Source organism: Triturus cristatus, chromosome 12 (genome assembly GCF_964204655.1).
Source record: "Triturus cristatus chromosome 12, aTriCri1.1, whole genome shotgun sequence".
In the NCBI taxonomy this organism is placed as follows: domain Eukaryota; kingdom Metazoa; phylum Chordata; class Amphibia; order Caudata; family Salamandridae; genus Triturus; species Triturus cristatus.
In genome coordinates, this window is record NC_140595.1 from 822,520,996 (window position 1) to 822,593,084 (window position 72,089).

Below are 72,089 nucleotides of genomic sequence, written 5' to 3' on the forward strand. Positions count from 1 at the left end.
AAATTCATTGTGCTGAGGGTGTCTCCCACCCACATCGGTGAACCTCAACCTCGCCAGAGTCCCACTGCAAGCTTTTAACCCTTTCCACCAAAGCTTTGCTACTAAGTAGTTATTCGGCAGCACGTTACGTCACTCTGTCGTACAATGAGCGCATTTTTCTCAGTTAGGCGCCGTAAAACACCTTCAGGGAAAAGTGATTTCCACAGACTCGCAAACCGGTACTTGAGGTGTCAAGTTAGAAAAAAAAACTACTCAGGCAAAGCAAATGCTTACTTCTCTAATCCCAAGTCAACAACCAAACATCAAGGCTTGCAGCAAGAGGGCGAGCAGGGGCCCCACCGGTCATGTGTGCTTCCAGGGCAGCCTCGAGCGGGTGAATTGCAAGGGACCCGCCCAGTTAACACCTTGGAATTAAGGAACTACCAAAGATGGCTGCCAGAAACCGCGACACGTTCTATGCAGGACTCAAACTAGGTCTGTCCCCAACTATTGGAGAGATTCACAAACCGCATGGCGCAAGTAGAAACCGCGACACATTCTATGCAGGACTCAAGCTAGGTCTGTCCCCGACTATTGGAGAGATTCACAAACCGTATGGCACAAGTAGAAACCGCGACACGTTCTATGCAGGACTCAAGCTAGGTCTGTCCCCGACTATTGGAGAGATTCACAGAACGTACGGCGCAAGTAGAAACCGCGACACACATTCTATGCAGGACTTAAACTAGGTCTGTCCCCGACTATTGGAGAGATTCACAAACCGTATGGCGCAAGTAGAAACCGCGACACGTTCTATGCAGGACTCAAGCTAGGTCTGTCCCCGACTATTGGAGAGATTCACAAACCGTATGGCACAAGTAGAAACCGCGACACATTCTATGCAGGACTCGAGCTAGGTCTGTCCCCGACTATTGGAGAGATTCACAAAACGTATGGCGCAAGTAGAAACCGCGACACATTCTATGCAGGACTCAAACTAGGTCTGTCCCCGACTATTGGAGAGATTCACAAACCGTATGGCGAAAGTGGAAGAGAAGCGAGAAGAAAGTGTACTGCTGGCCTTGCACTTTATTAATGAAATATCCATTTATGCAAATATTGTATTGGTAGCAGCTCCTGCTTTTAACACTTTGGCTGACATTTATAACATTCTCCCCTTCTGCTGAACTCACCCGTCCAGCCCTGCCAGATGTGTTTAGAGCTTGGAAATAAACCTTGCATGTGCCAGCAGGATAGACATCCAATCACCATGACAACATCTCGTTCACGTTTGCACTTTGCTTGATTTGTATTTTGTATAGAAGGTATTGGCCAAATTATAGAGCTAGAGATGAAGTCATTTATTGATATTTAACATTCTTTTCATGAGATGATTTGCAAAATGAGTTAATCATTGTAATTAAGTAATCAATAAAGACTGATTGTTTATTAACGGGTGGAAACTTCGATATTAGGGATGTGCTGAACCTGTTTAATGCTTTTTATCATTAATTTCACCAGCAATGTGAGTTGTCAACTGTATCCGTGCCCCTGAGAGGTGTGTGCCATGCCACAAAGGGCTGTGTAGCTTTCCACAGTGTGCCTGTGGGAATCAGTGCAGGTTGTGGTCACATGTTAGTTTCACGTGCGTAGCAGATCACACCCCTGTGGTGTCGGTGGGTAGTGATAATAACAAGCATTTGCAATGCAATATGTCTGGCATTACTGAAAATGTTAGCTATTGGTGCTGCATTATTATTACCAACGCCAATAGGTCAAACTTTCAGTAATACAAGGCCTATCGCATTGCAAATGCTTGTTTCTCTTGTTTCCTTTTTGTTGTTTTTTGTTTCAGTAAGGGCCAGAAGTATGAAAATGCAATTTTGTATTTCCTAAATAGCAACGCCTTAGAAATGTATGAAATATCCTATTTCCTAATAGCGATTCCTACAAACGATATCCCATGCCACTCGTTCCAATGGGTCAGTCTAGCATTTCCAAAACAGCGATTTCCTGTTAGGAAATCTCTATATTGGAAATGCTAAACCAAGGATGGCTATGGGCATAAGGCCCCCCGTGATGCATCCCAAAATTAGTGGTGCACATGTAGGGCACACATATGTGTTAGGGGCATGTGTGCTTCAAAAAAGCATCTTTGGGTGCTTGTTATAAATTGCACATGGTTACCATCAACTTAGAGTCAATGGTAATTTCATTTCCAAAATGCCCAAATTGCATTTAGGAAATGCTTTGTACGTGTGAATGGGAACCGCAAACAGGTAATTCCTGTTTGCGATTTTCTATTTAAGGGATCGAAAATTGCGATTTCTACTGGGTAGAAATCGCAATTTGCGACTGCTTAAAGGGTTTTTTACATGTGACAAGCCCATTTAGCATTTCTTAACGTCTCGAAATAACAATGCGGTCCATTAGGAAATGCAAAATGGCTTCGTACATCTGTCCCGAGGCATCTTTACTGACTGGAGGGCTGTCTGACAAACACAGTCGTTCATTTTTCCTGTAATTTCACTCCATGCCTTCTCTTCTTATGGAGTGTCCCATACGTGGGAGTAGGAAAGGAGAGGTGGAGTCCCCCTGCCTGTGTATTTATTTGCCCCCTGATTAACAGTCAGCTGAGGCATTTGCCCTTACATCCAAAGAATGTCTACAAAGACATTGACAGGCAGAGAAAAAATGTGTCTACATGGACGCCAGGAGGATGTCCGGAAATGCTTCATGTTGAAGATGAGAGTCTCCGCGTGTCTAGATGATCTGGGAGAAGAGCTCTTTCCACCAAGAGCTCCCTGACCCTCCCTAGAGCAGTGCTTAATTTGTAAAATTTGAAGTGCAGGTGCTAAAACCTTTGTCGGAGGCCACACCTACTTTTTCTTTGGCTCCACCCACTTCCTCCACTGGCTCCACCCACTTCCTCTATTAGCTCCACCCACATCGTCAACTGGCACTGCGAAAAGTCAGATGAATTTCAGCAAGGGCGCCTGCCTTCCTCATAGTACGGTTTAGATAGGAGGTTCCCCTGCCCTGTGAACATTTTCAAAAAGATTAAATCAAAAGTGCATTTAAAGCACAATTTTGAAATAAATTAGATAAAATCACTAATGCATTGAAAAGGGACAATTCCAGTGCTCTATGTGCTAATTTGGGGAAAGGACAATACTGGGGTAGGGTATGCCCTTTTTAATAGGGAAGCAAAGTGAAAGAAAACACGCTAGACGTGTGAAGTGCGATGTCAATTCGTCTAAGTAACATGCACAATTAATATTTATTTGCAGTTTGCACCAAAGACATTTCTGCATCTGCACATATATTACCATCCATGACTGACTACAAGTACAATCCAAATGGATCCTCCTCCTACTTTGCCCACCCAAATTCAGGCCTTTTCCAAATCATACCCCGGCCTGCTTGCCCTGCAGCGCTCACTCGAAAGAGACACAAAGTCTATACAGTTTGCCTCAATTTTAAGCTTTGGCTTCTGGAATAGCAAAAGCAGGGTAAGGTGGCAGTGTGCAGAGTTAGTTACACACTGTGATTCACAAAAATTAATTAATTAATTGACATTCAGGGCCGGACTGGGAACCCAAAGCAGCCCTGGCAAGTTTTGTTACACCAGCCCCCATACGGTGCATAGCACACAAGCACAGCAAGCGTAATGACTGCCACAGGTGTTTGCATGGGGGAATTCTCCCCTCGAAAACATTTTGCAAAAAGAAAAACCAAAATGGTGCACAACACATTTTCCATTACATATTTAGCTGTATCAACTTTCAAAGCATAGTAAATCATAAATGAGGACCTGACATAAGCACCCAGGCCAGAAAGCATGGAAATCTCACACTCATAAGTACTCAGACAAGGAAACATGGAAATGTCACACAAAGGCACCTAGGCCAGAAATCATGGAAATGTCACACAAAGGCACCCAGGCCAGAAAGCATAGAAATGTTACACAAAGGCACCGAGCCAGGACAGAAAGCATGGAACCGTCACACAAAGGCACCCAGGCCAGAAAGCATAGAAACGTCACACAAAGGCACCCAGGCCAGAAACCATAGAAACGTCACACAAAGGCACCCGGGCCAGCCGGCCAGAAAGCATGAAAATGTCAAAGAAAGGTACCCAAGCCAGTGGGGCTGGAACAATTTTCAGAGTGTTGGTGCTGCCCTCAATGTTACATCACTGAATGAAGTCATAAGATTGAGAAAAATGCAAACATCACACACACTAAGGACAAACATAGCAAATGAGCCTTGCCCATTCCGGCGGAGGTGGTGAGAGTGTGGTATGTTGCAGTGGAGCATTTAGAAGCCCACTGCTTGTTGAGTGGTGTTGGTGAACTCAACTGTATGAACCAAATCTTTCCACAATCCTAAACTCACCAACCCCAATTGCCTCAACTTCCTGCTCTATCCAGTGCTGTGGTAGAATACCTGCATATCGGCTGATGCTTTCGACAGTTGAGTAGCTTTGATGGGAAGAGGAGGTTTCTGAGGTGGGAGTATCAGGCAAGTGACACTTCTCGGGCTCCCTCTGTGCGAGCCTTTAGGGAGAATCCCTCTTCATTACTACCTCCGGCTCCACCTGACCCTGGACTCTGCAACCCACTCCCTTACAGGCTTGTTTATCCCAGTAAAAACAATAGTAAAATCACCTTCAAACTTAAAACATTGAATATAGTGGTAAATATAATTAGCACGCACTTCAAGTATGTACCACAGTAGCCCTTATGACCCCGACTGCTAATTAAATAAACAAAATCAGGAAGGCCATGACAGGGCCGGCTTCAGCGCTGATGCGAAAGTCTTTTTTGGCGTCGCACCAATAACCTCTCTCTCCGTAAATAACCTTTACTACCACCTTCCAACAGTGCCCCTCATCCCTCCATGGCCCCCCCTATTGACATCCTCCTCAGATTCCCTCACTGCCACACGCCACAAGTGCCCCTCATCTCCCCATAGCCCCTCCCCCTCATGACTTCCTCCTCGGATTCCCTCACTGCCACCCTCCACCAGTGTCCTTCATCTCTCTGTAGCCCATCCCCCTCATGACCTCCTCCTCGGATTCCCTCACTGCCACCCTCCATCAGTGTCCCTCATCTCTCTGTAGCCCATCCCCCTCATGACCTCCTCCTCAGACTCCCTCACTGCCGCCCTCCAGCAGTGCCCCTCATCGCTCCCTCCTCCACCCCATGACCTCTTCCTCGGATTCCCTCACTGCCACCCTCCACCAGTGTCCCTCATCTCTCTGTAGCCCATCCCCCTCATGACCTCCTCCTCGGATTCCCTCACTGCCACCCTCCATCAGTGTCCCTCATCGCTCCATAGCCCCTCCCCCTATTGACCTCTTCCTCAGATTCCCTCACTGCCACCCTCCAACAGTGCCCCTCATCTTTATGTAGCCCCTCTCTCATATGCATTTCATTTGTTGTATAGCGCTACTCATATCAGTGTCAGTACTTTACACCACTCACACATTATACAGGAGACAATGAATCGTACAAGTATGTAAATCAGTCTACAGGGAATGTCACATAAGCCAATGAGGATTACAAGGTGTATGAATCACGTGTCATCCATACCTGTGGGACGGAAATTTTACGAGGGTTTGGGCTGGTGAAACACAACCTTAGGATTTTTAAAGAGTATTCAATGGGGGTCAGCTTTACTGATAAAAATGTATATCTGCCCAAACATACTCATTTTGAAAACATTAGAATAATGAAAGACTGGGGAAGTTCTAACTATATCACACAAAAAGAAAGCAAAGTTCTAACTATACCATTCATGTTTAAACTTTGTATGTAGGCAGCTCTTTGGTGACAGTTCATTGGTCACTGTCCTATGTTAGGATTGTACCTTCTGAACTGCATGTAACACAAGGATCTCTGTGACAAATGCAGTAACCCACTGAGCTTCCACATAAAATACAGTTTATCTGCATTTAAAAACTACTAACAGACAAATGATTGCTCTCCAGCAGGGTCATTTATCACCAGCGTTATTACACTTGCTCATATGATTGAACACAATTATACCCGTCTGTCCTGTGCCCAATCCGCCGCTTTCTAGAAGAGACGCTACTCGATTGAACACATTTATGTTAGCACATTTCACCCAATGCCATTACGTTCAATCCAATTACAGATGGCCAGGCCAGCCATGGTGCAATCAAATGCAGATGATCCATCCATCGCCACTATCCATGCCACTATCTGACCAAGCACTCACCCTCGGTTTATTCTCACAATCTCACTTAGGTATTTGACCCACCGACCTACCCACAAAAAAGCAGTCTTGATGTCGATGAGTAGTTTGGGTACTAAAAATGGCCGGCGTGGGGGATGGACTGCATTCTGGAAGAGGGGTGGATAGGGTGAGATAAGGCAGCTGCCTAAAGGTGTGTGAAACAAGGGAATGGACATGGCCTGAAACTGAAAGTGGCACACACAACCTAAAGGAGACCTAATACACCGTCTCGTGCTGTACCGACGTGCACGGGCGGCTGTCAGACGTCAATAGACTCCCAGCAGTGGGGTCGGAGCCGGGACGGCAGCAGGCACTGCGGATACATTGGCGTTGACTGCGCAGCTCACTTCCGAAAGCAATTAGAAACCAGGCATTGATTAAGTCGGCATTGAGGGCTTGGCAGGCGACAGAATGATGGCACATAAAGTCACGGGACGGGCGCCAGAAATGCAACTTTTTTGCTGATTGTCAATAATGGAGAACTCCCACCGGGCGTGGGGCGACTCTCGCTTGGACAGCTGGCACATTAGGACGGATGCCAGCCACTAAATGAGTGTTTCGACTCGAGACCGTCAAAGGAAAAGGTCAGGACCTGAGAGGACATCAGGGTTAATTTGTTTCTGTCAGATAATAATAAATGCCATTTTCTGCAGCCAAACCGTTACATATCTTGTAAAGTATCTGTGTTAGCAACATGCATGCGATAGGTTCGATTTGGAGCATGGTATGGATAACACTCTATTTTAATTTTTGGGGAGAATAAACGTAGTACCAGTGAATTAAGTAGGGTAGGGGTAACTTTGTTATTTAATCCTGTGCATCTAACTGTGCATTTTCTCCGTGTGTTCCAAACTTTGAATCTATTGCTCCATTCCACGCAGCACAAGTTTCATCCTGGATGAAGGTGACCTGGCCCCTGTCTCAAAAAGTATGAGGTTTTTTGACAGGCTAGACTGTCTGAAAGAATGGCAGGGATGGGGCAGTGTCAGTTGCCTTTCATTGGCACCTGAAGTACAACTGGCATGGCTGATGGCTCCAACCTCATTGCCTTCCCTGATGCGACTTCCTGCCATAAAATCTCCTAATTTCCCTTTAGATCTGTATTCCTAACTTCTTGAAGTTTTTGGAAGCCCACAATTGTTGTATGCAGCTATGTTATTTGCAAGTTGTCAGAATGTAAGCAAGGGCATAACTTGCATGCTTGCTATCACAACAGGACCCTACCATTTTGGGGTTGAGGAGTGCAGTCCAAATGCTTTGAATTTATATTACGAGGTCAGAGAGTAAGTTCTCAGGGCAGGCTCACTTCCAGAGAACAAATCCCAGACCTCCTCATCGTCCGTCATGACCATAAAATACCTAAATGGCTGAGAGAGAGTGTGGGCATCGCTCACGTTTTGGTGTGATCATCATCATGATGTTGTTATTTCATTGATAGTACTATAGTTCCTACTTCTTATAGAAATGGCGGCAAGTCCGGCAACAACAACACTGTGAAACTCAAACTGACTGATCACATACATTAGGCGGCCGTAGGCGGAGAGGGACAGTAGCAGTAGGAAGGACTTATGCACTCACTGCCGGCTGCTGCCTGCGCAGCTTCATTAACTGTCTCTTTGTCGACTTTCTCCGATTGATTAGGGCTTACTTAGGCCTGCCGCCTGCTAGGAGGCAGGCCCTGTCTCACGCTCACCTGGTGGCACGGTGCAGCAGCTGTTGCAGACCTCAAGGCTCTCACAACGTCGTCCGACCGGCCCGGGTCACTGAGTGTGTCAGTAGTGTGAGCGCTGAGCCGCGGCCCGCGGCTGTTGACCGATTACAAAGAACGGGAACCAACCACGAGACTAGGTGCGGCACTGCGCGGCTATGCTGGGGCGTGGCACTGAATGCGTGGCGTGCGGCGTGCGCAATCAATCCAGAATTTTAACAAATCTGCGCAGTGCGCACGCTGCCGCGTACAGCCCCCGCCCCCAACCCGGCCCCGTCCGAGAAGTGAAACAAAATCGAGCCCTGCCCGCCCGCCCGGCGCCCACTGACAGTGCATCGCCATCATCAACCGCAAAAGAAAACGCGAGCGAGCAAGAATCTGATTGAGAACTTATTAACTCTCAGAAGTAGTGAAGTGAAGAAGGCAAGTAAAAGTCATACAGTCCGCCGGAGTCAGTCAGGAAGTACTGTAACACTTAGTTTTGCCACTGCAAAGTCCCGGCCGTAGCGCTTCGAAGCAAGTCAATCAATTACGTGCACCTGAGTGTGTAGACCCGGCCCTGATAATTAGGTGCCGGTGCTAAGCACCGGCAAGCACCGGCACAAATTAAGCACTGCCCTAGAGGGACCCTTCTGAGGAAGATCCAAAATGAGGCACCTTGAGGCGGAAACGTGACGCTTCTAGTCAACATCGAGGACATTAGTGTTGACGTCGGCCATTTGTACAACATACTTGCTGTTGAGGTCAACAGTGGTGCCAAGAAGACATTCAAAGCCGCAGCCCCTTCAGTGCTGACGATGCATTGAATGTGAAGGCATCTGGCATCTGTCCCCCTCTGACAGTGAAGGCATCTGGCATGTCTCCCCCTCTGACAGTGAAGGCATCTGGCATGTCTCCCCCTCTGACAGTGAAGGCATCTGGCATGTCTCCCCCTCTGACAGTGAAGGCATCTGGCATGTCTCCCCCTCTGACAGTGAAGGCATCTGGCATCTGTCCCCCTCTGACAGTGAAGGCATCTGGCATGTCTCCCCCTCTGACAGTGAAGGCATCTGGCATGTCTCCCCCTCTGACAGTGAAGGCATCTGGCATGTCTCCCCCTCTGACAGTGAAGGCATCTGGCATGTCTCCCCCTCTGACAGTGAAGGCATCTGGCATGTCTCCCCCTCTGACAGTGAAGGCATCTGGCATGTCTCCCCCTCTGACAGTGAAGGCATCTGGCATGTCTCCCCCTCTGACAGTGAAGGCATCTGGCATGTCTCCCCCTCTGACAGTGAAGGCATCTGGCATGTCTCCCCCTCTGACAGTGAAGGCATCTGGCATGTCTCCCCCTCTGACAGTGAAGGCATCTGGCATGTGTCCCCCTCTGACAGTGAAGGCATCTGGCATGTCTCCCCCTCTGACAGTGAAGGCATCTGGCATGTCTCCCCCTCTGACAGTGAAGGCATCTGGCATGTCTCCCCCTCTGACAGTGAAGGCATCTGGCATGTGTCCCCCTCTGACAGTGAAGGCATCTGGCATGTGTCCCCCTCTGACAGTGAAGGCATCTGGCATGTCTCCCCCTCTGACAGTGAAGGCATCTGGCATGTCTCCCCCTCTGACAGTGAAGGCATCTGGCATGTCTCCCCCTCTGACAGTGAAGGCATCTGGCATGTGTCCCCCTCTGACAGTGAAGGCATCTGGCATGTCTCCCCCTCTGACAGTGAAGGCATCTGTAAACATAAACTAAAGTATAGAAACAAACATATGCTGGATGCATTCCGTCAGCTTCTGATTCAGAATGATCACGCGCCTGTTCGCCATCGCATCAGGTGCATGCACAGGTATAGTGATACAACCTCTAGCACCCGCTCTGCAGCAGTCCCAGCCGGCAAACATGATGGTGGCATCTCTGTCTGTCTGTCCTCCAGTGGTCCCTTCTCCTCCAGTGGTTAGTTCACAGTCCATACCACTCTGCCTCCTGGGAAGTTTAGGACTCTGAAAAGGAAACAGACCGGCTTTTGTGCTCCTGGACACATCCCCCTTAGAAGACATTATTCCTGGACACACCCCCCTTAGAAGACATTATTCGTCTCATAGGAAACTTGCTCCAAAGAAAGCTAAAAATCATTGTCATTAACCCAGGAGATCATTCAACTCCTCCCTCTGTCCTCGCAGGAGGCACGCTTGACTGCTTTGCTACTGACCCCCACTCAAGAAGCGGAAAATGGGACCCTGAGTTACTTGCAACAGGGACGCTTGTAAATGTCTTATAAGAAAATAATGCCGTGCAGCCTTCCCCAAAATCTGTTTGAAACTAATGATCCAGCGTCAAATGTCCTACGGGCAGGGTGCAAACCAGGATACTCAAGTTGCAAGCCAAATACTCTGCGTGCTGCTCTTACATTCCGATGCAAGGGGTGTACTAATCAGTTTGCTAACCAAATGTATATTCACAGTAGGTCAAAAAACCCCTGCCACATGAATGCTAACGAGGACAGACCCATTTTGGAACCCCCTGCAAATGCCTGTGATCTCAGGGATTGAGGTAGGCAAGGGACAAAAGACATCCACCCCTTTGTGTCCCTACAAAGAGAACATTTTTGAAGCTGTCCATGTTTTTTAAAAGGCCACAGCTCTTTTCCTGTAATTGAAGATGTGAAAGTGTCTGCACAACCAGGTGACCGCAAGCCTTTCTTTTTCTGACTGGGAATAATTCTTGTCTGTGTCCAAAAGGCTTTTAATGGTGTATGGTGTCATGCCATTGACAACATGCTAAAAATCTGAATCGTGGTTAATTCCGTTCAGTCACAGATTGGCTCTAAATAAAGAAAATAAAGATACCACTGAGCTGCTTTCGGTTAGCTGATGTTCAACATTTGCCCAACTAAAGCTTTCTCTTATACAGACTATTACATAATATGTGTATTTGTAAGGTGCACGTATCACCCAAGGGTCTCAAGGCACTGAATAACAGATGTATATTGTTACCCAACTCAATGGTAGTCATTTGATCAACCTCAGCTGGATGAAAGGTTGCGTGGACCTGCTGGGATTAGAACCTGTGACCATGAGGTCAAACACAGGTTCCTACAGTGGATGCATTAGTCCACTGCACCACCAGACCCAGACGATGATTGACGACGTTGAAGTTGAGAGACCTCAAAAAGCCAAGAATCTAGTTGTCATTTTTGATCCTTTACTGATCAAGTGAAACAAACTAATAAATGAATTAATGCAACTTTTATCTGAGATTTTCTTTCTATGGTGTGAGACTTTTTTCCATGGTGTGGCCTTTTCTGGAGGGAAAATTTAGAGTCACAATGGCTAGAGGCATTGTTGGCTCTTGCCTGGATAAATTATAATTACATTTTTTGTGGGCCCCCGAAAATGTTGTCGCAAGTTTACACAAAATACAGAATAATGTAACTAGAGTAGTTATGGTTGCCCCATATTCTTTACACTTGTGTCCTACTTTGAGAAAAATCCACTCTGATCCTTGTTGCTACGAGAGTTGAATTGAGGCCACCAACGCTGAGATATAGGGATGTTCATCAAGATTCCGCAGATAACCGGAAATCACATTTTTACTGGTATGCACCCGGGAGAGAGTTCAAATGAAAGGAACTCATACTCTTGGGCTTGCCACATTTCAAAAGGAGCACCTCTTATCTCATTCTTCAATCCTGTCTTCAGAAGGAGCATCACTTATCTCATTAATCCTGTCTTCAGAAGAAGCACCTCTTATCTCATTAATCCTGTCTTCAGAAGGAGCACCTCTTATCTCATTATTCAATCCTGTCTTCAGAAGGAGCACCTCTTATCTCATTATTCAATCCTGTCTTCAGAAGGAGCACCACTTATCTCATTAATCCTGTCTTCAGAAGAAGCACCTCTTATCTCATTAATCCTGTCTTCAGAAGAAGCACCTCTTATCTCATTAATCCTGTCTTCAGAAGGAGCACCTCTTATCTCATTAATCCTGTCTTCAGAAGGAGCACCTCTTATCTCATTAATCCTGTCCTCAGAAGGAGCACCTCTTATCTCATTAATCCTGTCTTCAGAAGGAGCCCCACTTATCTCATTAATCCTTTCTTCAGAAGGAGCACCTCTTATCTCATTAATCCTGTCTTCAGAAGAAGCACCTCTTATCTCATTATTCAATCCTGTCTTCAGATGATGACTTCTAATTTTTAATCCACAACTTAATATTAGATTCAGCTTATGCAGCCAATGGGGCTATTGCACCGCCTTCAATAATAAGAAACGCCTGAGATGCTAAAGTGTTTGAGAAGAAGACTTCTGATCACAGCAGATGAGCTGTTTGAAAGTGAGTTCTGATTCCTCGATTTGACATCGACAGCTGGATTTCAATGAATCGTCTGCAAGCATGATTGAATGCACACTATGTGGATAGTACTTCTGTTGTTCCAGATTAGTCATACAAAAGGTTGGGCAATGAATATTGGAAAAAATGTTGTTGACAAGCCTTAATTAAAGCTTGACCTCAGCACAAATGGAAATTGTATACTGGCCAGCTTATTATTTACAAGAAGTTAAAGGATCATAATGGGTATATGGGAAAGCACGCGAGAGTCATCTAAACAGGACATGGTCATGCAAACTGTCTGCAGCTTTCCGGTGAGAGGCTCGAGCAGAATTAATTGGAAGAATCTGTGTCATGCTGGTCTAGGGACTTAGCTTATGTCATCTGGCTGTTCAACTTTATATAAGTTAAAGGGAGCATGTGTTCTTTAATTATGGTTGCAATAAAAGTTTCTAATACTTTAAGATATTAAAAATAAGCCTAGAATTGATGACTGGTTGATAGATCCCAACAGTCTGGTGGGAGTGGAAAGATTCTTACATAAAAGAAGAAACACAACTCACAATTTTGTAAAGCATTTAGAACAATTCATTATGCTTTTCTAGCGTCTTGTTTTTTTATTTACTGCTACCAATCACTTCCTGAAAAATTTTAATGGAGCCCCTTAGGGCTCTACTCACAGATTACAACACCACAACAACATCCAAATTCAATACAAAGCTAGGGGCAGATCTACAAGGAAGTGCCGCAGCGCGGCAACGCAAGCCCTTTGGCTGCGCCACGTTGCGGCACTTCCGAAGCACAGGAATGCAAGATATTTACAATAATATGTCGCATCTCTGTGCTTCCCCCTATGCTAGCACACAAACTGCAGCCATGCGCCGGCGCAGGCACCTGTGCACCATGGTGCAAGGATGCCTGCGTCATGGAGAGATTGTTTTTGTGCAGGAAGGGACACCTTCCTGCACAAAAACTATCACTACAGGCATTTTCCTCTTTCAATGCGTGCTGTAGAATGCAGCATGCTTTGAAAGAGGAAAAAACGAGGAGAAATGAAAACATTTCTCCTCGTTGTGCCTCGCTACGCCTCCCCTGGGGAGAAGTAGCATTGACATGCATTTCCAGATTTACGATTACTCGTAAGTCTGGAAATGTGTCGCGTTCCATGGGTGTTGTGTTGGAACACCCACAGCAACACCCATGGAACGCCCCTTCCATGCAAAATGCTGCGTGTGAAGGGGCCATATTTACAAGGGGAGGAAAAGTCATGCAGCGTGGCTTTTCCTCTCCTTGTAAATATGGAGAAGTGAAATGCGCCTCCAGTACGTCACAAAAAGTGACGTACTGGTGGCGCGGGGGCTGTAAATCTGCCCCCTAGAGCTGAAGGTCTTCTCTACTCGAGACATCCAAAGCCTGAAATACTGCCTGCACTTCAAATAAACCTGGATACCCAGCATCTACCTGAAGCTTAACCCTGCTAAAACAGAATTGTTGCTATGTGCCAAGAACAACAAGCATCATGTAGACCAAACCTGGATTGATTTGAACCCCAAATTTTACTCAATGTTAAGTAATGTTTGACACCAATGTTAAGTCAAGGAACACATTACCAACAAAACCAAAGATGTCCTGATTGCCAGCTTTCTCATCCTCAAGAACGTGAAACCATTCCTCCCAGAAAGTGACTTCAGAACTGCTGTTCATGCCATCATATTCTTGTATCTGGATAGTGCCCGTGCTCTGATCCACGCCTCCCAAACTCCTCACGGGTTCCCCTTAAGGGCATGCTGCATTGTTTCTCATCAAAGGCCTGAAGAAAAATGACCACATCTGCCTGACCATAATGGAACTCCAGTGGTCCCTCTTACCTGCCATCACCATCCTCAAAACCAGCTGCAGCATCTACAAACCCATCACAACTGGTACCTGTTCACCATCCCAGGTGGCTTTCGGCCCCCCTGCAGCCAGTAAACCATCAGGCTGAAGACAAAGAAGTGTATTACAAGGCAACAGGTCTTCTCTAGCTTTTGTCCTAGCCTCTCTGACAATATCTCGGTATCCATGGGACTGCCCCACGACTGCTCCAATTTAGAAATTACCTGAAAACCGACCTTTTTAAATGATGCTATCTTCAAAAACTCTTCAACTTCCAATGCTTTACATAAACTTCATTGGCTTAAGGTTGATAATCGTGTGAAGTTTAAAGCCATGAGTTATATGCACAAAATTAAAATTGGCTCCTCTCCAAAATACTTACAAACTTTGGTTAGCCCCTATCTACCCTCTCGTGTGCTTCGCTCAGCCACCCAAGGTAGATTTATGGTGCCTAGTGTTAAACTTAAAAGAATGGGTGTTCGTTCCTTTGCCTATCTTGGTCCAGTGCTTTGGAATTCTCTCCCCATTGCAATTCGCAATCAAACCTCATTTTCGATTTTTTGTAAAATTTTGAAAACATGGCTATTTAATCAATAATTTTAATTTTTTGTTTCTATCTTATTGCTTTTGGTCCCCTGTCAGGTTTAGCGCTGGGAAACCCTAGTTGGGTAGCTGTGCGCTCTACAAAATTAACCTAACATAACATAACATAACATAACATTGTCTTTTACTTTGATGCTGCACAGCACTCTGGTGTCTATCGGCTAGAGTTGAAGTACCACATACATACATACAAATAGATCCTTTGTGTTGAATCAACATTTTAATAAATCTTTATTTTTAATCGATGCTTTTAATTAAATTGCTCACCAGTAATCAAGGGTTCATTACATCCATTGCATGTACACACTTTATTTTAAATCAACACCAGAATTATTCAGTAACTGTTAGAGCCTGAGTCCAGATGTCAGAAAATGATTGCTCATGTCGAAGCAGCTCTTTCAATTATTGAGTGATTATGAGTATATTCATCGAACTGATTTGACGTTTGACTGCTTGAGTTAAAATGAACAAATGATAGTTTTGCTTGATTTCAGAAGATGAGTTCTGCGTTCTTTATTTCCATCCTCCTCCACCAGTCAAAGATCCATAACACTCATTCTTTGCAAATCATTCATTTGAAATTTAAATCTTGTTTTTAGAAGACGAGTAAACAAGGTTTGTTTTGAAATATGAGGTCTGTGTTCAAATCCACACACTCAGGTGATTTTAAACTTCCTTGCACTAATTCCATCTGAATTTTTTAATTTTGAATCAAAATCGGTTTTTTAATCAAAATGATGGGCCTTATTTCTTTCTTTCAAGGCATCTCTTATATTTATATTTAGCTAAAGTACTGAAGAACGTGTGCAGTGAGTTTATCTAAAACCTTGATTTCAAATTAACCTGTTCATTTTTGGCATTTCCTATAAAATCAAGACTCATTTTCTGAACAGTCCCTCAACAATCAAGCTTCTACCCTTGAGCCAACAACTTGTATATGGTGATTTGAAATCAAATGGTCATGATTTATCTCCTTAAATTAGCCCAATTTTCTTCTTAGTTTCCATTCAAATTTATTTCAGTAACTGCATCCTGATCAGACACAACTTCTGAAAGGTCATGCACCCCATCAACAGCCCACCAACATTGATTGTCAATAGACCTCTAAATCTGAAACTGTGAAGATTAAGCAGTGAGCAGGCAAGCAGTCCAGTCTTCAGTGGATGGGATTAGGCCTACAGCTGGATATGCTGGCTCTGACGATTGTTGACGCTTCGATGCCAAGTGGACACGGTGCGCCACTCCCGGTGGCGGGACATGCTTCTGCCATGCCTAAGCCGTAGCATCTTGCAGGCCGAAGCCCGGTAGCGGGCTGACATGGTGTTGTACAGGACTGGGTTGATGGCTGCGCTGAGGTAGTAGAGCACACAGGAGAGGAGGCTGAAGTACTGGGCCACCACGTACATCTCAGATGTTCCGGAAGATATGGACAAAAGATTTCGTCCCACATGGAAGGGCAGCCAGCATAGAACGAAGGCCAGCACTACGACAGCTGTGAAGACAAAGGGTAGGATACGTTACTGGTCTCTTCAAGCCATAGCTGCTTTTGTATTACACAAGGAAATTACTTGCCACCATGTGCAGATTACATGAGCACAGTTAGACGTGTACTAAAACAGTGATGAGAAGTCATCTGTTGTACCTAATTATTTAAGGCAAATTACATTTGTGTAGCAGGTGGTCAGTATTTACAAATGTACACATTTAAAGGCAGCAAGGTTTGTGCTGAGTACAGACTTTGGCCAGATTTTCTTGAAGCTCAGAAGTGAGGGAGGCATTCTCAGGGAGGACACTTGTAGGGCTGGGATGTGGGTCAGTCTGTCAACATTTGTCTCCTGTTATCGGTTATAAGTGGGTGATGCACACACCTGGGGGCATATTTATAATAACTGGCGCATCCCTGCATATCAGCAGGGATGCGCCAGTTATTGTGCGCCACAGCTCCGCCACCATGGATGCGCCGCATTTACAATGCGGCGCACCATGGGGCAAAAACGGCACAGATGCGTGACGCATCTGTGCCGTAAAAGTGGCGCATTGCTGGAGTTGCGTCGCAAGCGCGACGCATCTCCAGCAATGCTCTGGGGGGCCCTATCTTGTGAATGCTGCGTCAATCCTTACGCCTGCTTCAGGCAGGCGCAGGGTTTTGACGCAGCATGGGCCTAAAATTGACTGAGCGAAATCTTGTAGATTTCACTCAGCCACTTTTAGGAGGCATTCCTGCGATGGAACGCCCCCCTCTGCGCATGAACTCCTACTTCTGGCGCAGGGCTTAACAACGTGACGCATCTTCCAGATGCGTCACGTTGTAAGTACCCCGCACCATGGCGCAGGATTTGCGCCGCCGCTGAGTCACAAAAGTGACGCAACGGCGGCGTAAATGAGGCGCAAGGGGCTTGTAAATCTGCCCCCTGGAGTTTATGCCTGACACGTTTTTCTTTGTTATTTTTGTGTGAGAGTTTATGTTGTACATTAAGGTAAGTAAAAACAATTCTCCACTTGGAAAAACCAATCAAATATACATAATTCTTTCAACCAACAAACCACACTCTTCCCTCACACCTCAGAGAGCTGCAATCATAAGGAGGTACCACATCCACATTGCATTTGCACAGAACTTTTAATTAAATAAGTAGTACAATACAGCACTCTATTCTTTTAGAATGCTGATATCGCATGTTGTAAACTGCTATTTCCACACGTTTTAAAAAAGCAAGCACAATTAAAAAATGGAGGCTTCACAGTTCAAAATGTCAATTATACATGAATCCCCCCCACACCACAATACGGCACAACCATTAATATAATGATAAAAAATTCTTGTACAGAGACACAAATTAATTAACACAGAAAGAAAACTCATGGCAGTGCACATAAGCCTATTGTAATGTTGCTGGCCCGCTATAAGTATAAACAGTAATATGTTGTGTTTCGATAAACGAATCTTCTAACATATTACAATTTCAAGAGAATCTTGCATAAGAAATATACGTTGACATGTTTTGGTAGTTCTTATAATGTATTGCCACCTTCTTCAGGACAAAACAGAATAAACAATCTCCCACAAAAATTGACAGCTAGATGATACAAAAATCTGCATAAAAGAGTAATTACAAGTACTCCACTATACATTCCTAGGTATTCAGGAGTCATAATGCGGACAATATCACAGCAATATTATAATTACAATAGCCCCTCTGTACATTTGACATGGTTCAAAAGTCACAGTGCAAATAATATCTCTGTGGTACCCAAAACACCCTTACAAAACATTGATCATTCATGACTCATTGCCCAGGGTTAACCACCCCACAACCTTCTTTTGTTCATGCAATTATTTCAAGGGCAACATCTAATACCATTCAAACCCAACTGTCCTTCTATGCCTACGGGTAATTAAACCTTTGAGTTGTCCACAAGGGTGTCACGTCCACCATTATGGTTGGACAGTCGCCTGGTCAAAACGGGACCCATGCTATTTCCATCAAAAACATACTACTTTTGTTACCAGGAGTTCCTTTCTTACTTACTGCAAACCCTTTTACACTCAAAAGAATCAGATAAAGGGCTGTTATTTCAGGCCTTTGATATTCGAAATAGGGTGCCCAGAATGGTTCTTCTCTATTTGTTATATAATCTCTTTGAGGGGACAAAAAGGATGGCAGTGTTTTTTGTTTTTTTTTAACCCTCCATTTTTCACCGTTACTTATCCTATGGTTTCTCTCAGTAAAAACCCCGACATGTCGTAATGGGAATTAATCCTCCTCATCTGATGTGTATTTATAAATAATACATTTCCCCCTGCCTGGATATCAAAAGAGGAATATTTGAAAATATATGTAGATTTTATAAAAACACGCAGAATCTAATTATACAGAGAATCTATTACTCAATGTAGATTTGTACCAATGCCTTACCATCAAAGTGATGAGAGTACAAAGAGAAAGCAAAAGGAGAAAAAAAGAACCTCTAGATGTGCCCTTTGCTCACCATAACTGAGCTGAAAGGGTATGAAAGTGAATAACAGCAATACTTACCTTTGAGAGACAGAGATGTGGGATTACCACAGGAAATGTAAAGGGGAAAAAAAGGCAGATTTAAAATGTTTTTTAAATAAACATTGCCATCCTTTTTGTTATAAATACACTGCAAAGAAACTGTAAAATATTGCCAATTTACCTATACATAAAAAGTGACCAATAGACAAAAATATCTTTTAATAAAAATATGTTTAAAATTACATTATAATTAAATACGCAAACACATAATAATGATATATATATTTAAACAACATTAACAAAACTATTAAACTCTTAGAATAATAAATATACTATTCCCAGTCCAACCTACGCAACAGTAGGGAAAGGTGTGGACTCAGAAGGGGTAAAATGTATTATTCCCACTCCAATCTGTGCAACAGTAGAAATAGAGTAGTTCACTTCAAACAAATAACATATTTTAACAACTCTATAAAATAAACAAAAATATAAAATTGTAAATACAAAAATTATATATCTAAACTTTAACACAAAGTTAACAAATGACATAATTATACAATTTGTAATAATTATTATCAATTAAAACAAAAATTATTAATTTAATTGAAATGCCCCACTATGGGCCTGATTAGGATGTCGGGCGGATTACCACATTACAATGCAGGCGGTCGGACCGCAGATGTAGGGGGTAAAGACCGCTGCCTCCGACAGGATCCAAGATCCTGTTGCGGTTGCAGTCGGAATCCTATCCCTTCCATCGAGGCGGTGACACCGTAGGGATTGGGATGTCCCTTTCTGACTGCCTGTTCATGGCGGTCTGACCGCCATGATAAGGCATTTGGAAACAAACTTTGGGGGCCCCAAGCAGGATCCCGTCCCCATGGGCCACTGTTATGTGGCCCTGGGGCGCCCCCTTCCCTCCCCTCTTTCTCTCAACATGGCAGTGGGCCATGCTTTTAACCGTATGTACTGCATGTAGACCCTGATTGCTGAATATCTAATGTGTATTTTTTTGACTCTATGCGTATGCAAGCACTGTGCTGACAGCTGCTCTGTTCATCATTGTTTACTGTAATCTGTGTTGTTAATACAAATAGTTACAAAAAGAGGTGGACCTGGGGGCATAGGTAGTGCCCCCACGCACTTCCATGCTCCTTCCTGCACAAAAACAATCCAGGGAGGCGTTTTCCTCTTTCTCTGTGTGCCGAAAAATGCATCTCACATAGAAAGAGGGCAAAACAAGGAGAAATGGTGATATTTGTCCTTGTTGTGCCTCTCCTGGGGAGGCGTAAGGATTTGGCACATCCCCAGATATACAAGGTCTAGTAAATCTAGGGAAGCGTCAAAGTCTGTGGGTGCTGCGTGGGAACACCCACCGCAAAGCCCATGGTACGCCTCCCTAGCGCACAGTAAGGCAAAGCGATTTGCACTGCCTTGCCTTACTCCATATTTATGAGGCCATTCAAAGCCACGCAGAGTAGCTTTGTGCGGCTTCATAGATATGATATAGTGGTTGGTGCAATATGTGACGCAACCACGTCCGCAAGGGCCATCGTTTTTTTATCCACATAGTTTCAGGTCCTTATCAATGTACCCACTATGTCATTTATGTATGCATTTGTGGGCTGGCATTGCTTTGGTAGCCACAGTACGTCCCAAAGGGACCTGCCTGGTACCACCCCCGTCAACAACACCCATTTCGTATGTGTCTCAAGGGAGATCCAATCTTGGAGGAGTCTAACATGTGCAGCCTGTTAGCACTGCCTCCTTAATGCCCACGTGCCCTTTGAATCTGGGCATCGGCATGAGCTCTCTGGAGCTCCTGGCCCTCTTGCCTCCTCATACAAAGCTGCAGGTTTTCTGTAGAGACTTGGGGCCAGATTTACTAATATTTTGTGCTGTGTTTGCACAAAGTTTTGCTCTGGAAAGTTGCCTAAGAGTGACGCAAGCAGCCTAAGCGCTGCTTTGCATCACTCTGTGTCAAGGAGGCGTTACATGGCTGGCACATGGGTGCTGCTATGTAACCCCTCTTTCTTTTTGACACAAAACCCTATCTTCATAGACAAGGTTTTGCATAAAAAATGAACGCCAATGGAAAGCAGGCATTAAAAGGAGAAATGTTTTCATTTCTCCTTTCTTTTCCATGTTTGCATGTGTGCTGTATAGTACAGAACACATACAAATTAGGAAAAGTTTTAAAAGTTGTCTCGTCATAGTGTGGTCATAGTCAAAATCTATGCTAGACTCATGCAAACACCCTTGCAGTCTGGCGCAAAGGTGTGAGCGTGGGGCTCAGCAGCAAAATTCTGCGCCGGCGCCAGCGAGAGGGGAGAGTGCCATATCTCTGTAGAAATGAAGCTCTTTTCCTCCCTGTCAGCATTTTTGAGTGCTGCTGCGCCGCTTTGGGTGACACTTTCATAAATCTGGCCCATTATGACTTCCCTCGAGATTGTGGCCGGCACTGCCTAGAAGACACGTAAGAGGTATGTTAGAATTCTCCTTTTTTAAAATAAAGAATTGTTATTGTTGTATTAAGTTCATTGACAAACACAAGACCACTGCCCACCGAGTCGTGCCACAGGAAGTCACAAAACATATTTGAAGGTTCAGCATTTCTCGCATCGAGCCCGTGATAGGCCCACCATTTGCCCCATAGCCCCTCGTGCTTCATTTGGTGGCCCCGCGCTGCGTATATGGGCCGCTCCTGCAGAGCACACCAGGCCACCACCCTCCACCAGTCCTAGAATTTTCATTTTTACTGTGGCGTTTTCCTAACTAAGAGAGAGGCAGTGCCATCTCTTGATTCAAATCTGCCAATAGTTCCTTTTTTACAGAAGGTCAGTCCACTTTGACCATTTTCCACATCGTTGAAGTAATTTAACCCAAATAGGGGGTGCGCCTCTCCCCCTATATGAAGGCAAAATCACTTTAACTGTCTAGCTTCCTCAGGGGCAAAGTTTAATATTTCAGATGTGATGGTGTTTATTTTAGATAAAGGGACCTTTCCACAAGCTTCTAGCTGTTTCATAAGTGTCCTTGGTGACCTTTTAGGCTCTGTAAGGGTCAGCAGCTCATAATCAGCAGGTAAGGATATTTGATGCTGCTCAGCCCCAGCTCTTCTGCCTGAGCCCATATCTGAGCCCCCCCAGGTTGTAGTCACTCGGGGGTTGGATGGACCTGGCAGAAAGCAAAAGAGAGAGAGGGCATGCTTGAGGTATTGAAGCAAAATATGGGAAACGCAAATATCGTGGGTCAGACTGTCAGGCAAACATATCCATGGGTGAGTAAAGTTTTACTATATATAACTCCACATATATGTACCTTGAGCATATATATATATATCTTCAAGGTGCGTGGATCTCAAGTTAAGAATAGTAAATTTATACCTACCTATTTCCACGTACATTCTCAATATCATTGTCGCCGATATTACTGGCATGATATTCTGTCCACACGATATTTGTGTTTCTGATATTCTGTCACTGATCCATCCTTGATGGGTCCCTCGCGGCAATCTCCTCGCTTCAATCCAATCCCCCTTTACTAAGATTAGCACTATTGGGTCTTCATAGTGAGCTAACACCGACCTGTAGAATCTACTGCCCCACAGCCCCCTAAGCCCAGTCTCTGCCTGGTCATTTCCAAGCAATGTCACTTGATGCTGTTGGCGTCTTCTCGGCGTCAAGGGTGACTGCGGTCGCTGGTAGATTCTTTCTGGTTGTGTTTTCTATTAGAGAGGTGACTATGAATGTTGTCATCAATCTGTCACCTTCTATAACACCCGCCTGGTTTTAGACGATGAGGCACAGAAGGTAGCGTTTGAGAATATTTGCCAACATTTTTGGAAACATTTTTACTTCCAAATTAAGAAGAACATTCAACCTGCATGATTGGCATTTCGTACAGTCTTTGTCTTACTTCAGTATTAAAGTAAAATGGCCCCTCGCATCTTTGGAGCGTCCCCTGATGCTGCCTCAAACTGCCTCAAACTGGCTGAATAATGCAGCTTGGGGTTTCACTGGGACACCATCCTGCATTTTGGATATAGCAGAGGTTCCCAACCTTTTCTAAGACCCGCACCCCTAGGAAATGTTTGATTATTATTTGCACCCCCTACAAAAGTCTTGCCGGATTCCTCTTATGCGTACAGTACATACTTTCCCTCTATGTCGCACCCCCTGAAATGCCATCTTGCACTCTAGGGGAGTGTGGGAATCCCAGGTAGGGAACCCCTGGGAGAGTGCTTCTGAGAACCCAACCAAGCCTGGGGCTTCCTAATTTTAACAAGTTTATCCATAGCTGACTCCTCATTCTTCAATTGGAGGGTTCCATGTACTTTTTTGTTCCACTGGATATTCCCCAAGTATGTAAATATGCCCTGTCCTCCCTCTCATCTTTGTCCCAGTTGCTGTAGAGTGTGTGAGACAAATGGGTGAAGACTTCCTTTTTCCTCCATCGTCCTTTCCGACATCCCCCCCACTGTTGCAGGTTTCTAAGATTTGTCCCTTATTCTGCCTGGCTTTCAACTCAAGGGCCAGCAGCCTGTCCTTTTTATTTCCTTCAGTGTAATATTTACGCTATAATCCCTTTACATTCTTCTTTATATTCTTCCCGCTCTATTCCTATCCAGAATAATCAGTTGCCCCTTAAAGTTATTTCCACACTTTCCCCACAGTAGTGAGGATTTTGTTGGATCCTTCTCAATCCCTGTGATCCCCTACTTTCTCTTCGTAGTCTAGCCTACGTTCTCTTGTGTTACACACAGACGCGGCTATTAGAACCCCCTTATGTATGCTTTTAGGGCAGTGTTTCCCAAAATGTGGGTCGCGACCCCCTGGTGGGTCATCATTGATTTTTGGTGGGTCGAGAAAATTCAATCAATAAATAAGTAAGTGACAATCTTGCTGGGTACAGGTCTTTGAAAGGAAAGGCTCTAGGGTGTCAGTTTTTTGTAACACACAATAAAACATCACTACCTGCAAATAAACTGTACACATTCAGCAGTTAGGAGAGAAAAAATGAAGCAAATTTAAAAAAAAATAGTTCTGAAGTGTGAAGGAAACAAAGATTTAAAAAGGATGAAAACAAATCAAGACACCTACTTGGTGATGCACAAATTATACATATCCCCAGAAAACCCGACTTCCACACATTATCATTTGTGTGCTGTGTAGTTTTAATAGTAAAACTCTAAGGGGCAGATTTACAAGCCCCTTGCGTGACTTTGCGCTGCAGTTGCGTCACTTTTTGACGCAACAGCGGCGCAAACAATGCGGCCTATTGACAATGTGACGCATCTAGAGAGATGCGTCACGTTGTAAAGCCCTGCGTCACATTATACCTGCGTCAGGTATAATGTATGCAGGGTGGGCGTTCCCACGCAGGAAGGCCTCGTAAAAGTGACTCAGTGAAATCTACAAGATTTCACTGCGCCACTTTTAGGACGCAACTGCGTCAAAACCTTATGCCTGCTTCAAGCAGGCGTAAGTAGTGACGCAGTGTAGTGGGAATAGGCCTCAACACGCATTGCTGGAGTTGCGTCGTGCTTGTGACACGACTCCAGCAAATGCGTGACTTTTCCGCCAACAGATGCGTCAGAATTTCTGACACATCTGTCAATCCTTGCGCCATAGTGCGCCGTATTGTAAATACGGCGCATCTATGGTGGCGCAAGGGTTTCTAAGGGTGGCGCAGGAAAAGTGATGCATCTGTACAGATGCGTCACTTTCTTGTAAATCTTCCCCTAAGTCTGTGCAGATTTAGCGGCCGTTTCAATGGAAAATGTGCTGTCTGTAAATGACAATGCGCTGCGCTACCACATGATGTTTTAGTTACATTAAAAAAAATTGCCCTCCTCTTCAGACCCAGTAGGTGGGTCACGAAAGTTTGTCATTCTAAGAAGTGGGTTGTGGTTCTAAAAAGTTAGGGTACAACTGTTTTAGGGTATTCCACTGTATAAATTATAGAGAGTCATCTCTGAGTGTGTATAGAAATTCCTTTATTTGGTCATGAAATTCAGCAACGTTTACATGATCCCTTAGGAGATAGTCTTTAAGTAACCACCTACCATTCTTCCTACTATGTGTGTCCACCTCCAGTCCGTTACTGCATGCGCATGGTATGACAAGGCAATATCACCCATCTCTGTTCATCTCACCTCCCCAACTTCCTTTTGTCTGTGAATATGTGGTCTCATCTTATGTATATCCTGTGAAAGGCTGAGTAGTAACTATCGTCCCTCTCTGTTTTGTGTATGTGTTTCCAGGTAACCATCATGCCTATTTCGCAGATTGTTCTGTGTTTTCATGGCCCCATTATGCATTATTTAATTTGAAGGTTTTATATAGCGCGACCAAGACCCTTGCGAGTATCAGAGCGCTTTACAGGGTAAATATAGAGGACAAACAGGTTTATAGTAAATAACGTATTGTTCTGTACAATCAAGAGTTGTATAAACATTTATAAACGTAGGTCATGTGAATTTAGCCATGAGGAGCGATTTCACTTCTTTTTTGAAAGATGCCGTAGAGGGATTTAGTCTAGTTTCTGTGGGCAGGTCATTCCAGATTCTGGGTGCCATCCCCGAGAAGGCTTGGTTGTACGTTTTCTTCTTGCTGAATCTTTGTGGTTTCAGTAAGAGGTTACTAGCACTTCTGGAGGCTGTGTTGCCGCATGAAGGCACCAATTTCTGTGCCAGGTAGCTAGGAGTGTTGTGATGTATGGCTTAATGCATCATACATGCAATTTTTAGTTGAATTCTGGCTTCGAAAGGTAGCCAGTTAAAGGATCTGAGGTCTGGGGAGATGTGGGAGTTTCTTTTGGAGCCCGTAATGAGTCTAGCTGCAGCGTTGATCGACGCTCTTAAAGGGGTCGTCGAGGATCTGGGAAGACCGCAAAGCGCGACACTTCCATATTCCACTTTTGGGATGACTAGTGCTTGTACTGCCAGTTTGAAGTCCTTTGCGGGCAGGAAGGGTTTACTTTGTCTCAATGTGTTCATCTAAAAGTTTGCTCCTTTTGTTGCGGCGGTGATGTGTTACTGCATATTTAGATTTCCGTCCAGAGTTATTCCCATCGATTTCGCTGAGTCGATGATCAGAGGTTGGCAGTTGAGTGCCGTTAGATGTTTCAGCCAGTCTTGAATTATGGATACTTGGGAGGGAGGAGAGATTAGGAGGAATTCGGTTTTGAGGGTGTTTAGTTTTAGATGGTTTTCGGCCAGCCAGGTCTGAGTTTTTTCTAGCATTGAGTTGAGCGATTTGATGTCTTCTATTGGGAGAATCTTTAAATATAGTTGTGTATCATCTGCGTACAAATGATACTGTACATTTGAAGAGCTAAGAAATTCGGTGAGTGGTTCCATGAATAAGTTGAAAAGTGTAGGCGAGAAGGATGATCCCTGTGGGACTCCTAAAGTGACTGGGACAGGGCTTGATTGATCTTAAATCATTGCGATCTGTTTTGAAGGAATAAGGTGAACCAATTTAGCACAGATCCAGATAATCCCATTCTGTGCTTCGGTAGGTCTAGCAAGTTGTTGTGTTTGACGGTGTCAAAAGCCGAAGATAGGTCAAGCAAGATTAGCAAACAGGCTTCGTTTTGGTCAAGGATTTGAAGTGCATCATCTATTATGTGGGTCATGGCTGATTCCGTACTGTGCCCTGCCCGGAAGTTGGATTGGAATTTTTTGAGAAGGTTGAACTGGTCTATGTGTTTGCCCAGCTGAATGTGTACACATTTTTCAAGACTTTAGCCAGGGTAGGGATGTTGGATATTGGGTGGTAATAAAGTCCACTGGGTGAGCCGTTGGCTTCTTTAGTATGGGGGATACCTGTCCGGATTTGAGGATTTCAGGGATGCTTCCTTGAAGGAGAGAAGTATTTATAATCGAGGTCCACAGAGGCAGTAGCAGTGGAATGAAGTCTTTAACGCAGTTTGCTGGTAGAGGGTCTGTGAAGTTGTTGGCGGGGTTCAAAGCCATGAGCAGTTTGAGTATAGCTTCTTCACTGTAAGTATGAAGGAGGACCAGGAGGCATTATTTTTTAGGTCAAACTTTGGTGAGCTTCGGGGTGGGACTCCTGTAAGAGATGATGAAGTGTCCATGTGTGTATCAGAATGCGATATTAAATCATTGAGTAGGTCCTTCTTTATGTTTTTGGTTTTCTGAGTGAAGAAGGAGGCAAACGCTTTGCAATTGGGGAGTGAACCTGCATTGGCGTGTGAGGGGTGAGGTGCCACCTTAGATTGTGTTTTGATTAGATCAAATAGTTTTTGGGAACGATTCCTGGCTTGGTCTAATTGATTACTGAAAAAGTCTGCTTTAGATCGTGTGATCTTTCTGTAATAGGCGTTTCTCTTCTCTCAACTTGAGGTGGTTGGCGGATGGTGCGGATCTCCATCTTCGTTCAATTAGTCTAAGGGATTGTCTGTCCCCATTGAGTCTTCCATCGTACCAGGGTTTTGAGTCTTTTATGGAGACTCTCTTCAATTGTAGTGGGGCAACCTTGTCTAATACCATGTTCATTGAGTGGAAGTAGTGGTTGGACAGATCTTGAACATCGGATAGTCCTACTGGGAAAAGAAGGATATTGGCGCTGAAGGTTGTAATTAGGTCCGCATCTATATTTTTCAGATCCCTCTTCTATATTTTAGTCCGCGTGGGTTGAACAGAGTTAAGTTTTACTGTTTTGTTGATGAAGAAGATGATGATGTGATGGTCAGACCAATCACATGGTATGATCGTATCGAGCTGAATGGACTCGGTCTTAGAGATGATTAGGTCAAGGATTGAGCCTTTATCATGTGTGGAGCTGTTACAGATTTGGGTGAGGTCCAGGCCTGAGAGGAAGGTTTTGAGGCTGTTAACCGCTGCGTCATTAGGGTCATTCCAGTGGATATTGAGGTCTCCGAGAAATATTTGGGTGTTTTGATGTCCAGCATTAGTAGAAACAATGTCCATGAAATGTTCTATGAACGTGAGGTTGTCACCAGGTGGGTGATAGAGAGTGTGCAGAGAGCAAACTGGTTTGTTATTACTGGTGATGTCTAAGCATAGGTATTCACAAGAGAGGAATACTGGAGCTTGGGAGCAGTTCACTGAGAGGTTGTTCTGGTGTATGCAGGCAATTATCTTATGATATCTCGAAAACGAGTGGGGGTCCAAGGGATAAAGTTTACAGACTCTAATAGTTGTGAAATCCCCAAATCAACACTATAATATATATAAACAACTATGAGTCTCATACAATTGAAGACCTTGACACAAGAGTAAAGGTGATGCTAAAAGTAGTGGAGCTGCGAATTCATGTATGCATATATGTGTGTATGCATAGGTGTAAAATTCCCATCATCCACCCAAAGTGGTTAGCTTCATCATCTGGGAATCAAGGACTTATTAGAGAACCATCTTCTACTTGGCAATTTGTAGATCTTGGTCTCTTATGTGTCCCAAACCAGTGGCTAGTATAATGTTGTTATTGGATGATGAAAGGGTGTGATGGTTGCAGTGCTCGTGATAAGTGGTAGTGTATAGGTGCTATTTAAAAAATGTCTAACAAGGCACTAAACAAATTTTATTGATCGCTACCTTGTTGACAAAATCTAAAAACAGTGCTATAACAGTTTCAACGATATAATAACTGTGATGGAAAAAAGGGGTCTACATGTTTCTGCTATCGGATGAAATTCATCCAAGCTTTCGTCAGGACCAAATAAGCTACTGCAAAATAAATTGATACTCAAGTGAGCAGTGAAGTGGTGAATACAACCTGGACCCAATTGAAGGGCCAAGAAGCTCCGTGGGAAGTAATTATACTTCACTGACCTGCACAGGTGAGAAAAAGAGAAGAAAGAAAACACAACATAGCAAAAACCCTTAACAAAGTGGTATTTTCAAGGTCAACATTTAGCATCCAGAAAATGTATACAGTATGCAAATACTCATAAGTGTATCAAGACTGTGATAAGTCTATGTAGTTAGGTAAGGTAAATAGAGTTCATAGCACTTACCCAATTTGTGATGGGTGTGCACCTCACCTCACCTGGCCACTGCTCAGGTTTAGGGAGGCCCCGCTCTGTAAAACAATCAGAGGGTACAGGAGTGTTACTACCCAGATTTTGGGCAATTAGCCCACTCCGCGATGTGCCAGAAAAACGCCTAAACCCACAGAATGTCATTCGAATGCTGCGTAATAAATGAAATCATTAGGCATTGTTGGCTCAAAATGAGCTGTGTAACCGCCGTTGTATCGACTAAAAGGAACCCGACTTGCGAGAGCAATCGGGTCTGTTAAAATAAAGCCGTGCCTCTGTCAGAATGCCCAGAGAGCACGAACGATAGGAAAAATACGCTTGCTTACTGACATTGGACAGGGTGAGGAATTCCTACTCACCTATCCGTCGGTACCTCAGGTCAGAGCTGAGCTCGTAGGGGAGGCAACCTGCGGAGTGTGAGCACTCGATTGAAGTAAAGAATGCCGGTATCGGTTGTCAAGGCAACCAAGTGCAAGGCCGTCATTGGGACGCTGTTCAATACGTCATCCCGTCACGTTTAGTAAACCTGGGAATTGTAGTATTTGACGGCCGCCTACATAGAAAGACGGGTTGGTGGCCAAGAATACATTCATAACTAGTTTTGTCTGACAAATAAGAATGACGATGAAAAAACCATGCGATTGCTATCGCACTACAGTGTAACAGCATCAAAAACATATCGTGCAGATAGAGGTCGGTTTGGCCGCAAGTGTTAGTGTAATCACGGATGAAAACACAGGCGACTTTGTTAATGTGAAAGCACGTGATGTTAGAATCATGCCGAACCTGAGTCACATTGCATGTACGATACCAATATATGTCTATTCTTAGAGTGAGGACCATGGAATATCGTCATTGAGCCCATTCCGATCACTATGGAGTCTAAACACCCATTTCTGTTCTTTGTGAAAAAGGTAGTTGGTAACATAAATAAATGGTTGTTCCAGGACGAGCCATTTCATATCTTCTGGTTTATGGTTCAATGTCAGGAAATGGTTGGTCATTCTAGTCGCTTGTTTTTTACGCCTGATTGTGCTCTTATGTTCACTAATTCTCACTTTAATTTTACGGGTGGTCATCCCTACATATTTAAGTAAGCAAGGGCAAGTAATCAGGTAGATAACTTTCTCTGAGTTACAGTTGGTGTGTTTGTGAAGAACCCATGGTTTAGAGGTGCCAATATCTACTGATTTGGTAGGTTCTGTCTGTGGGCACACTGAACAGGAGCCACAAGGATAATGGCCCTGCACAGGTGGCAAGTCCCAGAGTGTTGATGTAGGAGGATTCCTCTTGGTTTTAGGTCGTGTATGTACAAGACTATCCTTGAGACTCGTCCCTCTCTTGAATGAGAAGAGTGGAGGAGGAATTTTTTCGTTGTTCAGATTCAGGATGCGCCAATGTTTACGTACCACTTTTTGCACGTCGTTAGATAATGTGCTGAAAGTATTGACAAAAGTCAGTCTCGTAAGTGGTGGTTTTGGTGTTGAAGGCGCAATGAGAGCGTCTCTGTTATTGTTCGCCGCTCTTTTCTTAGCTTGTCTTATCAGGGACGTAGGATATTTCTTTGCTTTCAGTTGTTGAGACAGGTCAGCAGCGTGTTTGTCAAAAGTCTCTTTAGTGGAACAGTTTCTGCGTATCCGCAGAAATTGTCCGACAGGTAAGTTTTGTCTTAAAGACTTAGGATGGTGACTCTGGAAGTTCAAAAGAGAGTTCTTTACTTGGGGTTTTCTGTACAATTCACTCCCAAGGGTCCCTTGTGTAGGGTAGATGACAATGTCTAAGAAAGGCAGTCTGGCCTTATCGTGTGTCACTGTAAATCTCAGAAAGTTATTTTGGGCATTTAGCCATGCATGGAAGTCAAGCAGGGTGGTGACATTGCCACGCCATATTACCAAAATGTCATCAATATATCTTTTCCAGACGACAATCCTGTCGCGGAAAGGATTGGTGTTATTCAGCACATTGTCCTGTTCAAAAAGATGAACATAGAGATTCGCCAGGCTGGGCGCAAAAATACTGCCCATCGATGTTCCTGAGGTTTGGAGGTAGATGGTTTCCTCAAACTTGAAGAAATTTTCTTTCATTGCTAGCCTGGCGCACTCCATGATGAAGTTAATCGGGGTGATCGTGATAAGATCTTTTGTATCAAGTAGACCCCTAATAGCTTCTAATGTTTCGTCTTGGGGAATACAAGTGTAGAGTGATTCGACATCGAAACTAACCAAAAGGTCTGTTTCGATGTCGAATGTAGTCTCAGGCAACAGTCTTAGGACGTCTTTGGTGTCCTGTAAAAATGTTGGCATCTCTTTAACCAGTGGTCGTAGAAAAAGTCCACAAAAGTGGACAAGGGTTCTAAGAGTGACCCTATCCCAGATATAATAGGGCGTCCTGGTGGTGGTCTAGTGGCTTTATGTATTTTGGGGAGGACGTAGAAGTAGGGCATGACCGGATACTTCGTGATCAGGAAATCAGACTCTTGCGGTGTAATCCAGCCAGATTCTTTAGCTTCATAGACCAGGTCGTGTATCTCTTTAGACAGTCTTACTGTTGGGTCTTCGGACAGAACCCGGTAAGATTTACCGTCATTCAGTTGTCTTAAATATTCGTTCCGATAGGCTGTGGAATCCATAATGACAATGTGACTCAGGTTCGGCATGATTCTAACATCACGTGCTTTCACATTAACAAAGTCGCCTGTGTTTTCATCCGTGATTACACTAACACTTGCGGCCAAACCGACCTCTATCTGCACGATATGTTTTTGATGCTGTTACACTGTAGTGCGATAGCAATCGCATGGTTTTTTCATCGTCATTCTTATTTGTCAGACAAAACTAGTTATGAATGTATTCTTGGCCACCAACCCGTCTTTCTATGTAGGCGGCCGTCAAATACTACAATTCCCAGGTTTACTAAATGTGACGGGATGACGTATTGAACAGCGTCCCAATGACGGCCTTGCACTTGGTTGCCTTGACAACCGATACCGGCATTCTTTACTTCAATCGAGTGCTCACACTCCGCAGGTTGCCTCCCCTACGAGCTCAGCTCCGACCTGAGGTACCGACGGATAGGTGAGTAGGAATTCCTCACCCTGTCCAATGTCAGTAAGCAAGCGTATTTTTCCTATCGTTCGTGCTCTCTGGGCATTCTGACAGAGGCACGGCTTTATTTTAACAGACCCGATTGCTCTCGCAAGTCGGGTTCCTTTTAGTCGATACAACGGCGGTTACACAGCTCATTTTGAGCCAACAATGCCTAATGATTTCATTTATTACGCAGCATTCGAATGACATTCTGTGGGTTTAGGCGTTTTTCTGGCACATCGCGGAGTGGGCTTTAGCGGTTCAAATTGCCCAAAATCTGGGTAGTAACACTCCTGTACCCTCTGATTGTTTTACAGAGCGGGGCCTCCCTATACCTGAGCAGTGGCCAGGTGAGGTGAGGTGCACACCCATCACAAATTGGGTAAGTGCTATGAACTCTATTTACCTTACCTAACTACATAGACTTATCACAGTCTTGATACACTTATGAGTATTTGCATACTGTATACATTTTCTGGATGCTAAATGTTGACCTTGAAAATACCACTTTGTTAAGGGTTTTTGCTATGTTGTGTTTTCTTTCTTCTCTTTTTCTCACCTGTGCAGGTCAGTGAAGTATAATTACTTCCCACGGAGCTTCTTGGCCCTTCAATTGGGTCCAGGTTGTATTCACCACTTCACTGCTCACTTGAGTATCAATTTATTTTGCAGTAGCTTATTTGGTCCTGACGAAAGCTTGGATGAATTTCATCCGATAGCAGAAACATGTAGACCCCTTTTTTCCATCACAGTTATTATATCGTTGAAACTGTTATAGCACTGTTTTTAGATTTTGTCAACAAGGTAGCGATCAATAAAATGTGTTTAGTGCCTTGTTAGACATTTTTTAAATAGCACCTATACACTACCACTTATCACGAGCACTGCAACCATCACACCCTTTCATCATCCAATAACAACATTATACTAGCCACTGGTTTGGGACACATAAGAGACCAAGATCTACAAATTGCCAAGTAGAAGATGGTTCTCTAATAAGTCCTTGATTCCCAGATGATGAAGCTAACCACTTTGGGTGGATGATGGGAATTTTACACCTATGCATACACACATATATGCATACATGAATTCGCAGCTCCACTACTTTTAGCATCACCTTTACTCTTGTGTCAAGGTCTTCAATTGTATGAGACTCATAGTTGTTTATATATATTATAGTATGCAGGCAATGCCACCTCCTGGCTTGTCAATTCTGTCGAGTCCGATGATGTCATGGTTTGGGGGTACCAGTATGTCGAGTGTGGGCGTAGAAGACTAATTTAACCAGGTTTTGGTCAGAATTAGTAGGTCAGGTTCCTGTGTAAGTATGAGGTCAGCTAGATCACCTGCATGTTTTGATGCAGATGTACAGTTTAGGAGTTAAGCATTGGTTATTAGAGGAACCTAGACTACTGTCCCATATCAGATCAAAGTAACCTTCCACCAATTTGTGTCAGTTATAATATTCCCCTTATAATCAAGTTGCATAAGAATATATTTTCCTGGTTTTTTTTTCTTCATGAGAGTGACCTGCACCTGTGTATTTCATCTCGTTTGAATGACAATTGCTGCTGTTTTATTAGGTGCAGATGAGTGGACTTGAGTTGGATACTCCCTATTGGAAAATCTTTCACACTAAGTGGATTTCCCGCAGTAAGAAGACATCTGCCACCTGTAGATTCAAGTGTTGCCTTAATTGTTGGTGAGTATAGACCCTTCACATTCATTGTCAATATTTTAAGAATTAGTCAAAATCTGTGTTATGTCACTGGAAGGTCTAGCCTTGATACTGTCATGTGTGCTAAGCATTTGCGGGTGGTAGGTATCCCTTCCTTCTCCTTTCGCTTGCCCTCTAATTGTAAAAAGTAACATGCAAACCAGTAATAACCAATATGTAAACCATAGGATTGGGTCCCACTCATCTCCATGACCTTCCAGGGCAAAACCCAGGCCTTGTCGATCTCATCGTCCAACCATGCTTTAGCTGTAAGACCCCGGATCTCCATAGGCAGGATGATTAGTCCTCATCATCCTGTCTAATTCCCATGTGGGGCTACCAAAGAGTAAATGCAACAATGATGAAGAGGGCTGTTTAGTAGTGCATCACAATATTATTCTTTTTCCCAATATAAGTCTGTATTGTTTGACTATATGCTCTTCCATCTTTGAACGGTGAAGTACTCCTCAATGCTAATAAATGTCATCGCTTTTTGTTCTTCCCTCCTCAGCATCATTGTATTCATGGCAGCAACGCCTAAATAACAAGACTATTCGGAGGCCACTACTCTCAGATTCATATTTGCTTAGGTTGGAAGGTCGTTTCACTCCTATGTTCTCTCAGTTGTTTCCTATATTCAGGTTCTGGAAATGCATTGTCCTATTCCTGGAAGTCCAAGAAATGATTTTGACCATTATTTATTTGCCTTTCCACTTAAATGTAATTTCTTCTGGAAGTATATACTGTAGCATATTTGTTTATTCTTCAAAAGTTCTGTTGCTGGGCGATATAATCTCCGTTTAGCCATTGTGTTCTCGGCTAGATCTGAGAAGAGTCTGATCTTACTTTCTCAATAGGATATTAATTTTCGAGACCTCACCATTCTTGAAAGTAGGTCTTGCAGGGAATATGATTATTTGGTAGTGAAGTCTCTGGGTCTCGTTTTTGGATCTTCAGACTTTTTTCACTCTATCATATCTTCCTTTTTGCCTTCCAGTAAACTGTGAATCTGTATATTGTCTCTCCTGGATCTATTTTACAAATGCTCACATTTCTCTGACAACTATTTGACTTGAGGTTCTAGGGTGACAATGGAGGATGTGGCTTCTTTGCCAGTGTCCGAAAGCAATTTTAACGCTTGCACCGCTGCTTCGGTACTATGGCCCAGGCTTTCCATATCTTTTTTAATCTATGAAAATGTCTGCTTCTTTTGCTGTGCCAAGTTTGGCTATATTGTCTGATTGAGATCAGCTACAGCCTTTCCTAAGGTCCATAAGTCATGCCTGTAAACTTTTTTTGATAGTGGTGGAGCAGTTTTTTGCTGGCATTATAGTGTAGCTTTAGTTATGTTTGTCTCTTCCCATCAGGCTAGAAGAACTAAAAAAGGCAGAGATTTTGCTTTGCTTCATTGTACAGCCAGTGTGCGGCATAAATACTTCACAAGTGAAAAGCCATCATGGGGCATTAAGTGTCTTGTAAATAGGGGCACACAATGACCAGTTTGCTCTTTTTGGGATGGAGAGTGGCCAGTGCCAGAGTACAACACCTGCACCACTTTATTTGCCCCAATGCAAAATCACTGTGTCAGGTGGACTTTCTATCCCACCCCCTTGTGGGAGAGATTTGGAGCAACCTCCCCAACTGGGACAAACCTATCAGCCCGCATGGGGGGCAGAAATAGACTATTGCCCCTTCTAGAGTGCGGGTATGGCTTGATGCCAGGGTTCGTCGCTCCCTGCTTTTATTTGGTTTGGCTCTGTGAAATCCCTGGTGTTCCGTGGGCTTTCTGCCCCCCCCAGAGGGTCCATTGGAGGTTAATGGCCCTATCGCCACCCAGGAGGGGCAGAAATTCTGTAGGGCTGTGGGGTGGGGGAGAGCACGGACCCATGTGCAGGGGGGCAGAAAGACTGTCTACATATTTTTTGGGGGATGGGGGCATGGCCAGGCCCAAGGAGGGCAGCCCCCTCTGCTATATTTTTACAAAAATGTCCTTGGTATCTAGTGAGCATTCTGCCCCCCCAGTGGGAGCAGATTAGGGGTAATAACCCCCATCCCCTCTTTGGGGTTGCAGAAAGACTGTCAGCATGTTTTAAGGGGGTGGGGTCATGGCCACGCTAATGGTAGGCAGCCTCCACGCCTATATATATTTTTCAGTGGTCCTGGTACCTAGTGGGCTTTCAGCCCCTCCCCAGGAGGGGGCAGTTTAGAGTAATCACCCCCATCTGTGCCCTCAGGGGGAGCAGAAATACTACCAGCATATTTTGTTGGAAATGGGGAAATTACCATGCCCATGATGAGCAGCCCCCACACCTACCTTTTTATTTTTTTATCTTTCCCTTATGTCTAATGGGCTTTCTGCTGCCTCTGGAGGGCAGATTAGAGGTAATCACCCCCCACATGTCCCCAGGAGAGTCAGAAAGACTACCAACATAATTGTTTCGTGGGATGGAGGCATGGCCACGCCCATGATGGGCAGCCCGACCCCAATATTTGTTTATATTACCCTGGTGTTTAGTGGGCTTTCTGACCCCTGATGCAGATTGGAGGTAATCACCCCATGTGCCCTCCAGGGGGGCAGAAAGATTGCCAGCATAGTTTTCTCGTAACGTGGGGCATGGTCATACCCATGACGGGCAGCCTACACCCCTATTTTGTTTATATGTCCCTGACGTCTTGTGAGGTTTCCTGCAGGGGGTAGAAACGATGTAATCACCCCCAGACTGCCACCATATTTTTTTGATAGTGTGGGTGCCCCCACCCCTATATTTTTTTATATGTCCCTGGTGTCTAGTCAACTTTCTGCCCCATGACACTGGGGGCGCGGATTGGGGGTAATCAGTCCCTGGGAGGGTAGAAAAGACTGCCAGCATATTTTGTTGGCGGTGGGGGCATGACCATGCCCATGATGGGCAGTCACCACCCCTATATTTTTATTTAATAAAGTCATGGTGTCTAGTGGGCTTCCTGCCACCTTGGGGGGCAGATCAGGGGTAATTTTCCCCATCCGCCCCCCAGGGGGTGCAGAAAGTCTGTAATCATCAATTGTGCTGGGGGAGCACAAGCTGTTACCTAAAGGGCCTCTCCCCCATCCCTGGTGCCTAGTAGGTGAATCCTTGCTTGGGGATCTCTCTTCTCTGGTGAACCCCAAGCTGGCATCCACTGGGCAGAGATATAATTGGAAAGTGGAGATTCTCCCCTTTCCAATGATACCTCTCCCATAAGAATCAGTGCTCAGGGGGATGAGATATGCCCCCTGAGCGCTGATGTACTGAAAGTAAAACAAGCTTATCTGCTTGTTTTACTTTTACTTTAGTGTAATGACGTTAGTGTGCCCTGTACGCTGATCATCATTACTTTAAAGGCCAAATAAAGCTGAAGGTTGGCTTGCTGTGTGGTGGCGTCTGGTTGTATCATCTGCAGTGGAAGCATAGAGGGATGGTGTTTCTGATTTCAGGAAAACGTTTGGGGTGGAAGAATCTGCTCTGGTTTCAGCTGCTTGGTAGAGTAGCAGTTTCCACCCTGTTAAATGTTTTATGCAAGGTGCAGCTGTCTTTGTTGGAGCTTGGTTGTTGTTGTATTTGAGTGATCTGATTGGTAGGCTTTTATGATGGTTTGGTGTTGTGTTTCGCTTGGTGAATGTGCATTTTGGAGTTTGTTTCTTTTTCTTTCACTGCTGAAAGAAGGGAGACAAGCTGTAACTTGATATCTTCTGAATGTTTATTGTCCCTCTTCTGTCCTATCACTTTGCTTTCAACTGTCCTCATTTTATGTGTCTTAGGTTTCTCATGGTGTCAGTTGGGAGTTTCAGAAACTCTCCATGGACTGAGCAACTCCCATCATGCTCCTGGATGAGCACTATCTGGTGTACTTTGCTACCTTTCCTTTGCACACAACTAAGCATCAATAAATACTTCTGTATGTTCCTGTTTGTCTCCAGTGATCTGTACCTGTAGTTATTTACTGGCTTTGAGTTGAAAATTACCATTTTTTATGTGGTATTCCCCCAGATTTTTGCCTTCTTTACCTGGACCCGTCTTTGTTCAGGACTCTGGGCACTTTACTCCTGCTAACCAGCAGTAAAGTGCTTGTGCTCTCTCCCTTTTAAACATGGTAAAAGTGGCATACACCTAATTGACACATTTAATTTACTTGTAGGCCCCTAGTATATGGAAGTACCTGTAGATATGGCCTGTAAATTAAATGCTAGAAGTGGGCTGCAACACTCATTGGGTTACCCAATAAAGAACCACTGTAAAACGTCTCTGACCTGCCCTTCAGCCTGTGTGTGCAGTTTTGCACTGCCATTTTGACCTGGTCCTACAGACCACGGCCTACTCTAAAACAATAAAACTTCAAAGGTTCATTTTCTTTTCTTCAACATTTTTTTTAATAAAAAGATTACTTAATAAAAAGCAATCACAGACATGGTGGTTTTCTTCCCCCAGCAACCCATTAGGAATCTCTATTTATGAAATTATTATTTTGTACATTAGGTAATCTCGATTTCTAATTTTTCTACATATGATCCCAAATGCCCATAGGCCTGAGCACAGTGTATTTAAAAAGCAGGGTATGTATATTTAAGTTTTACTTGTCCTGGCAGTGAAAAACCTCTACAGTTGTTTCTCACTGTAGCAAGGCTGGCTCTCTCGAAGGAAAACACTGGGTTAAATTATGACAATGTATAATGCTTAATTTTGGTTTGGGGTCAGCTAGAAAAATGATTCAAGGACTCAATTAAATTAAAATCCAACGTTGTCATTTTCCTGCCTAAGCCAAATGTGCCTTTCTGCCAGAGTCCTGTGTCACCTGACTGGTGAATGGTTCCCCTGTTGTGAGCTGTGGATTGCTCCCAGACAGACTGTGCCCAGCCCCTTCCTGATCTTCAAAGGGGGCCTACCCTCTCACTGGCAGATGTGACTTACACCTCCCTTTCTCTTCCAAATAAGCTTGGCTTCAAACCCAGTGAGAGGGAGAAGTTGCACCAGAACTGGTTTGGAATGACCACAAGGAAGGGTTTGCCCATTTCCATAACCACACCTCTGATTGGACACAGGGACTCGCCTCGGTGGTCTAATGCATTGCTGGAGTTGCGTCAGTGTTACCACCAACTCCAGCAATGTGTCACTTTACCGCCTAAAGATGCGTCAGAATTTCTAACGCATCCAAGAATCCTTGTACCATGGAGCACTGTATTGTAAATAGAGCTCATCCATGGCGTCGTTAAGGCATTTACGGCAGGTGCAAAAGATCTGACGCATCGATGCCAAAGCATTATTTCTTCTAAATAGGCCCCATGGTATTCACGGGTAACATCAATGACAAAGCCTCTGATCTTCGCAGGCTGGAGTGCGGGCTTTTATCTTTTATTGTACTCATATCCCACAATTATACAAAGAAAAAACATGCTTACTCCTAAATGTTACAGGCACCTGCTTGCAATGAAAAAAAACGTACATTGAAAATAAAAATATAACCACTGCATATAATTTTGTTTGAGGAGTGCAGGTGCCTCATAGCACGCAGGCCTTACAATGACAACCCCTTTTACTTTAATGCACATTACAGGAAACTATGATCCTCATTGGCACATAGAAAATGTACTATTGGCTCTAAATTCATTGTAAGCTGTAGACATAGCTTAAATACACAAAGATGACAAAAAAAATAAAAAGTGTAATCAATGGAATGAAAAATGCACTAACATTTAAAAATATTTTCCCACCAGGCTTGGCACTGAAATACACTTTTTTTAGAGTGTTGTGAACATGTGATAAAGGAAAAGCTGTCACTAACAGCGCAAGAGCGAATGGCCAAAGTGAGTTGACATATAGCTCCTTAGAGGCTTTGTGGTGCAGCGCAGCAAGTCACCTTGCTGCACTTTATCACAGGGAAAGGACAGGGATGCACTGTATTTTTTCCAATAGGGTGCATTCCTGTACTTTCCCCCAGCAATGGCACACAATGGGCTCCCTAGCACCAACGCAGGCACCCTTGCACCATGGTTCAAGGGTTCCTCTGTTGTATGCAGGATTGCTTTTGTGCTAGAAGTGGCACCTTTATGCACAAAAAACAATTCTGGGAGGCACATTTCTCTTTCTTTCTATGTGTGCTGCAGAATACAGCACACACAGAAATAGGAAGTAACGAGGAGAAATAAAGATATTTCTCCTCGTTTACGCCTCTCCTGAGAAAGCATATTTTTTGGCACATTCCAAGGTCTACCAGTTTTGGTAAACCTGGGAATGCTTCAAAAACCCTGGGAGTGTCATGGGTACACCCACGCAACGTCCATGGAATGCCTTCCCAAGGTACAATAACACAATGAAATCATTCACGCAGAGTTACGTTACTCCTGATATATTGAAGTCACTCAGGGCCACGCAAAGTGGCCTTGCGTGGCTTCATAAATCGCATTTTTTGTTGCGTTGCGCATGTACCACATTGCGTAGTGCAAGCGTGACACAACTGGGCTCATAAATATGGCCCTCAGCGTATGGCGTGGTAGTTGGAAGCAAAATGCAAAAAACTGTTCAAAAAAGGCCCATTGATGAAGAAGAGTGACTGAAAACCCCTCCATGTACGTATATAGGAATGTATTGTGTCGGTATGATCTTTTATACTTTGTACTTAATGATGCTGGCAAGACAGCTACGAAAAAACTGTCTCTAGGTAAGACCTAAAAAGTATTAGAGAATAAACTGTTCACTTTAGTTTATCAGAGGTTGCATAAACAAGAAGCATCCCAAGCCATGCACAGTAGGACAACAAGACAACAGGGACGATAATTCCAACTTGAGGACATTATCCACCACTGGGTATAAATGTTTGCTCAGATCATGACAATCTGGTAGCGAGGCCAGAGGAGTCACTCAGGATTTAAAAGGTGCAAAATCAAAAGAAGAGGCCCACATTAACCTGTAGATCATAAATGCCCTCTGTGTACACCCTTTAAAGTATGTTAACATCGTAGAGTACTATTTAAATTTACTGTGAGACACCCTGCTCGATGTTGGGGAATGATTCAAGCATGTGAATCTATTAAAGTTACCAGCTCTGGGAAACTATAGTTACACATAAGTAACTTAATTCGTACTAATCTCTAAGTGATTGGAATGAAAGCACCTAAGACAGATGACTGCACCAGAAAACCGTTTTTGTATCCGTACCCCCACACAGACCATAGCAGTTGCGTTACCACTTACACAGATCAGAAGACTGACTCCAAATGAAACAGGAAGTCATCAACATCAAATCATAGCATAGAGTTTACTACAAGGAAACCAAAAAACATTACATGAGCATAGCAGGAGACTAAACTCGGTGCCTGCGAAGCGGTTCATAGCTAAGAAATTGAACAGGCAGGGAGATGTCACAAGAAGAGGCAGCATCATTCACTGATAATGTTTCAATCCAAAACAAGACAATCTTTTAGCAGACCTCACCCTCGCAGAGACCCCCCGCATCTGCAGAACCAGAGCAGGAGGAAGAGCTTTCTCCTACGTCGCAGCCAAAGCCTTGAACGAGCTCCCAATGAACATCAGATGCTCCACCGCCCTCCTCACCTTCAGGAAGAGCCTCAAGACCTGGCTCTTCGAATAAACCGGAGCTGCAACCCCCCTCCCCTCCCAGCGCCTTGAGACCCTCATGGGTGAGTAGTGCGCTTTATAAACCCCTGATTGATTGATCAATTGCTTTAGGGGACTTATAAGTAAACAAATAAAGACAGAACAGAGTCAGAACCTGGAACAATCCCTACCTTAGGGCAACATTCGTGACAACATTTGGGACTAAAGTGACCCCTTCATCAGTGGAATATACACTCTTTTAGCCCACACTCTCCCAACACCTCCGACCTCTTCATGACGAGATAGGCTTCTCCTTTGGTGGCTGTTGTTCAGCAGTGTCCTCCTTCTCCAGGTAGGCTACAGCTCGTCTTGCAGGGACGTTGCCCAAGTTCACTTCCAGCATTCAAAGATCCTGGCTCTGGAGCTCAGTTAATTTCAACAAACACTGCATTGGCCATTGAGAATACCCAGTATATGGGAAGTTACCCAGAATGTATCTTACTTGTGCAGATAACATTGCAGATTCCATAGATCCCTCTCTGGGGCTAGATTCAGGCACCTACCTAGATTTGTTTTATTTTTGTCTTTTCTGATCACATTGTAACTGTATACCTTGCTGTGGACTTCTTTTTTATTATTATCATTTTGCACTATTTCTATCTCTTTTAACCACAGTATAAAATAATTATAAAAAGCATAATGCAAAATATCTAAGAACACTAACGCAAAATAGCTGTAGTTAAAGGATAAAATGGCTTCATATACTGCCCAAAATCCTTGTAAATAGTATCTCAGATAATTTGTCATACTCACCAACAAATATTTGGGACAGTGGCACACAATGAAATGATATTGATCAATAAATTGTAGTCACTAAAGCCTAAAAATAGTTCTAAAGTCCATCCCACCTCACCTTACTATGGGAGTCTCTCCATCCATGGTCTCTGACTGCACCCTAGAGTCTTGAAGAACAGTCTCCACCATGGAGTGAGACTCACATTGGCTGCCAGGCCTGACCATCTGGAGTCATGTTTTATGACTGATAGCAATGCATCATCTCCATGGCCATACTCATGGACACAGGACAGGAGAGTCGCCCTTCTCATCTTGCAGTGCCTGATAGATCAGGCCTGGGAGCATGGCATCGCTTTACCCTGGAGTGCTTCAGCCTGTTTGCTCTCTTCTTGATGCTCTTGAATGGACAGAGGAGCGTAGTCTGTATCTAGAAGACCTGGAGTTCTGTTACTTGTGCCTCAGCATATACCATTCAGTTTTTGATGTGGATTCCCAGTTCGGGGTATCCCTGTTTCCCGCCAGCTCCATTGTCTGGAGGGCACAGCAAACGCTGAAGTCCCCCTTGCACACATTTACGGCATGATTTAGATCTCGGCGGACGGGTTACTCCATCACAACGGTGACGGATATCCTGTCTGCCGAAATGTAAATCCCATTATATCCTATGAGATTTGTATTTCAGTGGACGGGTTATCCGTCATCATTGTGACAGAGTAACCCATCCACCGAGATCCAAATCAGGCCCTTAGAAAGGACAAACAGAAAGACTTGGTGTGGATCATTCAATTGTCTAGTATGTACTGTAGTGTGCTTCAGAGAGCACAGCATGTTTGTAGCAATAACAATATTAAGGATTTCTTATAGTCATAGTATCTGTGGGTAGAAACAAAAGCTCCTTTTTTTTTCAGGCAATATTTGAAATGTCTGCAGTAGTTTTTTGAATCATCAGCTGAACCACGTCGGTCTTGCAGGCTACAAGATTGCTGCCATAATACACATAAATCAGCCCCTACTCATTGCTTAATCTATCTGCAATTGGAGATTTACTGTATGATTTCTTAATATTTTGCTTTGATATTTATATTTATTCGGGAAGAAAAATGCTTTTCTCTACGGTTTTGCACAGCATAACATGCTTAATATCTGACAAGCAGTTGTCTAGAATGATATGAGCTTATAGTTATATTGTATTACATGTATGTTACAAGAAGGTCGCAAATAACACCATTCTAAGAGTGACCACTTAGGTCTTTGTCAATTTTCATTACACCTTGTTCATTGTTTTAAGACCTGTGATCAAGGCGGGTTCTGCCGAAACGTGTCGGGTCTGCTGATGCCACTTTCATTTGGATTGGTGAAGTAAATCTATTTGCAAAAGATTACTCTGGAGTGCTCACTTTCTCTAGAAAATTGAAGCATGCTCTCAGGATAGCTTTTAGTATAAGACACCCTAGAACTCTGAAAGAAAATGTACTTGATTCTGGCAAATTGCAGTACGCCTATGTAAGTAAATTGGTTAACGTGTGCAGAATTCTACATACGATATATAATATAGTTTAATAAGTCAGGCTGAAGGAGGATTTGAGTTGTTTTTAAGCACACCCTATCTTATTGTCATATTAATGTCACCCAGGTCTCAACTTCAATAGCAAAGGGTGCGGCAGGACTGGGCAATTGTGTTTTGGATTTTCTAAGGCATACTAAGTTCCCATGCTTTTGAACAGTGCAATCATGTGACTGCAGCACAAAACATTAGAGCAAATAATCCCACCCACTTTATGGTGAGCACTTACCAAGCATTTTGACTGTCTGCAGATTGCTTCGGTCACCGTGGCTTCTCCTTCGTCTCCACAACTTCTTCCCAATCAGGCTGTACAGCAGGCTTAGGCAGCAGACAGGAACAAAGAAATAGAGACTAGACACCCATATCATGATGTTAAGGAGTCCCGATGCGACAGCGTAGCTGGTGCACTTGCACTCTCCAGTCTCTTCTGGGTCAGTCCCGTTCTCAAATTCCACACCTACCAGGACAAAGACGGGTCCAGCACTAGACAGAGCCACGGCCCACAGCATCACAATAAGCCACTTTATCTTGGCGCGAGTGATGATGACTTTGGCCCAGAGTGGGTAGTAGACAGCCAGGTAGCGCTCCATACTGAGGGCTGTGATGTGCAGGACTGTGGAGTATGTGCAGGCCTCACTCACAAATTGGGACAACTTGCAAACCAGATCTCCAAGCCGCCAGGGCCGGAAGTTCCACATCTTGTACAGGTCCAGAGGCATACAGAGAAAAATGAAGACGTCTGACAGAGCCATGCTAGAGAGGTACAGGTTGGTGGTGGTCCTCATGCCGCGCCACCTGGAGATGATGAGGATAGTGATGATGTTGCCTGTCATCCCAACAACAAAGAGCAAGATACAAATGACAGTGACAACACACAAGGCCGGGAAAGGGAAGGAGTAGAAGGTCACACCTTCGTGGATAGAGGTGTTGCCACAATCAGAGCAGAAAAAAGAGGACAACTTGAGATCTTCAGATGCGTTAGCAATCTTACCATCTGTGAAGCGCATTCTGGTGAGAAAGAATTTCAAGTCGTTCTATTAGTTTTCCAGTTAGTCTCTCAGTTATTTGGAAAGTATTGTGGTGCTCTAGCCATCTGGAAGCTGTTGGGGCAAGTTCAGCCAGAGAGCTTAATTCATCACACACAATGCAAAGTAAAGATAAGTGAGATAGTCTTGTTAATGAGTCTGTCCTTATTGTCTTATAAGATCACTCTCTATTTCTGAATGAATTAAACACATAAGAAGAAGAAGGAGCTTATTGGAACATAAGTCCATGAAACATTGATACAATACATACATAAGTAGTGATGGGTGAGTCAAGAGATCCTCGTTTTTTTGCTGTCATTCGGGTTCCATCTGCTTCAGAGTATTTGAGCTCTAAGTTCCCTCTGAACCTCCAGTTCTTTCAGCTGGAAACACGCTGATGGCGAATGCCTAGGAATAGATAAAACAAGAAGATGCCCAATTTAAGAAATGATTGTCATAAAGTCAAATTGTTCCAAATCTCCTTTGAAATATTTAGATAGCACTCATTGATGAAGCCCATAATCTTCATTGTGTGTGCTCCTGATCTACGCATAGTTCGGTTATGCGTTCAACCATATTCCCTGACCCTATCTTCCATTCCAAATAACTACCCTATCTTTAGTAAAGTTCTCCTTACTGCTGGGAGACACTCATGTGTGGTCAGGGTTACTCTTCATTCAACAGAGCACCCACATTTCCTGTGCAGGTACTCATGTCAAGAAGGTGCATATATGTCAGTGGCACAGAGGCTTTAACCATTTTTTATCCTGCCTGGTCTAAGATGCTACCGAGGACAGTAACTATGATTTTAAAGTTGAACTATAAAGCTTGTTTTAAGAAGAAAATCAGTTCTCCAGTTTTGGTGTTTTTAGGAGAAAAGTGGCACTTGTGGTTAAGTTGTGGAAACTGGAGACCAGTCTTCAAATCCCAGGTTGCCTGCTTGACTATGCTGTGAGAGCCTTCAGAAAATCACTTTTTTTCACAGTGCCTCAGGTTCCTTATATGCCAAAACTAGGAGAGCTTTGAATGTGAATTTAATAGATATCTATCTGTGGGACAGCGCAAATTCTAATGTGATTATGACTACAAAGAAACCCCCAATGCAGAACTGGGATGACAGGTAAGTAATAGGATGACAAGTGAATAATTTTCTGTTCTCCGGCAATAGATCTTTCATAGATTCACATGCTTGAATTATTTCCCGTTGTCAGGGTAGGAATTCCTGGTACTATTTAAAATAGTAATAAAGATTCCTTCAACGCCTGGTCAGAGGAGCCTGATGAGTGTTTTATGTGGAAAGTTCCATCTCTGGGAATTCTACATTTTTCCTTTCTGCTCCACTATCTTGGAAGTACTTAGGAGCGGGGGGAATCCGCTTTAGAGGGGGAATCTTTCCTATTTATGAGATACAAGGGCAGGCTTGGTTCTTGATGGTCTTTGAAGGAAAAATCTGGCAGATGCTTTTGCTTTGATAGTAAGCAGTATAGGCATGGAAGAGGAGAGTCAGAAGCATCAATCTTATGCTGCCCACAAGAGGAACACATGTGGAAGAGGGCTCCCTTCTCCTTATCTGCCACGATGACGGGTGAATTTTTGCCACATTCTAGAAAACTATAAAAGCTCCTGAAACAACTCACTGTACAGTGTTACTGAAGCAGGAAGTCTAAGGAAGTGGCGGATAAAATTCCTTGCAAATATAGCTCATCTCTCAAAGTAGAGCAGGAGGTTTCCTGGACCTCTTACACACACACACATGCACACACATGCACGCGCATGCGCGTACACACACTCGCAGTAGAAATATGAGGAATGGTGACCTCTGGTGTGGTGGAGAACTCAATATTTCCACCTCATTGGCTGAAATTTGGGTTGTTTCAAATGAGATGGATGTGTTACTAAACAAACACATGTGTTAGGTCTGTGGTCTATTAACATTGTTTATTGCTATTTACAAAAAGTACTGGAGTTTCCCAGCCTCTCAGGGAATGATTAAAAAATTTGAATCTATGATATGAATTGAAAGATTGCGAAAGAGAGTGACAATTAAAACAATCAATGGTATGGTGCGGGTGGGTTGTAAGCCCACTGAATTGTAAATAACACATTTTGCAGCACAGGGCATGCACAGTGTGGGCAAGACTTAATAAGGGGACCCACAGAAGTGTCAAGGACTTGTAACTCTAAGTTGCCTACAAAATAGATAGTTTAGAGCATTTACAAACGTCTTGAATTACGCTTGAAACACTTGTGATAACACCTAACGTATGTAGAAATGGATGTGTTATAAATGCAATAAACAGTGAGGTGAAGTGCACCAGTGAATTTTAAATTAATCAGATGTGCATAGGAAGGTTCTGTTTTAATAGGGTGACAGGCTTTATGTGACAGAAACTGGAATCAAATAAACTAGTATGCTCACAAATATTGGAACACAGTTGTAACAGTTTGGTCTCCCATTAAAAACTTTTTTTGTGTGGCATTGACACACTAGACACACAACCTGCATGTACTAAAGGCAGATGAGTCAGGCTGGTCTACTATAATGCACAATACCAACCTTGCATGCTTTAGTGACAGTGGTTCCATGAAATAGGCAATAGAAAAAGGACAAGAAGCAAAGAAATGATATATTCTCTGCTTTGTCTTATTGCAGCAGAAGGTACCTATGATCACTGACAACACATACCACAGGTTGTTCTCTTTTCCAGTTTGCAACTCATGCTTACATCACTGCTCTCTTAAGTTGTATCCATTTGAGAATCAGAATTATTTGACAATGTAAGAACATTGTAGAGTTCCTTCTATAGTGTACAGTACCACAATATCCCATAGTACGGCACCACCCAATATGCGTGACAGACAGAGCCGGACTGGAACTAGAAACTCGCCCTGGCAATTGCGCTTGACCGGCCCCAGGGGGTGGGGGTGCTACTGAAAAGCTCTGGGGCCGGGGTTAAGGGGGAGGGGTGCTAGTGTCAAGCACTGCTGCAAAACCAGCACTCAGTAACAAGTCCGGCTCCCACAGGTCAAAAACCGGCCCCACCCTTCCGGCCCACTGTGAAAATGTGCAGTGCCCGCAACAGCCAGTCCGGTCCTGGTGACTGAGCACAACCTGTATTGACCCATCCAATTTCTTAATTTACATAAACACTAGAATAAAACAGTTTCCTTACCAAAGCCTTCTTGTGGTTATTAGCATCAGAGGCAGTTACGGGTGACTAGATTGGATGCTGAGAGATTTTTAAAACAAATTAACAGGCAGTCTTATCCAGTATTGCAGTATCTTTCACAGATTCACATGCCTGAATCATTCCCCATCGCCGAGATGGGAGTCCCACGTTAAAATACAAAAGTAGTGCCATAAGTAATAAATAGGTCAAAAGAGGCCAAAGGCTATATCTTAGTAGCCTATCTACGTCCTTATATGAAAGGACCAAAGGTCAGCTCCAACCAATCAGCTATCAGCACCCTCTAGAACACTCCCAACAGAAGCAGTTCCCCTCAGATTTTCACCGCACGTCGTGTGGAAGAAAGTCTCCCTGAGTTTTCTTCTCTTCAGCTCTTCAAGCAAGTATGTCTGACAAGAAGGGCCTCTTGCGCTCCTGCAGGACCTGTGGGAAGAAGAGGGTCCATGTTGATGATCTTCATAAAGATTGTCTTTATTGCCTCTACCCCAAACATGACACTACCAACAGTAAAATCTGCCGTACCTTACCCAGCAAGACTATGAGTGGCAGAGAGGCAAGATTACTTTTATGGCTCAAGCCTAAAGAACGTCCTTCTTCTTTGGCTGAGGAAGAGGACCTTCCACATCTAGCAAGAGGGCTAGGTCTCAAGAAGGCTCGTCGGGTGAGAAAAGAAAACATCTGAAAACTTCCCAGGAAAAATCTCTTCACAAAGAGAGGAGTTCTAAACACTCCTCTGAGTCAGCATCATCTCCGCCTTCTACTCCATTCACAGAGCATCCAAGATCATCCTCTTCAGAATCTGTGAGTAAAAAACACAAAAAATCTGTGTCGACGATGACTTTTACCACATCGTTGATGGCATGTGTTACGTCATCTACACCACTGTCGACGGCAACTATTTCTACGACGGCTATTTTATCTCCTATCTCGTTGACGAGGATTACTATTACGATGAGACCATCGTGAAAGCCCGTCGACGACGCACCGTCGTTGAAGAGGCCGTCGACGAGACTCCCGTCGATGAAGATTCCAGCTGCGCTGTCGACGATGACACCGTCGACGACGACACCATCGACGACTACACTGTCGACGATGACACTGTCGACGGGAGAAGCATCGACGACGGCACCGTCGGCGACGAGCCCGCCGACGATAACCCTGCAAACATCGTCTATGAATGTGCCTGTTATATTACCACCGTCGACGACAGGACCGTAGACGAGAGACATTCCTACTATTCTGATTTCTGCACCGTCAACGCCAAGGTCGACAAGAGTTTCTCAATTAAAGATATTCCAGAGGCCTTTTCAACAGCCTTTTCAGGATTACAGTAAAATTTCCCCTCCACTACCATCCCACCTGTTAGAGGGCTTTATAGAGGATGTGGATTATGCGGAGGAGGAGGAGGACGATCCATACAGAGTGGCTCACAGTCCATCCAAGCTCAACAGTGCCAAGACACTGATTAGGATGATAATTATCAGGAGGAGCATTATAACCATGAACAATATATGACTCCACGTCATACATATCAATTCCATCACAGGCAGGAACCTCGTCAGAGGGAAATGGCTCATCTTCCTCCAGCACTTATTCAAGACCTTCAGGCTATGTTGGCGGATTATCGTCATAGATTTCCACCTCAGCAAATTCCAACAGAGAGCCCAATTCCACAAGTAGAGGTTCCTGCTCCAGTACCAGAGCCTACTCTACCCAGTACACCGGCCCCTGCACAAGGTCCACCTGGCACTGGACATCAAGACACTTCCTCCTCGGATGAAGAGGTTGAGGAAGGTGAATTACCTAAACAGGCAGATGCTCCAGATCACTGGGACGATTATATCATCGAGACACCATCTCCGCCTCTGCATTTACCCTCTGATTCTCCTCCTGAAGACATCGGAGGATTTCATAATTTGATGCAGAAAGCAGCTACTAGGTTCCAGCTCCCTATTACGGTCAAACAAACAGACTGTTTTTTTCATGACTTCAAGGAGGGTACTAGAAAGATAATTCGCTCTATTCCCATCATTGATTACATCTGGCAAGAGGGCGTGAAAATCATGAAGACACCAGCATCCATAACTGCGGTGCTACCTCGTATAGAGAAAAAGTACCACGCTCCGGAGAACAGTCCATCTTGCCTGATAGGGCACCTGAGGCCATATTCGTTAATATCTTAGGCTACGCAGCGGCGTTCCAAAAGGCCTGCAACACCAATTTCCACTCCTCCAGATAAAGAGGGACGTCGTATGGACCTTTTAGGGAAAAAATTCTCTTCTATGGCTGCAGCTTTAATTAGAGCTGCCAACACCTTGGCAATCATTGGCCGTTACGACCACCAAATGTGGTCCGATATAGCGGGATTGATAGATCTTATCCCAGAGGATCATTGAGAGGAGGACCGGAAGATCTTATTAGAGGGGGAGCGAGCTGCCTCCGAAACAATTGACTGTGCGTTGGATATTGCCAACACGAGCTTACGGCAATTAGCTGGGGCAGCAGTTCTTCGACCCCAGGGTTGGCTTAAAACGACTACCTTTAGACCCAAAGTTCAGACGAAGATCCTGGACATAGCTTATGATGGGGATTCACTGTTCGGGAAACATATAGATGATACCCTTTTGGCAATCAAAAATGACACCGACACCGCAAAATCTTTAGGTGGTTTACAATATAGACGCATACCTTTCAGAGGAGCCAGAGGGCGAGGATTCACTACATATCAGGCGGCTATCAGTCGAATCAGCAGTATCGTCAATACCAACCTCAATACCGACAGTCGTACAACCAATCGTCTTACCGTCAGTCATCAACGGCTGGTTTCTCTCGCCAGGGTGGCCGGAAGCGGAAACAGCGACAACGCTGTGATTCTGCCAGAAAACAATGAGCTTCTCAGGGTGCCAGTCAACCTTACCCCCCTACCCGTGGGTGTGAAAATGTCTGCTTATGCAAAGCTGTGACAAGAGATCACCTCAGACCGCTGGGTGCTGGACCTAGTCACCAAAGGTCATACACTAGAATTTATCCAGATACCACCTACCACTCCGCCCAGGGGTCCCCCTCCCCCTTGTCTTCACTTATTGCGCAATTAAGTCTGGATCATGCTCCTCAAGGAAGCAATAGAAAAAGTACCATCCACACAGAGAGGAACAGGTTTCTAATCTCGTTTCTTCCTAATCAAAAAGAAGTCAGGAGAATGGCGACCGATTCTGGATCCCCACAATCTCAACAAATTCCACAAAAAGCAAACATTCTGGATGGTAACACTTTCCGATATTTTGGGGTACTTAAATGAAGGGAATTTCATGACTTCTCTGGACATGGAAGACGCATAGTTTCACATCACTATCCATTCAAAACATCGAAGATATCTGCGATTCACAGTGGCTGGCACCCACTATCAATTCAAGGTGCTCCCGTTTGGCCTAAAATCAGTGCCACAGATTTTCACCAAGTGCTTAGCACCAGTAGCATCAACTTTACGATCCCGGGGATCCAAGTTTTCCCATACCTCGACGATTGGCTGCTCAAAGCTCAGTCGAAGCAGGATGCCAATATTGCCACAACAATTTGTCTCCACCTGTTCAATTCACTAGGTCTCACTTTGAACAAGGGCAAATCAAATTTGATTCCAACTCAGAACATTTTATTCCTCGGAGCATCCCTGGACACCATCCAGTGCAAAGCATTCTTCTCTCAAGACCGTCAAGTGCACCTTCAAAAATTAGCAACAACCATTTAAAAAAGAAAGTCAGTTTCTGTTCGAACATTCAAATCGCTCCTAGGAATGTGCTCCTCAGCAATCAACTTGATCCCTTTAGCGCGGCTCAAAATGAGACCTCTTCAGGAGGAATTGCAGAAACAATGGCTACAAGCACTGGGTTCTTTCGAGGATGTTATCCAAATAACTGTACATATGGTGGAAGCACTCCGCTGGTGGTCACTAACAGCAAATCTTGCTCAAGGTCTCACCTTTCTGAAAAACATCCCAGATTTCGTATTAACGACAGATGCCTCCATGGACGGATGGGGAGGTCATCTGCAGGATTTACAGATCTAGGGAAAGTGGTCTCAGATACAGAAACAGCAACACATCAACAGTTTGGAACTTTGGCCCATATTTTTGTCTCTTCAGGCTTTCCTTCCAAGGATAGCAGGTTCCTCAGTGCAGGTCCGTACCGACAATACGACCAGCATGTACTACATAAACAAACAAGGAGGAACAAGGTTTGTAATGCTTTCCCAGGAAGTGCAAGAGTTGTGGGAATGGACAATGTTACACGGAATATCCTTGAAGGCCGAGCATGTCAAGGGTCTACAAAATACACTAGCAGACTTGCTAAGCAGATCTCTATCCGGCTGCCACAAGTGGGAGTTAAAACAAACTCAGGTGAACAAGATCTTTCGGACATGGGGCAAACCAGCTCTGGATCTGTTTGCGTCACAAGAGAACAAGAAATGCCGATATTACGCCAGCAGGTTCCCGCAACCGGGGTCAAGGGGGAATCCCCTTTCAATTAGATGGTCCGGGATCTATGCCTACGCTTTTCCCTCCATTCCATTAATCCCCAGGGTGCTCAAAAAGTTGAAACTGGAAGGCTGCCGCCTAATTCTGATTGCACCCCGTTGGCCCAGACAGTATTAGTTCCAGGAGCTTCTTCTGTTGTCGCAAGACAAGCCCAATTGCCTGCATCCGACCATGTTATAATGGAACAGTGGTCAGATAGTCTATCCAGATCCGCAATCCCTGCACTTGCACGCATGGCTCCTGAATTCCTAGAGTTCAAAGATCTCAGTATTTCACAAGACTCTCGAGACGTACTGTCTAAATGCCGTGCTGAAAGCACTATCAAACCTATCGCTTAAAATGGAAAAGATTTTGTTGTTGGTGTGAAACCAATAAAGTTCATCCAGTTCAAGCTCCTGCTGAACAGATTTTACCTTACTTACTCTCACTGGCCAAGTCTGGACTCACTTTCTCGTCAGTCAAGGTTCACCTGGCTGCTCTTTCCAGGTACAGGAAATCTCCGCAGCATCCTTCTTTATGTTCGTCTCCTCTTGTAAAACATTAATGAAATACTTTTTTGCACTTTCCCTCCTGTGCGTTCGCATCCTCCGGAGTGGGAACTCAATGTGGTGTTAGCACAACTGATGAGACAACCATTTGAACCGATCCATTAAGCAGATCTCAAATATCTCACATGGAAAGTAGCCCTCTTGCTGGCTCTTACCTCTGCAAGGAGAGTTAGGGAGATTCAGACTTTTACGATCAAAGAACTATGTAATCCTCCAGACGTATCCTAAATTAATTCCAAAGGTACCCACACAATTTCACTTGAACGAACCAGTAATGCTAGAAACTTTCTTCCCGAATCCACCTAGTCCAGCTGAGAGGACATTGCATTCATTGGATGTAAAACGATGTTTGAAGTTTTATCTTCAAAAGACAAAGGATACTAGAAAGACGGATTAACTGTTAGTGGCCTATGGTGAAGGAGAACAAGGAACTGCTGTAACAAAGGCAACAATAGCCAGATGGGTCGCATCTGCTATTCACTTCTGCCACGAAAAAGCCAACAAACCTCTCAGGGTAAAGGCTAAAGCACACTCCAACAGGACTGTTGCTGCATCTACAGCTTTGATTGCTGGAGTTACTTTGGACAAGATGTGCCGTGCTGTGACATGGAAGAATGACCACACATTCACAAGGCACTACTGCCTCCAATCTGCACAAAAGGAGGATGCAGCGGTTGGCCAAGCTGTGTTACGCAATCTATTTCACTAAGGTCAGATTCTATACATTTCTTTAACGCTTGTCTATTATGAGCCTTCTTTACTGTTACATTGATTACATTGTTCATGCTCTTATGTCTCTCAATGTATATGTTCCTCATGCGAATATACACTGTATGGTTATTACTTTTATGCTTTGTCATTCCAATGTTTCAAGATTGTGGATTTTTATTAGGAGTCTTAAATTGTATGTCTCCCACCATCCGCAAACAACAGTACAATTTGGGTACTGCTTGCTACTCTGATTCAGGCATGTGAATCTATGAAAGATACCCCAATACTGGATAAGAAAACAAGTTACTTACCTGTAACTACAGTTATCCAGTATTGGTATCTTTCATAGATTCACATGCACACACCCTCCTTCCCGTGGAACCAGTTCTCAGTGATTTTAGATGTATTTACTTCCCACTGGTGCTTGGAAAATCTGAGGAGAACTGCTTCTGTTGGGAGTGTTCTAGAGGTTGCCGATAGCTGATTGGTTGGAGCTGACTTTTGGTCCTTTTCATATAAGGAAGTGGATAGGCTACTAAGATATAGCCTTTGGCCTCTTTTGGCCTATTTATTACTTATGGCACTACTTTTGTATTTTACCGTGGGACTCCCATCTCGGCGACAGGGAATGATTCATGCATGTGAATCTATGAAAGATACCAATACTGGATAACTGGTAATTTGTTTTCATCTGCTCACAAGAGTAGGCTTTTGTGGAAATTTTGCAAATGGCAACCTTTCACCAGTGCCTGGGTGACTGGAGCCTGTGATCTTCTGGGATTATAGTAAAATAAGCTACAATTACTTTTATATTTGTATTGCTTTTTATTGATGCATTTTAATTTATATAATACTTACTACCCAAATGTGGGGTGTTGAAATGCTTGTCTACATGGACAACATGCTACACAATGTACAGTGTGTGGCTGTAAGGGTGTTCTTTGTTTTGCTCCCATGTAGGAGGTGTTTCCATGATATGTGTGATGGCCACCAAGAGGCAGTTATCATGTTATGGGACGCAGTGCTTAGAAGTATAATTGACGAAGAAGTGTGAGAGAGAGTTATGCAGTTTATGGTTTTCAGCTGCCGAGTTTGAACAGCTATGCAGGTCCTTTTGAGGTATTTCTTATGAATTTAGTCCACTGTGAGGAGGCCAGGGATAGCGAACCCCACTTACCGGTTGTTCTGGACAGAAATCCAGGGACGACAGCTACTTGATGGCGCCAACTCATAAAAAAAGAAAGGAAAGACCACCATTAGGAGAAAGGAGAGGCTCCTGGTCCATTGCAAGTGGGCCAAATCCCAAAATTACTAGAAACTCTCATTGTAGGGACAGATTACCCAAAACTGGAATGACTGATACAAGGAGGGTGGTCTTGGCGAGAGGGAGACCCTTTCTCTGGAGTGGAAGATACGGAATGGCCTGTACCCAAATGGAAGAAAAGCAATAAAGAGAAAGATATAGAAGTGATCTGGGAATTAGACCTGCTCTTTCGCGAAGCTTGGGAAGGCCAGCAGAATCAGATGACCTTCAAGAGGTAGGTACACACTCCTCTAAGAAGAATGGATTATTGTATTGAAGAAGGGAAAGAACCAACACATACAGTGCTTAGTCTCCGAACCCTTTAGAGAGAACATTTTATTTTTAGGCCATTTTTTAGGGCATCCTTTTTGACGGGAAAAATAGAGGTATTTATAGCAAGTTTTTTGATAACCAATTTTATTGAGTTTTAAAGCTGTGAGAATACACCACTCAGATAACACAAAAGTGTACATGCCAAGTATACTGTGGGGCAGATGCATAAATAACGACAATATTGCAAAGCGAGCAGCCATATAGGAGACAAGGTCATAGAGACAGAAAATACAGTACTGTCCGAGGCTCAGTTCCACTGGCCCAGCCACTTCACTTATAAGTGTTTGAGTTTCAAGGGACACCCCCGGGCTTCATACACAGGCTTCTCCTTTTGGGCACACCAGTCCACTCCCGCCGCCACTGCGACACTGTGGGGGAAGCCGGATTTTTCTATTGGGCTGCTATGTCGCGTTTAGCCACTATGGTAGCCATACCCAAAAAAGCACGATCTGCTCTCGAGCCTTCGTTTATACCCAGGTTATTAAGTATTGTACAGAATGTATCATTTGTTAAAAAAAAGTAAATATCGGACTCCAGAAGCCCATTTATGTCCATTACTTGTAATAGAGGAACCCTTTTCCAGGGTAGGAATGGATAGTGTAGGACCCCTTCTTCCCCCCGAGAGTGGGTATTGGTTTGTCCTAGCAATGGTAGACTACGCCACCAGATATTCGGAGGCAGTTCCACTATGGCAACCCATTACCACACAAATAGCTACGGCCATGATAGAAATATTTTCAAGGGTGGTTTTTCTCGGAAAGATTCTCACTTACCAAGTTAGTTCCTTCACTTCGACGCTCATGAAAAAGGTGTGCGAACCACCTCCAGACAGACGGGTTGGTGGAACGCTACAATGCCACTTTAAAAATTACCCCAAAGAAGCTTCTAAAAATGGAAATGGGAAGGTGGGACCAAATGCTTTGTGTGGCACTGTTTGCCATACAATATAAAGACCAAAGCAGCGTGGGATAGTCTTCCTTTGAATTATTGTTTGGGCAAAAACCCCATGCTTTATTAGATATGGCTAGAGAAATATGGGAAAAAGAAATGCTTCCTGTGGTACTGTTTGCCATACAATGTAAAGACCAGAGCAGCACGGGGTAGTCTCCATTTGAATTACTATTTGGGCAAAAGCCCCATACTTTATTAGATATGGCTCGAGAAGTATGGGAAAAAGAAAGAGATGACTCCCAAACTATTCTTGAATATGTAAGTCATCCGAGAACTCACTTGAGAGAAATATGTGAAATTATGAGACTTTGGGGCATATTAACAAGGGCTTATCTCTGCTTTTTTGGTTTAAAAAACAAAAAAGCAGAGATAAAACTAGCACCCTATCAACAACAGGGGCTAACATGCAAATTTGCATGTTAGCACCCTTTTACTCTACGCTTCCCCTTGCATCTCTAATGAGATGCAAAGGGGGCGTTCCAGAGTAAAATAATAGGAGAAATGTCGCTAAGCGACATTTCTCCTATTATCAAGAATATCGCTAACCCTGTTAGAGACAAAAAAAGCAGCGCTAACCGCGGTTAACGCTGCTTTTTTACGTCTGGTATTTTTCTGACTTAGCCATGATATCCTATGGAAGGAGGATATCATGGCTAAGTTTGTCTGTCCCTATCAACAAGCTAACGTGAGATTATCGCTGGGTTTCCAGCGATAATCTCACGTTAGCCACTTAGCTTGAGGATTTTTATCGCTATTGAGATAAGCGTTGCTAATAGCACGCTATCTCAGCGATAAAAATCAACGCTAGCCGGCGATAATTATCCTAGCGCTAAGTGCGCTTAGCGATAATTATCGCTGGTTGTTGTTGATATGCCCCTAAGTCTATAACAACATCAACTTAGCCAGAAGGAACTGTATGATAAAAAGGCCACACTTTGAACCTTTGCCGTGGGGGGTATATTCTCCTATTACTCCCTACAACAGACCATAAGATGTTAAGGCAATGGCAGGGTCCAGAAAAAGTACTTGAACAAGTAATCCCAGTAACTTATAGACTGGAAGTCAATGCAGTAAAAAGAGAATCCCCAATTTATTATGTAAATATCATGAAGAAATGGGAAGGACCAATCCCAGTTCTGTTTTCAAGACAGGGGCTCTATCTCTAGAGGACCTCCAGGGTATAGACCAAGGGTTGAACCGAGAGGAGAATAGTTACCTAATAGACTATTTAAAGACCTGTCTAGAGACTTTTGTCACAACTCATGGATGCACCCTTATAGTTCAACATTCCATAGTTATAGAGCCAGGAGAGTTGTGGCTACAGTGGTGAGTGAACTAAACCTAGCTATTGCATTAGTCTGAAAGGGATGCATGTTTGAGGAGGGAGGGGCAAGGTTTAGTAATACACTGAACCTTCACTAAGGCACTGGAGGAGGGAAAGAAAAAATACGATTTAAGGGCAGAGTTATGGTGTTAGTATTAGTGCAGGCCAGGGTGTTATCAATTGACATTACTGTATATTATACAGGCTAGACACAGGACAGCCATTAAAAGAAACAAAGAAAGTTGTCACAACTGGGTAGAAATGGCTGTATATTAGGCTGGCAGTAGGACCTTGGATTGCAGTGTCCCCTCCTTAATACTGCATAAACTTCAATATAGTAACACAGTTTCTGAGATTTCTCAGTAGTATTGAAATCTACATTTTCATTAATAGTTTAAATCAGCTATTTGATTCCAGAAGAACTAACAATAGAGTGTCGAGTAGTATGAATTTCTATTTTGATCAACAGTTTCAATAGTTAGCACTAGAAGCAAACAAAAACCCAACATGTGTTTCACGTCTAAGGAATCATGACATCAGTTCAGCGAGGCTAATAGAAACCTTGATTTCAAAAATCGTATCATGGCATTGCAATAGTGGTCATAATTCTGAATGCCTTTATTGTGACCAGGCCAATTCTTTAAGTTGTGATGGTATATCTTCAAGTTTTGAGGTTGAATTTGGTATCGCAACACAAAAAGATGATGGACGGAATGTTGAACATTGTCAAACATTCACCCCCAGTCACAGATCTGGGTTTAGTCCATTGTTATTTTGCTCACCACACCACCCCAGTTCAGACATAGCCATATGCAAACCAGTCTTGACCCTGTGCTTCATGGGAACAGTCCAGACCGAACTGCCAGGCCATGTCTTCCCTGGACAGGAATCAAGAATCCTAGGACCGGTTTCGGGCTTTCAGCCCTCATCAGCCAGGATAGCTTGACTCCATTGGCGTAGTGAGCACGGGACCCACGTCTGGGCATACCCTTCCCACTTAGGGTGAAAATGCTACACAAAAAGATGATGGACAGAATGTTGAACATTGTCAAACATTCACCCCCAGTCACAGATCTGGGTTTAGTCCATCGTTATTTTGCTCACCACACCACCCCAGTTCAGACATAGCCATATGCAAACCAGTCTTGACCCTGTGCTTCATGGGAACAGTCCAGACCGAACTGCCAGGCCATGTCTTCCCTGGACAGGAATCAAGCATCCTAGGACCGGTTTCGGGCTTTCAGCCCTCATCAGCCAGGATAGCTTGACTCCATTGGCGTAGTGAGCACGGGACCCACGTCTGGGCATACCCTTCCCACTTAGGGTGAAAATGCTACACAAAAAGATGATGGACGGAATGTTGAACATTGTCAAACATTCACCCCCAGTCACAGATCTGGGTTTAATCCATCGTTATTTTGCTCACCACACCACCCCAGTTCAGACATGGCCATATGCAAATCAGTCTTGACCCTGTGCCTCATGGGAACAGTCCAGACCGAACTGCCAAGCCATGTCTTCCCTGGACAGGAATCAAGCATCCTAGGACCGGTTTCGGGCTTTCAGCCCTCATCAGCCAGGATAGCTTGACTCCATTGGCGTAGTGAGCACGGGACCCACGCCTGGGCATACCCTTCCCACTTAGGGTGAAAATGCAACACAAAAAGATGATGGACGGAATGTTGAACATTGTCAAACATTCACCCCCAGTCACAGATCTGGGTTTAGTCCATCGTTATTTTGCTCACCACCCCAGTTCAGACATAGCCATATGCAAACCAGTCTTGACCCTGTGCTTCATGGGAACAGTCCAGACCGAACTGCCAGGCCATGTCTTCCCTGGACAGGAATCAAGCATCCTAGGACCGGTTTCGGGCTTTCAGCCCTCATCAGCCAGGATAGCTTGACTCCATTGGCGTAGTGAGCACGGGACCCACGTCTGGGCATACCCTTCCCACTTAGGGTGAAACTGCTACACAAAAAGATGATGGACGGAATGTTGAACATTGTCAAACATTCACCCCCAGTCACAGATCTGGGTTTAGTCCATCGTTATTTTGCTCACCACACCACCCCAGTTCAGACATAGTCATATGCAAATCAGTCGACCCTGTGCCTCATGGGAACAGTCCAGACCGAACTGCCAGGCCATGTCTTCCCTGGACAGGAATCAAGCATCCTAGGACCGGTTTCGGGCTTTCAGCCCTCATCAGCCAGGATAGCTTGACTCCAGTGGCGTAGTGAGCACGGGACCCACGTCTGGGCATACCCTTCCCACTTAGGGTGAAAATGCAACACAAAAAGATGATGGACGGTTGAATTTGGTATCACCAATAAGTTATGGTTTCGGTTCCATGAATAAGTATGAAGAATAGCCCAAAGATACAGTAATGAATTATATGCTCAGAAACTGTCTTGCAAAATAGAAAAGTGTCAGCTGGTTGGGCTAATTCATATCTATGGACTGTAACCTGTAGATTGTACTTGAAGGAGCAATTGTCATTCCAGCTTCTATCCCAGGTTTATGAGAGCATGTAGGTATATTTTCAACTCTTCTGAAATGTAAATGCTAGTGAAGGCTTCTAATCTTGACTAGGAGTGAGTCCAGAGCTTCATGGTATGTACTCAGAAAAAAGTTGTCTTCTATAGATTTCTTATCGTGAAATTGCTATGATAATTTGTGATGCACGTGCTAGGAATAGTGGTCATTTTCCTTGGGAGGCTCTGTGGACGATGCAGAGTGCCTTAAATATTCCATTTTTTAGCTACAGGTAGCCAGTGGAGTTATTGCAATGCAGGAGTCATACCTTCTCTTGGGTGGAAGCGGAGAAGGAATCAAAGTGATGTCAATTTGCTCACAAAAGTATGGTAGATTATAACACTAAAATGTAATCCAGTCTTAGCATGTTACACACTCAGCTGAGAAAAACACAAAACTGGCCCAAACAAGCTGTAAACACAAAATGTTTCCATGTTCCCATATCTAACTTGCAAAATGTTATAATGATATCTAAAATAAAATCTCTAAAAGCAGAAAATGTGTGACGATGGAACAAGTTGCAAGAACCTGCAAGATTCATTGTTGCAGCTACAGGGGCAGACAGGGCCCATGGTAAAGATCTTGGAAGCAGGGAATTTCCAGAGAAGTCCTTTATGTCAATAGGGAGTTGGTGGCCACAGGGCTGCTCCATCTGTGCTTTTTCCCCTCTAAATGCTCTGTGACAACTTCATATCGTGTTCTGCAACACAATTGATACCATTTGAGGTAACATTTGACTTCTGCTCCTCTGAACCGTACTTCCGGATGTGTAATAATGACATCACCTCATCACGTGCATCTGCAGTAAAAGTCATCAACCCAGGCCTCACAGCTCTAGCTCCAGTCATTGCATACTTCAGCCACAAGCCACTGTCCATGGGTGCAAGCGTCAGCAAACTTACACATGACAGATCCGCCCCATACATCAACGGTTAACACTGATTCAAAACATTAGCAAATTTCGTGCCCATCTTGGGGCGAGCTTTACCTGGTATCCCTCCCCTGGATATGCATCCGCGAATACGATTGCAAGGTGAGAGACCAGAGGTAGAGGAACTGCTAGTAGAACAAGATGGCCAGGCCTGGCCCTGACTGACCATGGTCCTCACATCTGATTATCATAGTAATGTTAGTGTACCTCTGGTGCTAAAAACAGCATTCCTTTGGACTTGCAGCACATAAGTATAGTATAGTAACACCTACATCAACTTGAGGGGTTTAGCAAAGGTGCAGGAGGACTGGGCCTCTTAGGCGCTCTAAGCCACTGTCCATGCCCAGCATATATAAATCAGAAATGTGTAAAATTATAATTTTGAGTAAACTTTGTAACCAAACAACAGTACTAAGGGGTATATTTATGAGAGAAGTGGCGCAGCGTGGCGTTAGCCTCCTTGGCTTAACGTCACGCTCCACCACTTCTGAAACACAGGCCTGCACCGTTTTTACAAGAATACAGTGCAGCCCTGCGTTTCCCCCTGCGCAGGTGCTAATTTAGCTGCCTAGCGCCAACGAAGGAACCCTTGCACCATAGTGCAAGGATTGTTTATGTGCTGGAAGGTCTCCCTTCCTGCACATAAATAATCAGTAATGGCGCTTTGTAACTTCTGTGTGTGCTGCTTAATGCAGCACACATAGAAACTGCAAAACATCATTTCTTTTTTTCAATGATTGTTTATGTGCAGGAAGATATACCTTCCTGCACATAAACAATCAATGGCGTTTTGCTGTATCTATGGGTGCTGCACAATGCAGCACACATGGAAACAGCAAAAAGGAGGAGAAACAAAGCATTTCTCCTTGTTTTGCCTGTCCAAGACCAGGTTTTCCCTGGTCTTAATTTTGGCACTGCCTACTATATACGCCACCCTTGTAAATAGGGAGGCAGCGTCAAAATCAATGGGTGTTGCGGTGGAATGCCCACCGCAACACCCATTGCCCTCCCCTTTCATGCTAAGTGTAGCGTGAAAGGGGTGCCTTATTTACAAGGCAGCATTAAGCCACATTAAGTGGCTTAACGCTGCCTTGTAAATAAGGCGAAGCCCCTATCACCACCACGACATCTGAAAAAGTGACGTTGTGGTGGTGATAGGGGCTTGTAAATATGCTCCTAAGTTTGCCACAGTGGGCAAAACATTGCATGGTGTCAAAACATTGTGCAAAAATGTTTTTGTGAGAAAATAGTCCCGCTAAAAATTGTCGTTTTCGAAAGGGTAATTTCTAGCAAAATATTTTTAAACCTTTCAAATCTTCATGCCCTTTACAAACTTTGCTATGTTTTGAAACACTCCTACTTTACACTCCCACAAACTATTACAGCTCTTTTAGGAAAATGATGTAGCAGCTGTAGCATTACATAGTCTGTAAGGTATGACTTGTTACTCAAAAAGTCCATAATTAGTCCTGAATGCTGTCTGCTACTCTTCACCCTGAGCAACCCTTATCAGCTGCTAGGCCTCTTGTAAATCAAATTTGGTATAGGTTTTAGCTTCTTTAACCTCATCTACTAAGGCTGACATTAATCACAGAGATTACCTGTTCTTGATCTCGCTTCACAGCTCAAGAATCTAAACAGAACCTCAGTTGTCACTTTTTCTCTGGTGCAAAAAGTAATTGTGTTGGCACTGTAGTTTAAGATGGTCTTAATAACAAACTTGGCAAGGTGTTTATCTAGATATTCCTTTAAATGAGCTTTGTCTGCTTCGGTCAGCACGTATATTCGAATACATGGCAGAATGCTCCTGGTTCTAATTCTATTTTACACACGTGTGGTTTATGTGGGGGCAACGTCTCAGTTACGACTTCACTACAAACATCAACATAGTCCCTATATTCAGCTGGAATTTGTTACATAGACAAAATTGTGTATTTTGCGAGAATGGTCATCTGGGAGATGCTTTGCAAAGGCCACTGACTGAAAACAATGTTCTCTAAAATTACTAGCATTAATTGTAAATAAATCATTTTCCTAGTCTTCAGTGATGCTGTGTTCATTGAGCCAAAATAGTCCTAAGATTAGTTGAAATTGTGGAGGTTTCATAAGGTAAACTTGAACACTGTCACAACGCCCATCGAACCCAATCAATTCGTTGGGTTCCTTTTTGTCAGTTAAAGGTCCAGATGTTTAGTTGGTTCCATCGACAGCTCTGACTCGTTCACTAAATTTGTTTCTGATAGAATGTATCCCAATCTTCTTAGCATACTTAATGTAGCAAAACTTTCATGTGGCTCCAGCTTCAACCATGACTGCCACTCTTGGGATTGCTACATATCTGAACGTAGCAGTAATTGACATCATCTGGTTAGGGGCTGCTGCTAGTAAAGTATTTCTTATTTTCTGAATCTCTGCAGTGTTTATTTCATTAGCACCTACCATGGCAACTCCTCCTACTGATGGTGCCTCTGCTTCCCATTCAGATTCTGCAAGGACTTTTTAGACAGTGTTTTACAAACTGTCTAGGACTGCCATGGAACATACATAGGATTCCACTTCTACATTTTTCATTTTCTTCCTTTGATTAGAGGTCTTTGATGTTACCAGAGAGGGTAATTTCCGTAAACCAAGAGCTTTGACCACAATGCTGAATTTCCCCTCAGATAAGACAATATAAAGGCCACCCTTAATTGAGCTTCCGTAAACACTATTGGCCTCTACAAAAAGTGTGAAGAGCATTGAGTTAAGAAGATTTGGGCCTTCTGTGCATCCCCACTAAATCTTTCTGGAGAGGCCAGTGGAGTAGTGTAAGAGATGGCATGAATGACTTGGGTAGAAACACCTGACAGGGTATGGTTGGTGCCAAAGGTGAGCTGCTCACTATGGGCCTTTAGGTAAGGGTATCGCTCCTGCCACTAATTTATCTTTCTTAGTTAGGTGCAAAGTATTATTGTGTGATTCTTTTCAACACTTAGTTCAAGGATTTGCTTTCCTCTAGTGTGTCTGCTAGTTGCCTTTGCATTATCTCTAGAGTATCCACCAACGCCTTGACATTAAACCCTTCTGCCATTCTGCTCAGGTGCAGCTGTCTGCTGGCACTTCAATCTGACAGGACTGATATTAGGAGCCAAGGACCCCATAGGAGCAGAAGAATCTTCCAAATGCCCCTTTCCGCTCTACATGTTCAAAATGTGTTTTGTTTCTGCAATGGTAAGATATTAGGGGGCGGGGGCGGGGGAATGGGACAAGAAGAGGCTGTCTCAGATGTCTGTAGGTTCTTCTCCAGGCTGTTCTACTTTTCCCACTCTAGTTCTTGTTGAAAGATATTCTTTCGGAATGGCGGCTCAATCTCGAACTTGTAAACTATGGATGTGAAACGTACACATTTGCAAACATGATAGCATTATCTACATTTAAAGCTTAGCTACAATTATCTTTCAATTCACTCTACCATTCAGTGTACCCAACACATCTGAAGCATTAGTCCTTCTTCTATTACAGCCAGAATGTTATTTTACAGTTGTTGTACATAGTGCACAAAGCAAATCTTTCTCTCACAATAGAACCTGTTCAAAATTGCTTTTAGGTTCTTCTGGTTTTAAAACTATTCACAGCGTATACACATTTATTTTCATTGAAGTACTTTTCATCTTCTCTATAAGAGTAAGTCTCTGCAGTCTTTCTAATGTATTCTCTTTCTAATTGAAGTCTTCAATATTTGTTGAAGAAATTGAAAAGCCATTGTCTTAGTGGTTCTATTCATGCCTTTTATTTCACCAATCAGTAACTCTTCTCTCCTCATGAGATGATTTTGTGATTTTACCAGTATTTCTGACACAGCTCGAACTACTAGGATAGATGGGGACTACTCCTTTATCGTTGCACCCCAAAAACAAAAGTTTTTGGCAAACAATTAAGAAGGACATTGTCTGAAGTCCTCTTCTGAGCCGGAGTGATGAAGAGGCCCTTATCTCAACATACGGAGAGCAGTTGTAGTGTGCCACAGAGTTGGCATGCACGGTACTGAAGCTCCTCAGCTCCCCTCGCTCTGGAATCTAGATAAACTTGAACACGTCATAGAAAGTCCTTTCTTTTAGTGGGCCCCGTACTAGTAATATTGCACTCTCCTCCACCCAGTGCCCGATTCTGGACTCTTCTGTAGGATGGTTTGTGGATTCATTCTCATTTCTCTAATTCTTTCAAGTTGAACCTTTTCTTGATTTTTTCCTGATTCACAATAGTTAACTGAACCTACTTATGCCACTGCACTCCTGACACCAATTCAACTTCTTCAATACACCTTCTCAACAGCATTAGTTATGATGAAATCAAACGATCCATTACAAGAATATCATTGGCAGAATATTATCTGGCATAAATATATTTACTAAATATTTGAGGTAATAGAATATGTACAGCCATTTGGACAATGTTTTGTAAACATTATTTAGGATACAATATCTCTATCAAACAATATTTCTGTAGGTGATAGTCTGACATACAATCTATCAAACAAGTTATTATAAATACAGTACGTGGAGACCTGGCCACAGCTGTGACAGATCGTGAATGTAATTGGATAGATGAAACAAAATCCATAGAACTAGACCGGGATGAGACATGGGGCCATCATGCGAGCATGGGCGCTCAAATTTGCTGATCACATCGATTAATGGTGCATTTATAATGCACGCCAAACCTCAGAAAGAGTTATCAAGACACTTCCAAACATCTCTTCAACTAAAGCAGTAGACAGGAAAACCTTCAATAAGGCATAATTCTTAAGTGAAAACGTAAAATGTCAGCCTTTTCTCCATAGCTAGTTTGAGTACGGAGTAAAATAGGCATGTCATTTCAGGCTTCGGCCATCATTACGAGCAAGGATCTACCTCCATGTCCGTTTCTTTTCAATTTAGGAATATTGATCGAATATTGAAACTGTGATCTTAGAGAGTGTGCGGGGGAGTGCCAAGAGAACCCGGTGGCATATAAGATGTGCTCGGTACCAGCGGCGGCCGCTCCATTATGGCGGTAGAGCGCCGTCCCCCTGCCACCACCAGTACATAAAAAAATAATAAAATGGGGTTTAAACCCGTTTTATTATCTTTTTATTTTAATCCCGTGGACCTGCCCCCAGGACTCTATCGAGTCTTGGAGGTGGGTCCAGGGGATGACACTGTTGGTGGGGGAGTGGTGGACACTCCCTTCACTGTGCATGAGGTGTTTGGCCGGCCGTCTCTGGTCCCTCATGTGCAGTGAAGCTCTCTCCAGCCTCATCTGCGCTGCTGGGCTAGAGAGAGCAGTCAAAGGTTCCCAGTCAGCCTGGGAGCGCAGGTTGCTAACGCTCAGGCCAATCCTGAAGCTGCTCTTATGCGAGAGCAGCTTCAGGATTGGCCGCAGGGCAGGCTGGGAGTCTGTGCCAAGCCCCAGAGCCAGAAGCAAGGAGAGCCGATGCCTGGGAGATAGCAGCGGCAGTGTTCAGGTAAGTTTATTTATTTTATTTTTTGTACCCAAACCCTCCCCACCTCCCTCCTCCTGACCTCACTCCTTGGACCCGGCCTGCCCCCCCACTTTGGCAGGGGAGGGGCTACTGCTTCTCCGTACACTGTTTTGTGGCATAAACGCTTCTCTTGTCAGCGGGTAGCCAGTGCATTTGATGCAAGTGATTTGAGATTGGTGCACTTCTTTTTACTCCTAGCATAATTCAGCCTGCAGCATTTTTTTTTATTTGTACTTTGAGTGTATGGTGGGCAAGTAGTTCTACCAAATGAGAATTGCAGCAGTACAGCCTTCATATTACAAGGGCTTGGATTAGATCCTTCCTAGAGGATGTTGGAAGGAAAGGAAGGTTTTTCTTGATTACTGACGAGAGAATGAAACATGAAGTTGAGAGTCATTTTATAAGTTTGGCAAATCTGAGATTGGAGTCTGACACAATCCCTGGATTTCTGGTGTGTTCAACAGGAGGCGGTACAGGCCCTAGGGTAGGTGGCCAGCAGCCTGCTGTCTAGGTGTTGTCATTTCCTAAAACGGCACACATATTCAGTTAACAATATTGTAGAACGGTGAAACACCATGGGGCAGATTTATCAATACTGTATGGTGCAATGTTATGAAAAGAGGCACAAAGTGTTGATTACGTATTTAGTTTCCAGTGCAAAACTTTATTTGCCCTGCAAAGCAGAGATTCAGTAATGCAGTTAGTTCTTTGCACTACTTTGCATTAACTAGGTTTACCATTGATGGTACATGGGCGTTTCTAGACAAATCACAGTTTTGACACAAAGCCATATTGTAGAAAAGTGCCCTTTTTGTATGGTCACCCCCCCCCCCCCCAACCTTTTTGCTCCAGTGCTGGTGGTTATGACTCTAAAGGTGCACTGGAGCTTGCTAACCGGGCACCAGAGCTCTCCACCTAAAACATGATGCCTGTGAATTTGTAACCTCAATTGGCAAGGACTTTAACCCCCTTATAAATCCCTGGTAAGTGGTACCAGTGGTACCCAAGGCATGGGAGTTAAACGGGTCACCAGGGTCTGAAGCACTTTGAGTGACACAAGTAAACAGATGACAGCTGGCCTGCCATTGCAGACCAAAAGAGCAGTGTAAACTGCTTCCACTCGACTGAGCCCTCACCATGAGTGGCAAGGTCACAGCTTTATATGTTATATATGTCAGCCACCCCTAAGGTAGGCCTTCTGAGCTCAGGAGGCAGCTGCATTATATTAAAGGTGTAGAGATACAAGTCCAAGCCTATATATCCCTATAGAACCCTCCTTCCATTAGGGTCTACTATAAGCTCTAAGGGGTCCAAACGCTGACATGGGCTAGCACCCAGGCACCCTGAGGTTGCCAATTCCATTATGGCCCCACTGAAATATGTCATGTTTGTATTGAACAACTTCTTTCATGAAACCCAATATTTTCCTAAAGGCGCATTTAATGTGACATACACCCAGGTGGCTAACTTAGAGGTTGCCCACCTGGTTGCTCCAGCCTTTTCTGTGCCTTGACTGACATCCTACATCTACTGCTGCCAAGACAGGAATTTGACCCACTGTCAGGAGGTGTGAATACTCAGATGAGTCAGGAAAAAAGGCCTACCCAGAAAGGAGGTGATACCTCCGTGCCTGACAGGATGGCTAGTGAAGTGGCAAATCAATAATGTGAGCTTCAAAGCTTGCACCTCCTCTGATATGCATCCAGGCTGCCGACCAGAGGAGGAAACAGCCACCCCCCTGCCCCCAGGCACATTTTCTTCCAGGGAGGTAGGGAAATTAGGTAGTCAGTAGGTGAGCACCACCAGAAGGCTAGCCACACCCCTAAGCTGGGCTACATTGTCTGTACAGCCAAGGATGGTTTCTGATATTTTTTAAAGTGGCAGAATATAGGGTTCTGGGTAGGAAAGGTTCAACACACTATGTGGTCACCTCAGGGGCGGATTAGTCACTGAAGCTAGTAGCTCATTGGATACTTGCACATACACCCTTAATGCCCTCTAAATCTAGGATTTAAGGGACACTCTTGGCACCAAAAACTCAGATCTGCTTGGACTTGCCACGAAGGACAAAGATGAGACCAAGTCTGTGACTTCAAGACCTGCACAAAGCAAAAGCATGATGCACTGCACCCATGGCAACCACCCTGCAACGGCAAAACTGTAAATCGTCCCAGAACAGAGACCGGTTCCCCAGGAAAGAGGAACTCCTCTAAGAGCCAAAGGCAGCTGCACAACTCCCTTTGACTAAATCAACTAATTCCCTGCAGCCTGCCGGTTAAACACGCTCCCGGAACCAAAGAATCACTGGCCATTGGGCCCACCAAGGGATCGCCCAAAAGTAAATGGTCTAGTGTATTGTGAGAAACATAGTCCTGACCTCCAGCATGTTTCAAGGAGCGACTGCTTTTCCCTGGACTCCAGGACTTCGAAGTAACTCCAAGCTGAGCTTGCCACTGCCAAAGCTTGGTGGTCTCCAGTCCGGCTACCACTACCCTAGTTCGACGCTACAGATCAAGGGAACTCCGCAGGATCTTCAATCCACAGCAGCAGTGGCCCCGTTGTCAAATTTTTGCATCTGTTTCTTCACCAGCACCATCCAAACGTTTAAGCCTGCCCCCCCCCTCTGCTCCTACTTCAGCACCAGCGACAGCCAGGACAACTCTCCATCTGGGCCCTATGAGCCAGGTAAAATTCAAGTTACTGTCGTAGCCTGGTCGTGGGACCCGCATCACCTTAACTCTCAGTGGTTTCCACTGAACTCGACCTGCAAGTGACCGATTGTCACTAGTGTCTTTCTCCATTGACCGCAACATTCAAGTTTTGCAGTTCTGAATTGCACTGATTTATTTATCCTTCTAAAATCCATAACTCAAGGTATGCTCATCTGATTGTCTTCATTTTGGTGTCTAAATTTATATAAAAATCTCCTCTATTTTCATTAATTGGTAGCAGATTTCTTTTGAGTCGTGTCAATTACTTATCGTTCATGTTGGCACGCTGAAATGCTTAACACGTGTTACTCTAGTAAAGCCTGACTGCTCTGTGTCACACTACCACCACTGAGCCAGGGATTTATTTGTGCGAATCCAAAGGACCTATTTTGGGGTATCGTGAGAGTATTGCACAGTGAAGCCTGACCAGCCTCACCACATAATACTCCACTTTCCTACAGACATCTACTAACATTTGTAATTCGGGCTTTGCCTCAAAAAATAACTCTTCTTTGAAGCAAGTGTTAACAAGGAGAAAAAACATTCTTTCTCCAAATTTGCAGATACAAGGTTTGAAAAGTTCCAAAGTATGTCTGAGCATCGTTTCTCATACTGAAAGGGTACCCTTCGAGTACCAAACCTATGCTGGCTAGACATCCCTCTCACACCTTTGCTCTATGGTGCAAGGGTGTGTGCAGGGTGCTAGGCAGCACGTTTGAGTCACTATACGGGCGATAAATGCAGCAGCATCATATCTTTGTAGATAAGGGTCAGCGCTGTGATTTCTTCCTTGTGCAACGTAGCGCAGCAACTTTGGTTGTTGTGCTGCGTTGCGTAACTTTTTAATATATCCGCCCCTTCTTTTTGGCATTCATAAGTGACTCAGGAATCTATTTACTAAGATTCTATGCTGTGCTTGCATCCCAAAAGTGATGCAAATCTACGCAAAATCTTTTTTACCTATTTACTTTCCAACTTGTTTAGCGCTGCAAAATCACTTGAAAGCAGCATAGCCCTGCTTTGCACTACTTAGCGCCAAGGGGGCCTACCAAGGGTGGTGCATGGGTGTTCCTATGCAACCACCCTAGCTTTCTGATGCTAAGCCCTATTTACTTTAAAAAGCTGAGAGGGTTCAGCATCAGTAAACAGCGCCCATTTCGAATAGGCGCAGTCAAGGTGTTTTGTCTTTTCTTTTCCAACTGTGTATGTGTGCTGCACTGTACTGCACACAAAGTGGGAAATGGTTTAAAGTTAGTCTGAGAGGCGTATTGTGTACTGGAAGGCTATCCTTCCAGCACAGAACCTATGCTAGACTCATGCAGACACCATTGCACTATGGGGCAAATCTGTGTGCGTGGTATCTTTTCTTTTCCAACTGTGTATGTGTGCTGCACTGTACTGCACACAAAGTGGGAAATGGTTTAAAGTTAGTCTGAGAGGCGTATTGTGTACTGGAAGGCTATCCTTCCAGCACAGAACCTATGCTAGACTCATGCAGACACCATTGCACTATGGGGCAAATCTGTGTGCGTGGTATCTTTTCTTTTCCAACTGTGTATGTGTGCTGCACTGTACTGCACACAAAGTGGGAAATGGTTTAAAGTTAGTCTGAGAGGCGTATTGTGTACTGGAAGGCTATCCTTCCAGCACAGAACCTATGCTAGACTCATGCAGACACCATTGCACTATGGTGCAAAGCTGTGTGCGTGGCGCACGGCAGCTAATTCAGCGCCGGCGCTAGGTAGAGGGGAGGAGAGGGCCATATTCCTGTTAATATGGCGCTCCTCTGCTCGCTTTTTCATGCGCAAGGCAGCGCAGCTTTTTTGCCTTCTGTGCTGCGTTGCGTGAGATTTTACGAAATCTGCCACATAATAACAGAATCAAACCAATTGTGCCACAAAGTGAACGAAGGAAGGAAACATCCCCAAAATATATATGGCATCGTAATCAATATTTTTTTAACCAAGGATCATATCAAACTTTTTGTCAAATCTGAAGTGTCCTACGTCACTTGTGCCACGTGAAAAGACACATTTCAACACAAATAATCAAAGTACTCCTTGATTTTGGCACAGATATTTAACTGGACAAGGAACCCAAGACTTGTGAGAAGGAGAACTTGCCATAGACAGCATTCACCGGGCACAGTCTTCGCTCAAGGTCCGGGGCCCAGCTCTGATATTCAGTGACAGCCACACTAGCACCATGAGGGCTCAGAACTGACCCCTGGCACAGGACTCTGGCTTGGTGTTAAATGGCACGCACAGGGTAGAGATAATACCAGCAGAACACAGGCCTGAACCCCTGGCACGGGACTGAAGCCTGGCACAGGGTACAGATAACACCCTCGGAGCACATAACTGACCCCTGCATTGGACACTACATTAGTGGTAGATAGCTCAAGGCACAGATAATGCCAGCCGGGCACAGAGCTGAAACCACCACAGCGCCTAAGATTGGTGGCAAGGAGCACGGGGCATAGAAAACACCCACTGGGCGCAAAATTGACCTCTGACACTGGACACACGATGGGTGGCAAATAGGGCAGAAAACACCCACCAGGCACAGAACTGACATCTGGCATAGAGTATCTGACCCCTGGCATAGAATATACGACCCAAGATTGGTGGCAAATAACGCAGGGCACAGATAACACCCTGGCATAACCTGGTACAAGGCCTAGGAGACTGGCACAGAGTGCAGATAACTACCCCACCCGGAGTACCGAACCGACCCCTTCCACGGGGCAAGGGTAAAACCATGAGGGCACAGAAGCCTGGCACAGATCACACCCTCAAAGTGAAGAACTGACCCCTGACACAGCACACATATAACACTATAAGTACAGCCCAAGACTGGCATCTTGTAAAGGACATATAAAAAACTCAGAGGGCACAGAGAGCTCAAGCAGTGATCAGAACATACCCATGGCACAGAACCCTAGACTGGCAAACATCACAGGGCATATAAAACACTGAGGGCACAGAGCGCTCCAGCAGTGAT

The 72,089-nt window shown here is 44.1% G+C and overlaps 1 protein-coding gene across 1 annotated transcript; it reads right to left on the reverse strand.

Moving 5' to 3' along the window:
• Positions 1-14,935: 14,935 nt before the first annotated feature.
• Positions 14,936-44,924, reverse strand: LOC146782985 (growth hormone secretagogue receptor type 1-like). The gene is made up of 2 exons (XM_085640069.1): positions 43,721-44,924; positions 14,936-16,223 (listed from the first exon to the last, which is right to left on the reverse strand). The coding sequence occupies exons 1-2, from the start codon at positions 44,496-44,498 to the stop codon at positions 15,907-15,909; spliced, it is 1,095 nt and encodes a 364-aa protein (XP_085496195.1). The 5' UTR covers positions 44,499-44,924; the 3' UTR covers positions 14,936-15,906.
• Between the last annotated feature and the right edge of the window lie 27,165 nt (positions 44,925-72,089).

Bases quoted from the DNA above. Each gene is read 5' to 3' on its own strand.
- LOC146782985 (XM_085640069.1), bottom strand. From the start codon at position 44,498: ATGCGCTTCACAGATGGTAAGATTGCTAACGCATCTGAAGATCTCAAG. The intron at 16,224-43,720 runs GTAAGTGCTCAC...TTGTCTTCACAG, and splicing joins GCAGACAGTCAAAATGCTTG to CTGTCGTAGTGCTGGCCTTC.